This window comes from Schistocerca americana, chromosome 1 (assembly GCF_021461395.2).
Source record: "Schistocerca americana isolate TAMUIC-IGC-003095 chromosome 1, iqSchAmer2.1, whole genome shotgun sequence".
Classification (NCBI taxonomy): Eukaryota; Metazoa; Arthropoda; class Insecta; order Orthoptera; family Acrididae; genus Schistocerca; species Schistocerca americana.
The window spans coordinates 463,106,703-463,178,791 of record NC_060119.1 but is presented as its reverse complement, the minus strand read 5'-3'; the positions used below and the strand labels follow the sequence as shown (position 1 = coordinate 463,178,791).

Genomic DNA, 72,089 nt, shown 5'->3' with positions numbered 1-72,089 from the left:
CTCGGGTTAGGGAAGGATTGGGAAGGAAATCGGCCGTGCCCTTTCAAAGGAACCATCCCGGCATTTGCCTGAAGCGATTTAGGGAAATCACGGAAAACCTAAATCAGGATGGCTGGAGACGGGATTGAACCGTCGTCCTCCCGAATGCGAGTACAGTGTTAGACAATGTACTTATTTATTTTATCTCTTCTTCTTCTAAAGCGGTCGCACCTCAACATGGCAGCGTCGCACGCGTACTGGCGGCGGCGGCTAAACCCTCGTCAAAGCGACGTCCGCAAAGGCATGCGTCGCCTATAAGGGCACCGCTAGTCGCTGCGCAGGAAGTGCGCGCCGCAGCGGCCATGGCTCCTGTACCGGGGCCCATCCCATCTCACAGGCGTCTCCTCCTGCACTGTCATGTGAGGTACAGGGTGTACCAACCAGTTGTAATTCTAGTTATAATAGTATTATTGATGATCCTGTGGCTAGTGGCAGTTCTCTCCCCCGTCCTTTTAGTGAAAGACATCAGGTCCGTGACACCATACCGCATTTGCAGTACTCGGTGATTACCGACGCCTTTGAGGAGCGAATCTCGTTCACCAGGACTGAAAACCCGGCAGGGGGGTACCGCGATCCTGTGGGATTTCTAAGTGCATGCCTTCAGAGCTCCTCAAGGTAGTCAATGATCCATGGTATCCTGCCATTAAATGTGGTGCAGTGCTTTGCATTGAATTATCGCATCCCCCCACCCCCCACCCCCACCCCCCAAAGTTGAGTCTGGCGTTGGAGAGATGGGTATTCATTTTCTTTGGGGGGGAGGGGGGGGGGGAAGGGGGGGGAAATGGCGTGATAACGCGAAGCACATCAATCGCTGAGTGGTTTTGTAAATCCACCTTGAGTGCTATATTGAGCCGGTTTTCAGAGATGGAAGTTAAAGGCTCAGCTAAAGCACTAAGTAGAATTTTACACCTGAACAAAATGGTTCAAATGGTTCTGAGCTCTATGCGACTTAACTTCTGAGGTCATCAGTCGCCTAGAACTTAGAACTAATTAAACCTAACTAACCTCAGGACGTCACACATATCCATGCCCGAGGCAGGATTCGAACCTGCGACCGCAGCAGTCGCTCGGTTCCAGACTGTAGCACCTAGAACCGCACGGCCACTCCAGCCGGCTACACCTGGGCATCCATATACATGTGTACAATCCGGCAAATGGAGGGTCTAGCTATATCAAGCTCCCTAAAGATATAGCCAACAAGCATTCATGCATTAATGTCGAAAATAGAAAAGATCAAGCTTGTTTTGCATGGTCAATTCTGGCTTGCGAAAGAAAGTACGGTTACAGAGATCATCCTGAGCGTGCCAGTTCATACCATGTAGGTGATAATATTCATTTGTGTTGTAACTTTGATGGTATAGAGCTCCCCGTCAAGATCCAGGACATACCCAAATTTGAGGCCCAGAATACCGGCATTTCGGTTAATGTTCATGGCCTGGAGAAAGAGAAGAAAAGCAAGTCATATGAGCAAGACAAGCATATCGTCGTCGATGTGCCACCCAGAGGCGGGCTAAGGGTGTGCTCTATCTATCAAAGACTATTTGCAGTGCCTGCTCATGGATGTTCACGGTGCTGCACCGCAGCCATCGCATATGGTACGGCAAACCAGTATTCGATCAATAGCACACGAGGTGTACACTGTGCTACAGTCTAAAATCGGTCTGTTGCCTTATGACGATAAAACGGTTATTTGTGATGACGGGATTAATACTCGCCCGTACTCACACTACTCACTTGTAGCAAGAGAAGGGATGAAGGACTCTGATTGAGAGAGAGAGAGAGAGAGAGAGATCAGAGAGTATCTGCAGAGTAGTAGTATGACCCTTTTATCATAGTGTAAATAATGGATGAGTATGTTACGTGCTGTGTATCAGTCTGCGTGCTTTCGTGTTTGTCTGAGTGTGCGAATGAGTGTGGGAGCCTGTCTGTAGGAAATAAGTGTATGCCTGTACAAATTAATATGAAAAAAATCATAAAAACTAAAAAATTAAAAAACTGAAAAACAACTCAAGAATATAAAAGTGAATATAATGTGGAAACTGAATGATGTATGTGTAAACTGATATTTCGCAAACACTGTTAAAAAATCTGAATTCAATAATAAATTCACTTATTTTATTGTAAAGATATCGAACATTATTATTTCAACCCTCAATAATCATTCTTTTTACTAAAAAACATGATAACTGTATTTGTGTACATCCACATACCTACAAGGAATGCTGCTTTAAAAAAAAGAACTATGATTTATGAATGATATATGCAGGAGTGTGTCCGGCGGTGGTGATCATGCATCGCCCAAAGCTGTCACTTTCACGTCCGTCAGCGGCCATGCACACGTGGCTGTCACTTTCAGTGGCTTCCATGCGAGTGATGTGAAAGCTGGTCTATTAATGACGCAGGTAACTTTACTCAAAGGCTGAGGTATGTGCCTCAGACAGTTCCAGTGGAATGCACTTAACGTACAGTATCCCCAATAAACTTACTTGCTACGGATGTGGGTGTCACAGAAAGTAAGAAAACAAGCATTGTTATGAAAGAAAAAATTATTTATTTCTCATCCAATTTAAAAGTAATTTTACATTTTCACATGCAGACACAACGCTATTTTCTTATTCTTTTCTTCACACATTCACTGTCTAAGTTGATAGAGAGGTGGACATCCATAGTATTCCACGTTCCGAATAGCAGCATACTTGTAGATTCCATGCAGCCAGGTACTCTTCTCATCACCTTTAACGTAGATGATTGTCTCCTTGTGATCAAATACTCGGAGCACTTGCACCAAAACTTTATAAGAGATGCCAGGGTCATCCCAGTGAATTCCATGATATAAGTGTGTGAACCACATTGTACTTCTACGTGTTTTAATGCACTTCACATCCTTGAATGGTTTCGGCGATGCAACTCTTGATGCAAATGTTTCTATTATTCCAAATCTTTGTGTGAATGGTATTAATGCACAGTCTTTAATTATGAATCGCCTGCATTCACCGTAGTAAAATCCTTGAACGTCAGTTACGATCCTCACACCTTGGAGTAACATCGTGATCTGCCTTAGAGCTAGCAGAGAGTATATTAATTTATACAACTTGTTGCACTACACCAGTGAGCATGCAGTAGTTAACAACACGATCATGCTGAACTAGAGCATATGCTGCAGTGTGATCTGGGAAGTTTGTTGAAGATTCAGATTCAATCCGTACATCTACAGGCCCTGTTTTAATTATCTCATTCACGATTATTGGTGCTAGCTTCTTTAAACTCTGTGGACTGAGTAGGCATACTTCATTTTGAACGCATTCATAGTAAGATGCTCGGAATCTCGCATACATGTCAAATGCCAGACTGTATACACTGTATATGTAGATTCTCGTGTGGGTAGTATTCGGAATTCAAGTAGACTCTAGCGTTAGTTAACTTGCAGTGGTCAAAATCAGTTGAGTCCTTTGATACATTCCCGCGCCTTTGAGTTTGAAATGCGAGTATGATGAATCGAGGTGCTTCCAACTATACTGATGTTCTAATAGCCCAAGTAGGTGTGGATGCTGTAGGTAGGACTGGGTATTCAAAAAGCTCCCATCATCGGAAGGTTAGCAGTAGATAGGTGCCAGCATTCAGAACTTTTAAGAGCTTCAAGCGTTCCTCGTCAGCAAGAGTGATGTGAGGCATTTTTCATACTATACTATTAATCTTTATTTGAACATTCTCTGCAGCTGTTTGAAAGAATGAATTCGCATCACTTGCACTCCGCACCAAAATAAGGTCCAGTTTAGCGTTCATAATAATTAGCTGCATGTCCTCAAAATTACCCATAAGCATTTTTAGTGGCATGCACACGGCAAATTGCCTGTATCCCCCCCCCCCCCCCTCACCATCTGGCGCATCTATGAACCACCCCACATTTACCAAGCTGTTTGAATCAGAGGCTGAGGCTGAAACGTACATCTAAAGGGTTTACGTTATGCCGACATTGCCTATGTGGTCTATTTCGATACCGTTAAGTTCATAACGTATCTCTTGAAACAGGAATGCTAGAGCATTTCGCGTCAGCTTCGAGAGCATTACTGCAGCGCCATCAGCTTTCTTAAATGTACAGTCCAGATACAGAAAGTTCTTGCAAGCCAGTGTTATGGCGTCCTGATGCTGGATAACAATCCTAATTTCATCATTCTTGTTAAATGTCCTTGAAGCGTAGGGTTTGTGTGAGTTGTATTCATGACATATAATTCGATCTTCATACCCTACTGACTGAGTTACGTTGAGCGACATCATTTTGCGGTTTGAAACCTGCTGAAGTAAAGAATTAGCAATTTTGCGTGTTATCACCTTACACTTCTGCGATGCACTGACGGGTTGTGAGCTCGGAGAGCTAGCTTTATACCATACTCCCATCTCATCTTAGATACAAGCGTACAATGATCTCTTCTCCTCGAAAGTTCACAAGCTGATTATTCTGGTCCACAATACGCAGTTCTAGGTAGTGCAATGTCTGAACTGTCACCGGGAGATATATAGCGTATGTGGGGCTTGAACTATTTCATACCCAGTAACGACTATAGGGAAGAATCCGTGAATTGAGGGAATCAACTTATCGTTGAAGTACGAGTTTATGGCAATATCACATTCAACGTGAACTGTGCTCAATGGAAGTATATCTACAGCTTGATCCGATGCGTAAAATTTACTGGGGTCCTTCACCAAAACACGATCCTTTGCAAAACCCAGCAGTGGACCTATTGAATCTCTCGTCTAAGGTCGATCGTAGCACTCTCTGTCTGTACTTCAGATTTAAGTGTATTAATGTTTGCCCGTAGTTCAATACCTTTTCCTGACTGTTTTAAGACTTTGTTTAAATCATCAATATCGTAGACACCAGGTAGTAGTTGTAGAATCTCCTTCCAATCGTCAACTTCCAGATGCAGTTTATTGTTGCTCTTTGTGATATTTGGAATGCTGTTATATGTCTCCAGACCAATCAGCGCAATACTCCAGTCCCCTGCACTTAAATAAAAAAAATGGTTCAAATGGCTCTGAGCACTATGGGACTTAACTGCTGAGATCATCAGTTCCCTAGAACTTAGAACTACTTAAATCTAACTAACCGAAGGACATCACACACATCCATGCCCGAGGCAGGATTCGAACCTGCGACCGTAGCGGTCACGACTTAAATCAATTGGTGGAAAGTGATTCGCACGTAATACTGATCCTCGCTCTTTTAAAATCGGAGTGTACGACATTGCATCTAAACTTCAAATGATGGGCGTGCGTTCAATGACGGCTCTTTTATATGTGTGAACGTTCGCACACCTGCTCTAACGAGGAGAAGAGAAAGCGCGCATTCCAGACTTCTCACCGCTCGGTCTAAATATAGCGCGCATTCCAGAGGTTCACTGATGCGGGCGAAGGCTAATTTTCCATGGCTGTGATGAGGAACATAACGCAGAGATGCCCACACAGGTATGTGGTAAAGTCCTGATATCGCTGGAAATTGTAGAAGACACATCTTTTGCTGGTGAAGTGGTGTTGTAATTGTTCATGAGGCTGTAAATCCCCAAATGAATCGAAATATTGTACTGTATTTGTACTTTTCTTAACATACACCACCCAATGGGTCCCAGGACCCCCAGCAACATCTGAATTTACAATTCCGAACCCATTAGTCCACCACATGGTCTTCGGTAATGTATCCCGTATAAAGACGCAACGGAATCCAGGAATGTGAAGTTTTTCTTTAACAATTGCATGGGGGCTTAATTAAATATTATTGAAAATAATTTTTTTGTTTTTAGTAGCTGTATGTCCGAATACGCTGTGTCTCATAATCGGTTGGCCCTGACTAGTATTATTACGCTATCTGACTGCAAAGAACAACAACAAGAATGAAATGAAATTTTTCGTTAACACAATTAATTAATTAAGTCCCCAGCAACTATGAAACCTACGAAACCCAAGCACAATTATAACTGTTCTGTATGTGGAAGTATGACTCAACGCACATCTGGCACGGTTCTTCTTCAACAAGACAAGAATTTTTAAATACCAATTTTACTGACGTGATAAAAGAAAATTAGAAATACTATAATTACGCAAGAAAACCAGAATTACACTCTAATACAAGAACACATGCCAGATGCTTTGTTGACTGAACCTGTAATGATGCATTATTTCAGACACACAAATAATAAAGAACATAGTGGTTTTTACCTTCATATATATTGACGAAATGCACTCTGATCATTACAATATCTTCATTAGAATAACATCTGCTATCTCTCCCATCAACTGCATAAAACATGGAACAAACACTCCCTACTACCACATATCCACTCCGACTTCACGACAAGCAGTGCCCACCACAACTTCTCGGCAAGAACTGCCTGCCGCTACCTCTCAATAATCACTCTCTGCTACAACATCTCAACACACACTACACCGACTCCTCGACAGGCACTGACTACTACGAGTTCTTAACAGGCACTCACTTCCACGAGCTCTCGACAAGCACTGTGGAGGCGGCTTAATAATACTCTTTGGCGCAATCTCTGGCGCAGTGGCTCAGTGTAGCCACCTTTCATATGCCCCTCCTCCACAGGCCAGAATTTGATGGTATTTTTTGCCAGCATTGGTGGTTAAAATACCACCAAATTCGTCCCCAAAAATACAGACAAAAATAAAAGATAATATTAATACCTAAATATTACAAAATTAGTTAAAATTTTGGCTTTGCACTGACCTTTCAATAACCTAATATATAAAATACAGTAGTCAATACAAATTCTTTTCATACATGTGGCTTTACATAATAGTTTACACAATACATAAAAAATCAGTTTATACAAATGTTCACATAAATTACTTTTAATTGTTCAAAAAAAAACTAATAGTTGATAATTCCAGCCCAGCAATGGTCAACAGGTGCAAACACCAACAAGTGACATCATTTCAGCAGAAACAGTCCATCAGTTGCACCCAGCAATGTTGAGCAGGTGCAGACACCAACAAGTGACATCATTTCAGTAGAAGCAGTTCCATCTGTGGCACCCAGTAAAGTTGAAGAGGTACACACAGCAACAAGTCACATTAGTTCAGTAGAAGCAGTCCCATCTGTGGCACCCAGCAATGTTGAAGAGGTACACACAGCAACAAGTCACATTAGTTCAGTAGAAGCAATCCATCAGTGGCACCCGGCAATGTTGAGTAGGTGCAGACAGCAAGAAGTAACATCATTTCAGTAGAAACAGTTCTAACAGTGGCACCCAGCAATGTTGAGCAGGTGCAGACACCAACAAGTGACATCATTTCAGTAGAAGCAGTCCATCAGTTGCACCCAGCAATGTTGAGCAGGTGCAGACACCAACAAGTGACATCATTTCAGTAGAAGCAGTTCCATCTGTGGCACCCAGTAAAGTTGAAGAGGTACACACAGCAACAAGTCACATTAGTTCAGTAGAAGCAGTCCATCAGTTGCACCCAGCAATGTTGAGCAGGTGCAGACAGCAACAAGTGACATTATTTCAGTAGAAGCAGTTCCATCTGTGGCACCCAGCAATGTTGAGCAGGTGCAGACAGCAACAAGTGACATTATTTCAGTAGAAGCAGTTCCATCTGTGGCACCCAGCAATGTTGAAGAGGTACACACAGCAACAAGTCACATTAGTTCAGTAGAAGCAATCCATCAGTGGCACCCAGCAATGTTGAGTAGGTGCAGACAGCAAGAAGTAACATCATTTCAGTAGAAGCAGTCCATCAGTTGCACCCAGCAATGTTGAGCAGGTGCAGACACCAACAAGTAACATCATTTCAGTAGAAGCAGTCCATCAGTTGCACCCAGCAATGTTGAGCAGGTGCAGACACCAACAAGTGACATCATTTCAGTAGAAGCAGTCCATCAGTTGCACCCAGCAATGTTGAGCAGGTGCAGACACTGACAAGTGACATCATTTCAGTAGAAGCACTCCATCAGTTGCACCCAGCAATGTTGAGCAGGTGCAGACACCAACAAGTGACATCATTTCAGTAGAAACAGTTCTAACAGTGGCACCCAGCAATGTTGAGTAGGTGCAGACAGCAACAAGTGACATTATTTCCATACAAGTAGTCCATCAGTTACACCCAGCAATGTTGAGCAGGTCCAGAGAGCAGTCCATGATATTCACTATCACTGATCACACAGTTAATCATTCCTAAGTGTCACACATTATGTTGAAAAAGTGCAGGTAACAGTTCATAATATTTACCCTCACTAATCAGACAGTTCAGGCATGAACAATAGTTTGAATGCACATACAAATGCTTTTACACTAAACATACAAATCATAACAAACACACAAATGATGTCAGATAATTTTCATATTAACTATTACAAATACTCAAATATCAGTAAACCTATAATATTTATGGGTGTCAGTGCAAGCCACTACAAACAAATAAAATAATATTTACGAGATATGTGGGTAGGATTAGGAAAGGAAAACACACAAAACACACTCATTCATCTTTCATCCACATTAAGTACTACTGTGTAATTGAATGGCGTTAACTGTGTAAATGTAATTCTGTCAAAATTTGATGTTCATCATGTGTATCAAGTAGTAGTGGCAGCAATGTATAACAGTCAATAATAGTTAGTCAACGTCATAGTCATCATGTCAAGACCAATGTTTGCCAAGCCAGATCAAATATACTGTTGTTGAACAACTGTCAGTGAGCCAAGATATGCAAATACTTCCTCTCTTCAAAAAAAAAATATGTACTGCTTATTGATTTAACAAAGTGTGTGTATAGACTGTCTTCCTTCTACTTTAGTGTTCTAGTCTGCTATCTTCATCCTCCTTGTTCCATAAGACCAACAAAAATAATATGCATCTCACTTACTTTACCTCTTATATACCAAAACTCCAATAATCATCAACTTCACACAATCTCAATAATACCTCAATAATACCTCTTCAATGCGTCGATACATATAAACCTTATTGCCAATATATGCTCCTCACTTACTTTACCTCTTATCCACCAAAACTCCAATAACCATCAACTTCACACAATCTCAATAATACCTCAATAATACCTCTTCAATGCGTCGATACATATAAACCTTATTACCAATATCATTTCACTTCCATAACAACTCTTTCCTCTAGTCAGTCTCCTCGAACAAGTACAGATAAAATCCTAATGCAAACCTCATCATCCCATACAATCCGAAGACACATTGTCAACACACAACCTCTGTGTAATCCATCTGAGCCAAATCTTCTACTCATTATGAATTATTAACAAAGAAATGCATACATGACCTCTAACAGACTTAGTTCAAATAACTCTCAGTAATTAAGTACGATTACGGAGTGTGAATGATCATAATATTTCACATTGTGTACACCACTTCAAGAATTATGGCAGAAGCAAACATGTGGAGTATTTCTTGTATCAAGTGTCACTTCCTATTTCAATTGCTCACGAAAAATGCAGTGTAATAACTGTTAATGGTCTAAACCTAGTAATGGTATGTCATGTCGTTAGCTTCCTTCCTATTAGCATAAAGTTATACAGCTTCCATAAAACCTCCAGCTCATGTGACTTCTATGAAGTTTCTTGCACTAATGTCGTTCGTCGAATTATAGCAGTTCATTTTCTTATCTTAAAAAATATAAGATACTGAGCGTAAGCAAAACAAGCAATAGCGAGTAAATATACCAGTAGTGAACAGAATGTCAAAAAGTGGATGCAGCACAATCCTTACAACGAGGCTCTGCCAAGCGAACAATCTATAATTAATCCAATAGTGTGACCTAAACTCTATGTTCGTACACTATACATCAGCATTGCTATATACCAAATTAAAGAGTAGTTGTGACAACAAACAGAAATGTATAAATATGCAATCCATACGCATAGCAGCAAACAGGTCATTAGCATCATATCAGCATAAGCAAATAAATGTTCATATGTCATCTTAATAAGTAAACATGAAGGCGCAAGCAGATAAATCACAAAGTATAACTTACATACCTAAACACATCAGCACAAAAAATCAGGTTACAATTATAATTTAAATAAATAAGCACAGCAGGCACATAATTAAAAAAATATGACATCAGTGAAAAAGCATAGCAGCCAAGCGATGCATCATATATACAAGTTACAACCCAGTTCACTAATAATCATTGTCAAAATCAGTTAACGTACGCAAGCACGTCGCTTCACAAGTAAATTCATAGAACATGAAAGCAGCACAAAGTATGAATCACGTAATCGCGAGCAGCAAATTACGTCTAAAGTACGTACCTAAGTGGAAATATGTTACCTGAAAAATAAACTCAATTAATAGTTACCTTTTTAGTTTATTAGTTTCTTCTTCGAAATTACACTCTTCCTGAAAATTTCTCGATAGTAAGTCCCCTTAACGTCGGAGACACACAGAATTTACCTGAAGTTCTTAAATATTTTATAGAACCGTATCCTGAAAAATACTGAATGTTAATAACATAATTCATCAAGTCACTATAGCTTTATACTGAATTTAGTCGGAGAAATTAAACTGTGTATTTCTTTACGGCTGTCAGTGCATTCGCACTGAGCGCTCGATCAGCTGTAGGCGCGTGACGTAGGAAGCAATTGTTCGCGGTCAACTACTGCCTTGTGCGGCGCGCAGACTTGACTGTTGCTTTGAGTATGTGCCGCCGCCAAAACACAGCGCGGTATCCTTATACACTCCGCGTGTTTACATGGAGCTGTAAGTTTCTCTAAAGTATGTCATTCCACAAAATATTTTACGTTAGATATATGATGTATTCCTTTAGAGCGTCGAGATTTAAGAGTTTCTACTTCGACAGTGTTATCATGAATAATTTTACGAATTCTATATGGACCGTTATAAAGCAGAAAAAATTTGCGACACAAGCCTTTTCCTTTGTGCGACAAACGATGAGACTTAATTAACACTTTCTGACCAACTGACAAGATTTTTGAACGACCAGTACGCTTAGCTGATCTCTCTCTTCTAGCAGCCGCAGATGCAATATTTCGTAGAGCCAGGTTGACAACTTCAGAATGCCGCAGTTTCCGTGTAGGTGGAAAAGGAACGATTTCAGATATGCGATTTGTCGGTGCTTTGTTTTTTAATATCTGTATAGGCGGTAAAGAAGTTGAATCGTTAGGGAGTTCATTCAGAATGTTTTGAAAAATATGAAGATACTGATCCCACGTTCTGTGATTCTGATGACAATAAAGACGACACAATTTATTGATTTCCTTCATCCATCTCTCTGAAGCGTTAGATTGAGGGTGAAAAAGTGAAATGAAGATTGGTTTAATTTTACGACGCTGTAGAGTACGAAGCCAAATTTTAGAACGAAACTGTGATCCATTATCTGATATAACCTTATCAACATGACCAACTTCTTTAAGAAAATGTTTGATGAAAGCGTTAGATACTGAACGAGCTGTTGCTTTGCGTAAAGGTATAAAACACACATATTTTGACGTCAACTCCACTGCTACGAAAATGTACCCAAAACCATTAGTAGAACGAACCACTGGACCGAACAAATCGACTGCAGCCATCTCCTTTAATTTCGCTGGAATGATAGGAAACAACGGTGCTCTGTGAGAAACTGTTGGCGGCTTAGCCTTTTGACATAATTTGCATTTGGCCAGAACAGATCGAATACGTTTTTCCCTATTATTGAAGTAGCAATTTTCCCGTAATTTATGAAAGTATTTTCTGGGACCAAAGTGTGCATAACTGAAATGCGTATACCAAATCAGCTTATTAACCCACTCATCAGGAATGCAAACTAACCAAACAGAGTTGTCGACCGATTTTCGTTTAAAAAGAATTTTTCAGATAGTTCGCAAAAACGAGGTGTGGCCAAATCGTCCAATTTAACAAAGCGTCTAAGAAAATTACAGACACCAAGGAAACTACAAACGTCACGTTTTGTGGTAGGACAGCATAATTACGAATAGCGTCAAGTTTCTCTGGATCGGAAGAATACCTTCTGTAGAAATAATGTGACCGAGAAATTTCACCTGAGAACGACCAAAATCAGATTTTTCTAAGTTCACTGTAATGCCAACTCTTACAAAAATACGTAATAATGAATCCAAAATTTTGTTATGCTCACTCCAAGAATGTTTAGCAATAAGAATATCGTCAACATATGAAGTAATATTGTCACGAAGATAAACAGGTAAAATTTCATTTAAGCTACGAATGAATGCTGATGAAGATACAGTAAGTCCACATGGTAATTTTCGAAATCACATTTAGGTAAATTAGTCATATCCGGTTATTGTTTATCAACTGTCTAGATAGATTGATAGTCGAAGAGTTGTTTTGACAGATGCAAAGAATAGTAAAAGAGTAGGCAGCGGTACAGAAAACTAAAAGAGAAATAGCACCACTACAGCTCGGGGCCCTATGCTCGCTACGGCACATATTCACTTAGAGTAGTGAATCCCCTGAGGACATTAATAGCCGCACATAATTTCCAGTTTGTGACTTAATGGCAAATTTGGCGAAAGTGCGTACGTAAATTGATCTAACCATGCACATGGATGTATGTCATTCATAGAATTGCGGAAGATCTTAAATTTCCGAACAGTCAAAAAGTGTTTATAGTCAAAACTTTCGCCTCGTGGCGACAAAGACATACCGCGTCTGTCCCAGTCCCAATGACGATTATTGTTAAGTTCGCGCGCCTCGCGCTCTCTTGTTGCTTCTCGTAAATGAAATAAATTACTTTCTTCATACCCCTCTGCTATCTGTGATTCTAAACTTCTTCTACTGTCTTTTCCCACAATTTCGCCTTCAATTTGTTTGACTTGCTTTTTTAATGCCTCAAATTCCCTTTTCACGCGTTCATTAAATTTTCCCTGATTTTCAACATGCTTATTTATGTTCTGGTACTCTTCGGTTTCTGCAAATGGTAATGGAGCTGTATCATCCGAAGCTCTGTCCCCATGTAAACTAAGATTTGTCAATTTGTCTGAAATCTCCTCAACTCTTTCCGATAAGTCACCTATTCGTTCTTTCTGTTTATTTACGTCTTCCGTAAGTGTCGTGACTCGGGTTTCAGTATTGACACACTTAGTAGTTAACTGTTCATACTGTTGTGTTAGGTTATTTAATCTGTCATTCGGTACGGATTCCTCGATTCTCTCAAATATTTCTTCCTTATCTTTTGCACGTTGTAAATTTAACTCTGAAAATTTCTGTACTATCACGCGATCTCTTTCTTCCTGTTCTCTATCCTGTTCCCTTTGTCTAATCTCTACTGCAATTAATCTATTATTGTGAGCATTCAAAATCGGTTGTACTTTTTCTCTGATTTCTTTCTTTAATTCATCTTTCATGTTTTTGAAACATGTCCCTATTCGTGAGTCTAACCGTGTTTCCAAAGTTCCCATCTCTGTTTTAATTGTTCCAATTTCTGTTTTAAATTCAGATCCTACCGTGTTTCCATTGTTCCCATATCAGTTTTTAATTCAGATCGTAAAGTTCCCATCTGTGATCCCAAATGTAATATAGCATCCATCAACTGCTCCATGTTAGCCGGTTCGAAATTCTTTTCGCCCCTAACATTTCCCGCAAAACTAACTTCCTTCTGCATAGCCATAAGGCTATCTGTGTTCGATACTATTCCAGAATCTTCTGTCGTTAATCTCAGATTCTGTGAATTTTCTGATTGAGAAAAATTTTGAAATGGTTCCGGACTGTCTTCCCGACTTATTAAATTATTTTCAATTCCATTATTCATCATACTGTTGTCCTGTGTTGGCGAGTTCGCCATGTCAACAATTTCATCATTCTCACTATTCATCATTTCCGCCTTTTTCATAGATCGCGTAATCATTTACAAAACACAAAAATTTCGTCACTGTACGAAAATTACACACAATGACTCCTTATCTCCAACAATACCATTCACATGAAATGTTTCCCTCAAACACGATTAATCGAACAATTGAAATAATTGCACTAAATCGTCAAACGCGTATACAAGGCAATAAAAATTAAATTTTGAAAAATACCATTAGAAGAATGCTAATCACAAAATCTACACATGCAAAATAGACTACAATTACTAACTACAAATAACTACAACAATACTACTGTCTACTATTTTTTACAATCAGAAGAATTCCAAGGGACGATCCTAATCAGCGGTCGCCACGTGCATGGGGGCTTAATTAAATATGATTGAAACTATTTTTTGTTTTTCGTAGCTGTATGTCCGAATACGCTGTGTCTCGTAATCGGTTGGCCCTGACTAGTATTATTACGCTATCTGACTGCAAAGAACAACAACAAGAATGAAATGAAATTTTTCGTTAACACAATTAATTAATTAAGTCCCCAGCAACTATGAAACCTACGAAACCTAAGCACAAGTATAACTGTTCTGTATGCGGAAGTATGACTCAACGCACATCTGGCACGGTTCTTCTTCAACAAGACAAGAATTTTTAAATACCAATTTTACTGACGTGATAAAAGAAAATTAGAAATACTATAATTACGCAAGAAAACCAGAATTACACTCTAATACAAGAACACATGCCAGATGCTTTGTTGACTGAACCTGTAATGATGCATTATTTCAGACACACAAATAATAAAGAACATAGTGGTTTTTACCTTCATATATATTGACGAAATGCACTCTGATCATTACAATATCTTCATTAGAATAACATCTGCTATCTCTCCCATCAACTGCATAAAACATGGAACAAACACTCCCTACTACCACATATCCACTCCGACTTCACGACAAGCAGTGCCCACCACAACTTCTCGGCAAGAACTGCCTGCCGCTACCTCTCAATAATCACTCTCTGCTACAACATCTCAACACACACTAAACCGACTCCTCGACAGGCACTGACTACTAACAGGTACTCACTTCCACGAGCTCTCGACAAGCACTGTGGAGGCGGCTTAATAATACTCTTTGGCGCAATCTCTGGCGCAGTGGCTCAGTGTAGCCACCTTTCACAATCTTAACCAGATCTTTGTTCGTGAGCGCTCCATCAGGTAGGATAAATAACGGACTTTTTTTTATGAAGAGACGTAGGCCTTGCCTGTATGGTTTCAAGTAGAGACCCTTTCCGATAGGTGCTGCTTCCATAGCCCGATTATGTCCTCTGGCTCCCTCTAGTTGCGCCTGCGCATTCTGTGCGTTTTTGACCGTTTTGGCAACAGCTGCAGCCCCGCCTGTAAATGAACCTATCACCGAAAGAGCTGCAAGGGCTGGAACGAGGAACGTAATAATTCCACCTGATGTCTTCGCTAGTAGTAGGACCATAGGTCGTTGAATTGCAGTCTCTTCTTCTTCTTCCTCTTCTTCTTCTTCCAACCCTTCAACACGCGTTTGGCTGCACATATCGAAGTGAGAATACAGTTTTCCAAACAACCGGGTTTCTTCTTCTTCTTCCTCAAAGCCGTTCTTGCTGCATTCAAAATACGTTTGAAATTCATCACCCCCCAAGCCCAACTTAATTTTTCTACGCATGGTTTTATCAACTACGAATGCAGCAACGCGCCGACCTATTCCGAAATCTTTTCTTCGTCTTATTTGCTTGGCTTTATCGGCAAATATTCGGTCGGCGACGTGGCGTGCTGGGAGATCCTTATTTGCAGCACATGCAAGATCGTGCTCAATGCAGGCTTGTAGGTTAATACCTTTATCACCGCGTGCCAGGCGTTTCTGAAGCTTTGTTCCAGGCCCACAGAAGTTATATCCCGGAATGTGCAATTCAACAGGCAATTTGTCGAGAATACCACCTTCACCTCTTATTATTATGTGGCTCCTATCATGAATGGTATGCTACTGATGAGATGGAAGTCTACGCTCCCTGTTACGCACTAACTCGTCAGCGTCAATCCAACTGTTTTCTGATGATGGAAATCCTAACCATTTAACTAGCGCTCTATTCCCGCGACCTCTTATCACGCGTTCGATGAGAAATACATCTGGTTCAGAACTCTTCTGCAATTCCTCCATGTAAAAGCATCCTGCAATTTCTTCACCCTTGCCGTCCTTTAAGATATATGTCCTAGGGTTCGTTCTCTGCACTTTGGATACTGTGAATATCTCCGCTAACCAGTTTGGTAAGTACGATTTCTCGAACGCTGTCTTGTATTTTGAAATACGTACTAAGTCGCCCACATTGAACCTCTGTTTGCGTGAGTCCAGCATTTTAATGTGGAAATATACTGTGTCCATGAGTGAATTATCGCGAACGTCGATCGGTCTCATTTTTATTGTACTGTGTTTGGTTCGATTATACCGTGCAGTTATCTGTGGAAGGATATCTAACCACTTGTATGAACCGCGAAGATTAAACCGCATCCACATTTGAGATTTGACTGTTCTGTTCAAACGCTGCACGATGCTAGCTTTCGGGTAGGTAAACGTGGAGTAGTGGTGTATCCCGTACCGCTCCATCACAGTCTTGAAATGCTCATTGTAAAACTCACCACCATGATCGGTTTGAAGATTGTCCGGGCATCGATTCGTTCCTGTCTGCTGCAAATGCTCAAACACCACAACAACATCTATACCCGTTTTAGTTTTCACAGGGAATGCCCATGCGAATTTAGAGTATGTACCAATAACCATTAAAATGTATTTGAATCCATTATTCTCATGTGAATATTGCCTCATATCTACAAGATCACCTTGTCACATGTCATCCAGCCCTTTAATCATAACATGCCCGCGAGGTTATAACTTGCGTGCTGGCTTGTGCAGTTCTCGAACTACCGTCTCCATACTTATTCGATGATACCTCTCTCTCGAAGCTCAGAGATTATCGAAACAATCTCATTCGAATGAGCTGTACTGCCCGCAGCAGGCGAAGCCATCAACGGTCGAAGTCTGTCTATTAGTTCATCTGGCTCATCATAATATATATACTGCGGGAGTTGATAGCTCACTCATTTATGCTGAAAGTCTATACCCTTACCAATGCTTTTAGGTTGCTCATTCTGTAAAGGTTGTATAATGGTGGTGTATTTAGAGTTTTGCGGGTTTCTCAGTGTTACGTCAGGAGTTTTATACAGCTCACTCAACTGTAGTATTTCACCATACACTTTGCGATCATTGGTAGAGTATTTTAAGTTTTTTGAGGGCCTTGGTAAGATTAGATTCATTAAGCCAGGTGTTCTTTTAAACTCTGTATCCCCGATGCGTACTGTGCTATCGGACAAACCTATAGTTTGGAGTGTAGCATGTTCGGTCCCTCCCTGCTGACACCAAATGTTCTATCTATTCTACCCATCCAAAAATGGTTCAGGTGGTTCTGAGCACTATGGGACTTAACATCTCAGGTCATCAGTCCCCCAGAACTTAGAACTACTTAAACCTAACTAACCTAAGGACATCACACACATCCATGCCCGAGGCAGGATTCGAACCTGCGACCGTAGCGGTCGCGCGGTTCCAGACTGAAGCGCCTAGAACTGCTCGGCCACAGCGGCCGGCCCTACCCATCCCATACTTGTTGCTGAATTCTGCGATTGGATCATTATCACGCGAAGCCATCTTACTGATAGATTCGGTAACAGGTTTAAAAGTTTCTCTTAGTGTTTGCTCGCCATCCATATGTCCCAACCTCAGCAAACGTAATTTCTCTCGAACTGTTTTGCGCGCCTGAGTGACTTTATGCTTTGTCGATATCTCTGAGCATACTAATCAGAGTTCTGCATATCACGTGGTTTTATATATGCTTTGTTCTTCTCCTTCTTCTTCTCCTTCTTCTTCTTCTTCTTCTTCTTCTTCTTGTTTCCTACACCTCCTTCTTCAATAACATCAACCTCGGCTTCTATCTTCCCCTCAATTGCGCTAATTCTGTTCTCTGACCGGTTTTGGTTAAACGCAAAAAGTGTCTGAGTGTCCTTTAATTCCCTTACAACCTCACCAAATCTCCCCTCAAGATTCTCAAATTTGATATCAGTGTACATGCGAGCATTCTGTCTATGTACCCTAACCTCTCAGACTGAGCGTCCGCCATGCGTGCGAATTTGTCCATGGTGTAGTGTCTACTGACGCACTCAGCTATTTTGTACGTTTGTATATGGAGAAACTCCTGGAAGTTCCGGCTATACCTACCGTCATTCAATTTGCGAGTTTTATCAATAACGAGAAACCCGTATTGTGAGTGGTTCCAACAATCAGCACATATCTTTACAAATTCATTGTATGACATGTCGGTCCCTACGAGAGCCTGGTAAATGTGTTTTAAATTGAGATTGTCTTGTTCGAAGGCTATAATGAGGTTGGCGTTATCCCTCACCAACTGTTTTGGGGTCCTTGAATATGTCTGACTCAGATAAAATACGCCAACACCCATATGACATTCAAAGCAGAAATATCTACGGATTTGATCCTGCTTTTCAACAGCCATATCGTCAAATATGAAGACAGTGTTATGCTTTACCTCTTCAGGTGGGGGGATGTCGTCGCTTTCACTGAATGCTCTGTACATTACACCACCTACTCCATCTAATATTTTCTGCAGTAACTGGTACTTGGGTTGAAATGTTTTGGAGAAGACGAAAAGGTGCTCGAAGCGGACCCTGTCTATGTGCATTAAGAGAGCCATGAGGACATGAGTTGGAAGGACCTACAGTTATCGCTCGTATGCTGTCAGGAAGAAGTGCTCCATTCTTCTTCTTCTTATTGGTCTTCTGGTCTTGGTCATCATCACAGGACCAGTCACCTATAACAAAGTCCTTGCGGCGAGGGTGCTCCACCCAGCCTGCCATGATACCTACTGTGCAGGCTACTGGCGTGCAATAGGCTTTTATATGATAAACAATATGTGTGTGTAGCCACTACAGCGAAGTCCCTTACCAACTGAGCCACAACGGCTAGAATGAACTCCAAGTGGTACATTTCAAGGGAAGAGTGTCACATACATTAACATACATAAATGTGTACTAATGTGCATTAACGTATGTGACATTTTTGTCTTGAGATATAAAAACACAAACACAAATTTAAGATTGTAAGTATATTTATTTATACACCATTTACAATTATCATCAGCATCGAAAAAAATGCTTGATTCTTTTTTAAACGGTGCAGCGGCAGTACAGAATTTGGAAAATAGCTGGTTCTTGTATCCCTCAAATTCAGCACGTATATCCTGTAATGTTATCAGCACATTGCAGTAGTCTGGTATTCCATCAGTAAATTTGAGTTCAACATTTTCAACACCTATTCGAGGAGTAGCACAAGACTTCGGCATGGTAGTTAAACAGGTACTAAAACAATTATCTATATCGTGTATGTAAATGCTACATGTGTGAAGCCAGTTAATGATGTCACTGTATACAGCTTGAACATATGGGCACCACCTGTTTAGTTTCTCTATCGTACTAGTTACAGCCATGTCTAGATTGAATAAGTTATCAACAGCTGAGTGCTGAACGAAAATACTATGACCCTTGGCACTTTTAATTCTTAGTGTAGCATCGCCATACATTGATAGAGTCCTCACAGTTAGACTGCTGCAGTACATGTCCTGGTAGGAGTGGGATGGAGCGTATTAGGTAGTCATATGCTTCTTGATGTATGTTTTTATGTGACAGAGTTCATACCACTCATAGTCAGAAAACCTCACTTTAATCTTTTTCAGGACATTTTCGAGCACTAACACAGTTGACAGGCTACCGTCTTGTGACACTTCAAGTCATACATGAAGACGTTTTGAACCACTAACTGTTAACACATAGCATGGGGCGAATAGTAAAGGTTGCAGTGCACTGGAGGTAGGTATCTTCTCATCCACAACATCCACACCAGCGCAATTATGCTGCTGTTCTTGCACTGATGGTTGTACATCTCTTGTGCGATGGTCAATGGATGGCGCCTATGAAGGAGTCCAGTACTGTTAAGCCCCATCAAGAGCAGCCTCTGGCACTGACATTAACACCCCGCTATCCTGCTCCAGCATGCTGAGAAGCTGAACTGCAGGATCCTGCGTGGAAGAGTCCGAGGCTGTCGCATGTACCGACCCCGACAGGTTGGAGCCTGCTGATTCTGACGTCATGGGTGCAGCTACCAGACAAAGAAGAATATTCAAAATCACCATATGCTGTTTCTACAGACATAAAAATTATAATAATAATTTTGCAAAATAGATACTTACTTTTCAGCTGCTTCCACCTCCTATTCTGCTGCTGCTGCTGCTGTGGTGACTGACACTTCATCTTGACTGACTGACTGACCATAACAGAGACCGAGCAGCTGCTGAGTCCTCCTTATATACATCCACCTATGTCATCATGATAGCATGTTCATATTGGCTGAATCATGTGATCACGAGACCTATCAAAGTGTGCTCTATCGGCGAGCTCATAAGCTAGATCAGTTCATCAGTCTGCTGGATCGGAGGCAGTCATCTCTTTTGGGCTGGGAGCTTATATGGTGCTTTTAGAAAAGGCAGACAGTTCCAACAGTATCAGATGTTTCCATAAGATGGGTAATGCATCTTTAAAGCATCTCACTGCAAAGAATTTATTTGCTGGACCGTATTCATCTTCTTCATATGTTCGAGCATTAATGTGCACTTCCATTCCACATGTAGGAGGCTCTGCTGCATGCTTACAAACAACTTAGGTGCTAAGCTCTTCCCACTCAAACACCGACAACTCATCGATAGAATACATTTGGCACGACCACGAGAATGGGGGGGGGGGGGGGGGGGGGGGTGTTAGCAACTGATCCTCAATGGTATATATCGAGTATATGAATATGCTTACACTGTTTCCCACCATCTTGAATAACGGTACTCGAGTCATCCGCTGACATCACGACAGCGTCCTCTGGTGCCGGTACTGTGTACTATGTCAGTTGGGGTCTGGAGCCCTTGGTGAACACACTGTTTGCCACCATCTTGGATTACGGTACTTGTATCATCACCTGACATCAAGAGAGCGCACTGTGGTGGTGGCGCTGTGTTCTGAGTCACATGGAGTCCGGACCTCATGGTGAACACACCTGCATGAAATTGTTTAAATAGACTTATGTCCAAGTCCTTTTCCCAGGAATTCCTAGGGGGAGGTGGCCCAAATGACCTTTCTTTGCTACCATTTTCTTAGGTGTGGCGCGTTATCCTGCTGGAATTTGAACTTTACGCCATTTTTGTGGAGGGTTAGGTTAGTGGAGGCAGCCCAATTGACCTTCTTCCCGCCAAAATCAGCCATATTGATTGACGTCTCAGCCGCCATCTTGGATGACGTCGTGCACTGTTGCCAAGTCTACACGACGCCATCTTCGATGACGTCATCGCCATGATCTTGGATACGTCTGGCAACAATGGAATGGAATTATACCCACTTAACTATACAGACAGTATATGATATTGGACTGGTATCGTAAGGTTGACTTGAAATTGTGGGAAGCTGTACCATTATACGCCCATTGTCGTTTCTGCTGCTGTCTCAACTTTACTAGACGACAATATGTTGGGGGTGCAATTTACATTGTTGCAGTAGAATGCGAGTCATCTGCATGTACAAGGTTCCACGTAAACACAACCTACTCAATGACCACCTTTCTTTGGGTACTCTTAGAGAGCTGCTCTTCTCGTTATGTCCTCAGTTCCACTTGTTAGTCCTATTTGGTAAGGTCCCACAAATTTGAGCGTTATTCAAGGAAAGGTCACAAAAGTGTTACGTGAGTCCCTTTCTTCACTGATGGCAGCTCCTTAGCATTCGATCAATAAACCAAAGTCTGCCACTTGCTTCAGCTATGACTGAGCCAATGTGATCGCTTCGTAGATTAGGTTGAAAGATGACACTCTAGTTGTGTGTTGTTGATTCCAATGAAACTTTTACAGTTCCTAGTTACGGTGACGCACTGATACATTAAGTAACCTCAGGTACAGGATGCTACAAGCTGAAAAATAAAGGGGCATCATGAGAAGAACTGTAATTCTTATTATAGCGCGTACTTCATGCGTAATCGATTTCAATGTCCATCATTTCGATCACGTCATGCGCCAAAACATGCGGCACATATCAGTACGTTTAATATTTTTCATTTTAGGTCCACAACTTCTTCATATCACATTGTCATTAGAAGAAACGGATTGCTGACGAGCCCATTAGTTTGGTTAGACTCTGCGTTCAGTGTCACACTGTGAGGACGGCTCAAGTTTTCGCACGTAACCAGATTACACAGAGCGAATCACCTAAACGTTGCACCACAAACATAGCGGAAATGGAAAGTGCTACTGATGTGCGGTTTTCCTAGAATGGATTGGTAGCCAGGAGCCTGTATTGTTAGCCAGTCAACAGAGTGTAATAATACTTAGAATGTTTTTCATTTTTTTACAGAACACACTTTTTAAAAGGAACAATGCCTATTGGCATCAGTAAACAAAAAGTAGGATAAGTTAGAATGTCAGAGGTGTTTGGAAATTTGTGGTACGTTCCTATGGCATTAAACTGCTGGGGTCATCGGTCCCTAGGCTTACACACTACTTAATATAACTTAAACTAACTTACGCTAAGGACAACACACACATCCATGTCCGAGGGAGGACTTGAACCTTCGATGGGGGGAGCCGCGCGGACCGTGGCAACGTGCCCTGGACACCGCGGCTACCCCGCGCGGCGCAGTGGTGTTTCTTACAGGATTATAGTGCGAGTCGTTTACAAGATATCGTATGTTGAAAAGTTCCCGCACCGACACTTATTTGTGGGATTTAACCTGCGTAGTTGCTAGGTACGATGTGGTTATATTTGCTTACAGTGTGCTATTTTCTTACAGTGTCCTCTTGTGTTCCTTCAGTCTGCTGCGGCATGCTGGTGAGTGAGTGACAGTCCAAGCAGTAGGTCGTGAGTGGACTACGGGATTTACCAATGCAAAAAAATCAGACAAGCTCATGGTGTATGGGGAGCGTAGGAAGAATGCAGTTCGTTCTTGTACGGTGTATGTAGCAAGATATCCCAATAGACGTTAAACATTTGGCCAAATATTTATCAAACTCTTCAATCAGTGATGTGAAAGTAGTGGTATAGCACCTAGACAACGTAACAGAAGGAAACAAGACACGTTAGCTCCCACACAAGCCCACGAGGAAGCGGCATGAGTCAGGCAAATAACCTACATATTCTCCATCGACATAGGTTCCATCTGTATCATATCTCTCTCCATCAAGAGCTGCATGGAAACGATTATGAAAATCGTGTTAACTTCTGTACATGGGCGTAAAGACAGGATACTCCAGATGCATCACGTGTCTTCTTTAGTGATACTCCATTTGCCAATAATGGCTAGGTAAACTGCCGAAATATGCACTATTTGTCCGTTGACAACCCCTGTTGGTTTTATAGGGTGGAACGCCAGTGTCCATGGGGTGTAAACGTGTGATGTGAGGTAGTTAAACATCACCTCAAGGGGTTGGTTTTCACAGACTAAGGAACCTGCGGTAGCTACAGGATGGCTGTCCAGACTATAGTGCACGAACTACTACAGCATGTCTTCATGAATTGTTTCCAAATTGATGCACTGAACGCAGAAAATCTGTACCTTGGCCGGCCCGTTCCGGATTTGACGCCTGTACACTTTTTTTGTGTGCGTGCGGAATGCTGGAAGACACTGCCTATAAGGACTTACCAACTATACCCAATGATATACAACGACGTATCACTGCTGGCTGCTCTGATATCGGACATCTCGTCTGAAATGCTACAAGTGTGCAGCAGTCGTTGCACACTGGACTGTAAGCGCGTATTGTGTCTGCCGGTGGTAATTTTGAACACAACCTACGACGGTCAGATGTCTCGTACTCGTCAGAATCCACGCAAACAGAGTATGCACTTGTGTTGTTCTTTAATGTTTGCTATCACAGGTCTTGTAAAAGTGTCGCTGTGGGAGCGTTTCAAAACACGATACATCGTAAACGCCATGCACTAGAATCTTGCAAAAAATACCACTGGCATTCTAATTTACCCTATTTTAGTCTGTTAATGTCAGTAGACACTGTTCCTTTTAAAAAAAGTGTATGTTTGCACTTTCTAAGTACTATTACAAATTGTTCGTTGGGTAACAACACGACCCCCTGGCTACAAACCCACCCTGTGAAAACGACACGTCAATGGCACTTTCCATTCCTGCAACATTTGCGGTGGAATTTTTACATGATTCAACCCGTATATTGATATGAAAGACGTAATTATATAACATTGTCATAAACCCTCCGGACAACATTTTAGTCTCTCTTTAAAAGGGCATGCTAACAACTTTGAGAGTTGTTTATTGTGTATAAATGGTACGAGGTGGTCTTATGACCCTCTACGGCTGAAGCAGGTCATGGTGGTGAAAACTGTATCTGTATGCCAGTCGGTTGGTTCAAAATGGTTCAAATGGCTCTGAGCACTATGGGACTTAAGTGCTGGGGTCATCAGTCCCCTAGAACTTAGAACTACTTAAACCTAACTAAGGACCTCACACACATCCATGCCCGAGGCAGGATTCGAACCTGCGACCGTAGTGGTCGCGCGGTTCCGGACTGTAGCGCCTAGAACCGCTCGGCCACCCCGGCCGGCGTCGCTCTGTTTCCGAGCGAGCAACGCGAAGGGAATTGCATGTAATTAATGGATGTATGACGTGGGGTATTTCCCAAAAGACCATTACTCACAGCGGCACATAAAGTTGTATGTCTTCAATGCAGCAAACAACGTGAAACTTGCACAGCAACTGGTTTTGAGACGTGCAGTGTGGTCCGAGGAGCAGCGAATTTGTTTCTTTTCACATGACGCAAACCATCGAGTCCACCAACTGTCCAATGACTCTTTTAACCGCAGTATTCTTTGATGTTTTGGAAGTGTTTATTTACCATGATTTGGCCCCACCCGTTGAAGTTACCGTAAACAGAATCGGGCTGTTGATTTCTCACTCAATATACTGCGAACTATGATAAAAGGGCAACAGGCAGATTCCATATTTCTAGATTTCCTAAAAGCATTTGACACGGTGCCGCACTGCAGGATGTTACTGAAGGTTCGAGTATATGGAAGAGTTTCCCAGATATGTGAGTGACTCGAAGACTTCTTAAATGATAGAACCCAGCACATTGTCCTCGACGATGAGTGTTCATCAGTGATAAGCATATCATCAGGAGCGGCCCATAGAAGTGTGGCTGGACCGCTTTTTTTATGTATACATAAATGATCTGGCGGACAGTGTGGGCAGCGATCGTTGATTCTGTGCTGATGATGCTGTGGTGTACGCACAGGTGTCAAGTTAAGTGACTGTAAGAGAATGCAAGACGACTTAGGTAAAATTTCTAGTCATTCTGATGAATGACCGCTAGCTCCAAATGTAGAAAAATCGAAGTTAATGCAGATGATTAGGGTAAAACACATGAATTTCCGATACAGCATGAGTAGTGTCCTGCTTGACACAGTCGCGTCGTTTAAATATCTAGGCGCAGCTTTGCAAAGCGATATGACGTGGAATGTGCATATTACGACTGCGATAGGGAAGGCGAATGGCCAACTTCGGTTTATTGGGATTTGTAAGAAAGAGTGGTTAAGCAAATAGGACGCTAATGCGACCTATTCTTTATGCTTCTCGAACTTTTGGGATCCGCACCAGGTCGGATTAAAGGAAGACATCGAAGCAATTCAGAGGCGGGCTGCTAGATTTGTTACCGGTAGGTTCGAACATCACGTAAATATTACGGAAATGGTACAGGAACTCAAATAGGAATCCCGGGGTGAAGGCTACGTTCTTTTCGAGAAACACTGTTGAGAAAATTTAGAGAACTGGTATATGAACCTGACTGCAGAACAATTCTACTGCCAGCAACATACGTTTAGCGTAAGGACGACGAAGATAAGGTACGAGAAATTAGGGATCTTACGAAGGCATCTAGACAGTCGTTTCTCCTCTCTGTTTCCGAGTGGAAGAGGAAAGGAAATGACTAGTAGTGGTGCAGGATACTCTCCGCCAGAAACCGGACGGTGGGTTGCGCAGTATGTACCTAGATTTAGATATTGTAGGTGGCCGCTTCCTGCTGCTTCTCCATGTACCTTAATCCCAAATAAAGTATGTGCGACTATTTGGAACAGCGGTTGGTTGCTCTATAGAAACCAGAAACGGAAGACTTCGGCTGGATATGGCATAGCTGAAGAAACGTGTGACCTGTTTTCCTCGCGGAAATCACGCCATTGTCAAGGCTAATGGTGGTGTTATTCGATCTTCGCGTAATGTCTCCCGCGTTTGACTAATGTCATGCTCTGTGTACTTACGTCTGCACTTAAAGTGTGGGCGAAAGTTTGCGTTGTCAGGGAAAAGACGAAATTAAAGGTGTTGCTTCTAGAACCTCGTTAACGTCAGGAGGCGTCGAGAGATAAGGGTGGGTTACGCTGATGACATTCGCTCAGTATATCACGTTGGACAGGTTCTAAGAACTTTACGTCACCTTGAAAGTATTGCTCTGAGATAAGCCCCCTCCTTTGCATACTGGACAACTATGTAAGCAGGTGTCGGTCGTCGGGGATTCGTCGTGTTACCAGCTCGCCCAGAAAGTGCGTCGGCTACGCTGCATCATGTCGTACGTCCTGGTCACTCTGTCCTGTTTGTTGCTGGTGCTCTCTGCGCCGTACGCTTTCGCTGGAGACAGTGACGATGACAGTACAGACGTCGACGACTCATTAATAGCTACCGGTGATGGATGCACAACCGATGAAGTAGACGACGACGACTACAGTGAGACTACGGCTGCTACAGAACCCACTTCAGCCAGTATGTTATTTACAATAACACAGTAACTTTTTGACAATAACTATCTCTCACGTAAGAATCAGCAGTATGATTCTAAAAGAACGTGATACTGCCTTATATCAGGTGGGGCTGATCTTCTTCCTGTTCTTCTTCTTCTTCTTCTTCTTTTCCTTTACCCTTACCCACCTCTACACTCCATTCGGTTCGTTGATTCTTTTATTTTTGTTTTCCTGCCCGTCCTAGTAAATTTCAACATCCATCACTCCACTACTCACTGAAAAACTCTCAGGTTATGGGTAAGTTTAGGATCAAAACCTCACACTATACTGTCAAACACGGAACCCTACAATACATTTTCCGTTTCAGCCAAATCACATACTTAGTTTTCAAAGCACTCCATGACGCTAATTCTCTCTCTCTCTCTCTCTCTCTCTCTCTCTCTTTCTCTCTCTCTCTCCCTTTTGCTTTTATGCCGATCTATTCGTCGTCTCCTATTGCACAAAATACAAAAACGCCAATTGGTTTTTCTTTGTTACTCTTATTTCCCTATCGAAATGTTGATGCTACATCATTTTAGATTCTTTTATAATTCATTTGCAAGTCTACTTCCGAATTATTCTACAAGCATTAACTTCTTTTTTCACTGTTGGAGTTATGCGAACTTCCTTTTTCTTCATACTAAATGTTTATGTGCTTTGTACTACCGGTGTTGCAAATATCTGTGAGCCGACACGTGTATAATAATAGTTACGTTATTGTTACCTACATCACGTATTTTTTGGTAAGAAAATCGGAGGTAGTAATAACTTATTCTTAACCTACACTGAAACAAAGTGGTGACATCGTCCTCGGCTGATCCTCCGATATCAATATGCCATCGACATATTCTTAAAATGTGTTTCTTCAAAGTAACTTTCTGTGTTGAAACTCTTGCGTATGTATTTCCCAGAATAACGTTGTCATAGCTCACCGTAAGGTACCACGAGGAAGCAAGACCCTGCTAAAGATATGATTTTAGGTAAATGACTAGTTTGTAGTGAGAAATTTAATTTCTCATGCACCAGCTTAGCCACCACCGCTAGATTGCTCTACACTACTCGAAATCAGCTCTCAAATACTGCACTATAAACATGTCGTATACCTTTAAGTGACCACCCAAGATTAATCACGACAACGCACTGCAGTCTGCAAGAAGTATCGAAAATCGTTTTGGTTTATAGATACTTCTTGCGTTGTGTAGGCCATCTCCGCAGTTACGATGATGTACCAAAAACTTTCTACCTATAGGTGACAGTTTTTTATCCTCCATTACTATACTTAGATACGTTTCGGTTTCTTCTAGTAAGGCATTGACAGTGGTGCTGTGCTTTTTCAGCCATTCCGTAGCATTGTGTGTTCGCTTATAACCAATTCCATGGAGTGACAAAACCGGCTACGTACCTCTCACTGGTCAACTGAACATACAGGAAGGATTAGCAATGTAAGACGTTTCATATGTTCAAATGCGTGTGAAATCTTATGGGACTTAATTGCTAAGGTCATCAGTCCCTAAGCTTACACATTACTTAACCTAAATTATCCTAAGGACAAACACACACACACCCATGCCCGAGAGAGGACTCAAACCTCCGCCGGGACCACTCGCACAGTCCATTACGTCAGCGCCCTAGACCGCTCGGCTAATCCCGCGCGGCTGCAAGACGTTTGCTCCGTATTGGGCGTGTTTCACTTCCACACAATGCATTTGCTGCATTGGATTGTTTGAGAAACTTCTTACCCTGTTTATGAGTAATCCAGTATATCAGTACATTTCTTTTGTCGAATCACGTTTTCTTCGCCGTACAGACATGTCCACACAAATTCTTGAAGACTATATCCTTGCTGTGTTAGAGATTCTAAAACACTAGACGCTAAATATTTTATTCAACGAGATATTTCATCAGATTTTGCAGAGTAAGTGTGATCAAAGTTCATTGTGAAAGAAGACGTTGAAGTGTGAGCAGAGTTCATTGTTTTTCGAAAGATATGGGGAAGGAAGATACAACACACATCGCCTTCCTACGGAACTTATGAATAGAATGATGCTAGTTAATCTCCCGACAAGCATTCTGGCCATTTCGAGACAAAATTACTGCCAAGCTATGCTTTTACTATTATTTCCGGTATAGCTAACTTTCCGTCTCCAGCATGTGGAGGATGAGTTATCTGCTTGTGTTTTTCATAATTATCTTTATTTCTTCCTCAAATCAGTGGTGGTTATATTGGTAGGTCATTTTATCAAAAACAGTCATTACATTATCCCATTAATTGCCTTCTTTCTCTATTCTAACACTATTCTTGAAAGCTATGAGCTCGCCAGTATGGTGACATTTACACATCACGCTACTCGGTGATCCATTATGACAGTGTGCTTAATCTGACACTTAACCGATGGTAGGGGAAAAACAGTGTGCACTACCCGTCTACGAATTACGTATTTATTTAATCTATATAAAGCAACAGGCGAGTAGGAATTAAAATAAGAATTATTTAAAACTCACGCTACCAAATACGTAAAATCCACAACAAAGCTAATCTGTACGTCAAATAACAGTTTGTTAATCTGTCAACAGAGTGGATCAAAGTATTTTCATCCGTTATTTAAATTCCTCACATGGTAGGTGCATGGGACGAGGGAGAGCTAGCAACCGCCATGTTGAAGCATTATCGTCTTTGGGTGAACAGTTAACAATACCTTGATAGGGAGAGAAACGATGATCTAATGTTCATGAAATATTGTTGACGCGTTTGGTCTTGAAACCAGTTAGTATAATGGTGCCGTGCGTTCCTAACAATAATTGTTGAATGACGGACTTCAGAGCCAAATCGGACTAGGTAGGGGGTAATATGAGAAAGGACGTGGGATGAGTTCTGAGAAGGGTCAAGAAATGGTTCAAATGGCTCTGAGCACTATGGAACTTAACATCTACGGTCATCAGTCCCCTAGAACTTAGAACTACTTAAACCTAACTAACCTAAGGACATCACACAACTCCCAGTCATCACGAGGCAGAGAAAATCCCTGACCCCGCCGGGAATCGAACCCGGGAACCCGGGCGCGGGAAGCGGAAGGGTCAAGAGATGGGAGAGTTAGGTGGTTCGATATGTGTATGATTTGAGTTATCCAAGGAAAGGAAGAGAAAGGGTAAGCTACGTATGATAAAATGGCTAGGACTGCGGAGTGATTTCATGATTTGGGAGGAGAAACGGAGGAGGATGGACGAAAGAACACGGAGGGCGTGGAGATATAAAGAATATGAGACGAGGTGATTAGAGACCGGAGTTCTTAAGGTGGTTGACACAGTGGAGTGTTTGGCTTCAGTTTTAGGGGAGACAGAGGACTGGTTAGTTTACTCCAGCTGTTTGAGCTGGTATGAAATTCGGATCCAAGTTCGTAACAACTCGTTACACAGCTGCACTACGCATTGTCCAAGCAAGTAAGTTTACCGACGTGCTGAACTCTGCTGTTTCCGAGACTGGCTTACTCAATATCAGTATAGGTAATTTATTTGTCCAATGATTAATTTACAGTGGTATAGATTCTGTTAGCTTAATACCACGGAGACAAAAGTCAATTCCAGGGTGTAATGGGCGTAAGTGCACATATTTCTACCGGCGACTGAACAACGTTATGTAAATACTAAAGAAATTTAAGTCATTTGCAGACTAATAATTACAACTGTTACTTACGTTGATTAGTACTTTCAAGTACATGAGGCAAGCGCAAGGTATTAATGTTTATTTTCTCATAAGTGGCAGGTCAGGTGTTTAAGTATGGACACATGAAAGCAAAAAGAATAATCTATACTGACAGGCGTAGTCTACTCAGTGGTGCAGTTATGACCACGTAGAAAACATCAGGAAGTAAATTACGGGACGTGTTTGAGGGAAGACTGTTCGACAAAGAGAAAAAAAGAGTGCTACACTGATCTGTGCACATATTAAGGTACCTCATATAAAAATATCTGCACTTATACCGGTTACACCTGGTATAAAGTAAAGTATTATACAGACACTTGTTTAATGGCAGAACATGTGGTCGACCGTGACCTAGTTGTAGAAGTCATTCAGACATTTGCCTGAAATGATTTAAGAAAACCGCAGTAAATCTAAATCAGGATGGCCAGACAGAGCGTAAACCTCCATCCTCCACAATCTGAGGACCGTGTCTTAACAAATCTACATCTATAATCTAAAGCCACTTCACGATTCGTATCAGAGGGTACAACCATCAAATCCCACTCCCTTTTCTTAATCCATTCGCCAATGTCCTCAATGGAGAGACGTCTACAGACGTAAAAATAACCTCTGGCGTGCCACAGGGGTGTGTTATAGGACCATTGCTTTTCACAATATATATAAATGACCTAGTAGATAGTTTCGGAAGTTCCATGCGGATTTTCGCGGATGATGCTGTAGTAGACAGAGAAGTTGCAGCATTAGAAAATTGCAGCGAAATGCAGGAAGATCTGCAGCGGATAGGCACTTGGTGCAGGGAGTGGCAACTGACCCTTAACATAGACAAATGTAATGTATTGCGAATACATAGTAAGAAGGATCCTTTATTGTATGATTATATGATGGCGGAACAAACACTGGTAGCACTTACTTCTGTAAAATATCTGGGAGTATGGGTACGGAACAATTTGAAGTGGAATGATCATATAAAATTAGTTGCTGGTAAGGCGGGTGCCAGGTTGAGATTCATTGGGAGAGTCCTTAGAAAATGTAGTCCATCAACAAAAGAGGTGGCTTACAAAACTCTCGTTCGACCTATACTTGAGTACTCCTCATCAGTGTGGGATCCGTACCAGGTCGGGTTGACAGAGGAGATAGTAAAGATCCAAAGAAGAGCGTCGCGTTTCGTCACAAGGTTATTTGGTAATTGTGATAGCGTTACGGAGAAGTTTAGCAAACTCAAGTGGCAGACCCTGCAAGACAGGCGCTCTGCATCGCGGTGTAGCTTGCTGTCCAGGTTTCGAGAGGATGCGTTTCTGAATGAGGTATCGAATACATTGCTTCCCGCTACTTATACCTCCCGAGGAGACCACGAATGTAAAATCAGAGAGATTCGATCACGCACGGAGGCGTTCCGGCAGTCGTACTTCCCGCGAACCATACGCGACTGGGACAGGAAAGGGAGATAATGACAGTGGCACGTAAAGTGCCCTCCGCCACACACCGTTGGGTGGCTTGAGGAGTATAAATGTAGATGTAGATGAATCGCGCGTGGGAAAAATGACTGTCGGTGAACCTCGTTATCACATCTACATTCTCCAAATTTCTACTCGTTATCATTTCACAAGACGTATGTGGACTGAGGTAATATGTCACCCAACTCTTCTTACAAACGTAAGCTCTCCAAATTTCAGCAGTAAACCTCTCCCTGAAGCACGACACCTTTCTTGTAGGATCTATCACTGGAGTTTGTTGAGCATCACGCTCTCTCTTCGAGTAGACAGTCTCCCAACGAAAAGTAACGCTCTTCGTTGCTCTTATCTAGCTCCTCTATTGATCCTACCTGAATACACAACGTCAATTTGTCATACGTATCGTATGGGTCTCTTACGTAAGTGCGTAATACGAACAAGTTCGTTTAGTGACGTACAAATTATCATTCTTCAAAAATTTAATAATATAAAAGATAATTATGCACTGTTCATTTAGTTCTGCACACGTTTTGCTGCACACAACCACAAACACTTGCCGATGATTTTAGGACAACGACAACGCCACTACGCCCCCGTTTCATCTCCTTGCCTTCCTTTCTGCCTCCAAAAAACTGTGCAAGTCCTCGTGATTAGTGAGATGTATAACTCAGAAAAATTGTGAGGCTTGAGTATTATGCACTAGCAATCACTTTGTTTATTATTAACCCCTACTCCAAGTTATCTTTAATTGCGCCTTATGCAATATTTAAGCGGAACGTTTTGACTGACATAAATAAATTAAATAAATATATTTTAGTTATCTCTTTCACTTACTTGTCCCAATTATATAATTTTAATCGCTGATAAAAAATTCTGAAAGAGCTTTTTTTTGTTTTCCTTGGCAAAGTCCAAGCAAGCTCTTTCGCATGTTCAGATACAGGTTGTACCTGGACGAATGGTCAGTATTCAGGGATATGACACAAACGGTCTTTCGAAGCAAAAAGGTCCAGTACACAACAGCTCTAAAATTCATACCTTAAGAGCTGTGAGCATTTGTTCATTTCAATGCTGTGAGACGAATCTCATCTACTGCAAGCTCTATGCTTTCTGTATCTTGAGAGGTGGTAGTACGCATCCAGACAAGAAAAAAACTTCCAGTAAACATGGACTCTGAAGTGCGCACCTTAAGAACTACGAGTACTTGTTCATCTTCGCTAATGTGAAACGGCTCTCCTACTGAGCCCGAACTCATAGCTCCTGAAGAATGCATTTTGGAGTCCACGGTTACTACTTGCTTCAAATTATCGTCCTGGCACGCCCTCCATACAACTATTAATCACATTCTTACTATTTTTTCCCCAATACACACACCATAAGAGTACATGAATTCACATGATGCACATGTTTGGCCTCTTGGTATAGTGGTAAAGCGCATGCGTGGAAACCAAAATGTCGCGTGTCCGAATCCCTTTCTGATTACGGAACCATCATCATCAGTGATCTGCTATATTAGCAGGTCCTTTGCCTCTCCATTTTCTGCGATCCATTGCTTCCTTCTTAAGTCTGCTGTATGTTGTACCGTCCATCATGTCATCCAGTATCTGGAATCTTTTCCTTCCTCGCTTCCTTTTCCCTTCTACATAACCTAAAACCGTTTTTATCAGTCCGTCATTCTTTCTTAATATGTGCCCAATCCAATTTCTTTTTCTTCTCTTTATTACATCTAGTAACTGTCTTTCAGTACCTCTTCATTTTTTACTCTGTCCATCCAACTTATTCTTTCCATCGTCCGCCATGTCCAGATCTCAAAAGCCTCCAGTCTTTCTCTGTCTTTTTTCCTTATAGTCCATGTTTCAGGGCCATATAGAAGAACACTCCATACAAGACATTTTATGAGTCTCTTTCTCAGTTCTCTGTCCAGATCGCTGCAGAAAATTCTCCTCTTCTTATAAAACGCCTCTTTTGCCATTGCTATCCTTGTTTTAATTTCTGTGGTGCACTTCCAGTCGGTGTCTATCCTGCTTCCAAGATACTTAAAATTTTGCACCTGTTCTAGTATTTCTCCATTCAGCATAATTTTTATTTCCTTCTTTCCTCCTAGTGCCAATACTTTTGTTTTATTAGTGTTAATTTTCATTCCATATTTTTTCCGTTAGTTGCAATGGTGTCCACCAAATCCTGTAATTCTTTTTCCCCTGTGGCTAGAAGGGCCATGTCATCAGCAAACCCCAAACACCCTACTCTTCTTCCTCCAATTTCTACTCCTTTGTCACCTAATGAGCATTGGTCAATCATATTGCCTAAGTAGAGGTTGAAAAGAGTAGGAGATAGGCAGCATCCTTGTCTTACTCCTTTTCCTTTACGGAATATCTGTGTATAATCGAGCCTTCCTCTATCAATGATGTTAGTAACAATGAATGTCGACGAAGAGGCAGCTAACAAAAAGAGTTCCACCAAGCTATTGATCCAAACGGAATTTTTATTGTAATTGTTGTGCTTGGCGCAGAAAGATTACTTAGTTCTGAAAACGCGTTCGTATAGTGAGTCCAACTACTATCTTCTAGTAATAAATTTTACGCTCCATTTCTGCGGTTTGAAAATGTTAATTGTTTTGTGTTTAAAAATTATGTATGACTGTATTTCAGGCTCCCGGGCAGGAAAAGCGGTCCGTGCCGGTTCCAAACAAAAGGGGCACGCGAGGACTGCAGCCCACGGGAAGGCGGGCAAAGCCAGGACAGCCGCCAAGAAGGCTGGCCGAGCTGCCGCCAAGGGGCACAAGGCCTGAGCGTGGCGGCGCACTCTGCAGCCGAAACGTCAGCCAGCCTCCAGCCTGCAACTTCCGCACTGACGCCCGCCGCTTGGGTCTTAGAGATTAACCACATTAAAAACTTCCTGTCTCCCGAAATTATTCTTTGGTTTTGTTTTCAACAACGTTATAGAAGTGTTTATGTAATTCTTTGACATTGTCATTTTCCAAATTCGTGATGAAGTACAGTAGGCCTCATACGTTATAAGACGAAGCATCTACATTTAACATTTTCCTGTCATTAAACTTGCAAGTTGCTACTGACATAAATTTATTGTGTTAATATATATATATATATATATATATATATATATATATCACCCAACACAACCAAGAATCCAAATTTTATATTCGACCTTGGTGTTCCCTCACATAGCTCTCACCTTCTATTACAGTTCGAAACCGATTTGAAACAATTCCTCTAGAATATTTGTTCCCGTTACAACTTCACCTGAACATGGAAAACATTCCCCTGTAAAGATCACACATTCTGGCAGTCAGACTGCTCCTAATTTCCGTCAAAGTGAGTAAACATTCGAGCAAGAAGATTGAACGTAGTCAGGTTATGTACGTTTTTATTGAGAGTCGACAGAAATTTCGCAAGAACTTTACTTCAGGCGCGCCACGAACCAGTGAATATGCAGCTCATGATAAAAAGTTAGCGAGAGAGTAACATAGCAATCTGTACTTTTTTCTGTTGTCTGGGCAGACGATACCATTTCTTTCCTCAATATTTGAAGGATGACGTGTTCGCTATCATCTCATCATTGCCAGCAACACGTAGCAAAGACTACTAGACAAGTCGTCGGCACATTTCTACATGAAAACAGATATGTCAATACTATTAAACAAGCAGCAAAAACCATTAATCAACTACAAATTGAAAATATCGGATATCACTATAACATAATGATTTCGGTAGCTGCAATACAGTTATAACGAACAGAAGAGGTCTATCACATACAAAGTCACGGCTTAACAGCCTTACTACTAAGAACAGTCATAAGTTCGGTAAAGAAATAAGCTGAGAGTCCAGAGGAATTTGTAAGAACACAGGAATCGATGTGAATAATCCATAGTTAAAGTTGAAAATGTCTCTCTGATTGAAAGGTAAGATCGACCTGCACAGCCATTTAATTGCAATCAGTTACCTGAAATTCCGTCTCAGGGGGCGAGGTCTTGTCGAAACATCGTCGATTGGGCAGGAAGGTTTATACACGAGCGGTCTTTGGGCTATGAATGAAGGTAGCTTAGTTACCCGTTGATCCTACAGTATGACACAAGTGTTGGCTGAGGAGTCAGATGAACAAATCTCTCAGAGACTGACATGCCCATTCTTCCTTCGCACCCTAGGAGCATTTGTGTGGACAGAGTGCTTCTGAGGCTCATGTTGCCCGTCTCTAACAATTCCCCTCGTATATGTCCTCGCACAGAATTTAAAGCCGTCAGATAGATAGCATGTACCATCTGCTTTAAGTTCTTCCATCACTTTGACTGTAACCCTTTAATTAATACACTGAAGAGCCAAAGAAACTGGCATAGACATGCGTATTCAGATATATGAGAGATACGTAAACAGACAGTATACGGCGCTGCGGTCGGCAACGCCTATGTAAGACAACAAGTGTCTGGCGCAGTTGTTAGATCGGTGACTGCTGCTACAATGGCAGGTTAACAAGGTTTAAGTTAGTGTGAACGTGGGCTTACAGTCGGCGCACGAGCGACGGGACACAGCATCTCCGAGAGCGATGCTGCAAATTACAGCGCTGGGCCATCAACAAGTGTCAGCGTGCGAACCATTCAACGAAGCATCATCGATATTGACTCCCGGAACCGTAGGCCCACTCGTGTACCCTTGACGACTGCACGACACATAGCTCTACGCCTTACCCAGGCCCGTCAACACCGACATTGGACTGTTCATGACTGGAAACATGTTGCCTGATCGGACGAGTCCCGTTTCAAATTGTATTGAGCGGATGGACGTGTACGGGTATGGAGACAACCTCATGAATCCATTGACCCTGCATGTCACCAGGAGACTGTTCACGCTGGTGGAGGCTCTGTAGTGGTGTGGGGCTTGTGCAGTGGGATATGGGACCCCTGATACGTATAGATACGATTCTGACAGGTTACACGTACATAAGCATCCTGTCTGGTCACCTGGATCCATTCATGTCCATGGCGCATTTCGACGGACTTGGGCAATTCCAGCAGGACAGTGTAACACCCCACACGTCCAGAATTGCTACAGAGTGGCTGCAGGAACACTCTTCTGAGTTTAAACATTTCTGCTAGCTACTAAACTCCCCAGACATGAACATTATTGAGTATATCTAGGACATCTTGCAACTTGCTGTTCAGAAGAGATCTCCACCCCGTTGTACTATTACGGATTTACGGACAGCCCTGCAGGATTCATGGAGTCAGTTCTCTCCAGCACTACTTCAGACATTAGTCGAGTCTATGTAACGTCGTGTTGCGCACTTCTGCGTGCTATCGGGGGCCCTACACGATATTAGACAGGTGTACCAATTTCTCTACCTCTTCAGTGTATTTCTTATTGGTCTCTCTTGTTCAAGTGTGGTTTGTATCCACTGTGATGTTATTAAGTATTCAAACGTACACAGTTTCTTGCCGATCACCAATTTCTCCTGTTGGACAGAAAGGAGCGGAGGGGCTAGATATGAAAACCACCCTCCGAGGTACATCAGCTCTCAGTAATGCTGCAGACATAGAGCCGGTCCTTCTCCGCTACTTTACTAACTGGGAAAAAGTCGTTCAACATTTCTTAATTAATCTTGTGGGTTACACAGTAAAATCTAGAGAGGAATATTGCCTAGTGTTTGTTTTTCAAGGGTTGTTTGTTCGCAGCCCAAATTATTGACAGTGCAAATGATTTTTTCTGGACTAGTATTGGTTGTCAAATATCTCATCACTGTAATATGCCGGTATCTGAGTCTCATCCAGCCATCGAACACACGCTGCGGAAAGCGCTGTTACCAGGTAAGTAACCTTAGATGTCTCTCTGCCAGATCTAAATGAGAGAAACGAGATTCTCTGTAGTTCCTTCTGCTACGCGAGGTGTAATTCTCCATTCTTTCTTTATTGAGAATCCCCGAAATGTTCGTGTAGTTAATGTCACGTAATGTGACTACGGATACGTTCTGGAAATGAAATGCAACTGCCAAACCACCACACTTAAATATTCCACAGCTGATAGTCACTCTTCTGGAGGATTGTTCCACTTTCCAATCAGAACTGTTGAAATGTATTCCGAAAAATTACTATCACAATATATGAAGATATGTTGGTTGCAAAAGATGGTCAATCAGCGTTTTAGAGAACAGTGGTGTTCGCCTAGGAAAGAGTAGCATAAGGAGCTGCATGTTTATGTTTGACTTGTTAAGAGTACCAGACGAATCGCGTTCAGAAAACGCAACTTGGCCTAGAGGACTATGGGAATTATTGAAGAATTTGCGAAGATGATACAAATACGAAGAGCATTAACTGTTAAGTATATGAAGGCAATTTTGTTTTGTTTTCAGAAAGTTAGAAACTTCGCTCCACTGTCTGAATTAGATCAGACAAACGAGCTGAACAATTTTTACTGCGTGTGCAACGCGTTATACGTAGTTATTCTATTAGACAGACCATGTGTTTGAATTGGTATGGCTGCATTTCTCAGAACTTTAATAAAATTGCAATTTCAAACGCATGAATGAATATTAGACTGAGATTCCACGTACTAAACATTCTTCAATAGTCCTGAAAGCACATCTAGGAATTATGACACATTATGAGAAATATTAACTAGGTACGTATTCAGTGCGAATTCCCTAAATTAAGTTCAGTGTTAATTAGTTCGAATGCAGGTACAGAGCTTAGGGAAGTTACAACCTGATGAAGCCTTTATTTTATACGATACCTGAGCAGAATCATACCTTACGATCACACAACTGATGACGCTTGTCTGATTCAGTCATCGTATTCCAACACTGTGCACGTCGAGAATGCCTGCAGTTCAGTGATGGAACAACATATCAGGTTCCTACAGTCATACCACTGGACACATTTCAGAATAACATCTGACCACCAAGTACTATATATCACTGAATGCCGCGATATGTTGAGTCTTCTTGATTCCTCCGTGGATCAGTTCTTGCAGATTTGGGATCCATGTTTAGGCAATGACCTGTTCTTCCGCAGTCGAAGGTGATTTTTGAGAATGATGTTGGCGTCTATCCATTAAGCCTAACACATTTTTGTTTGGGCTTAATTCTGAGCAGCTGGTGAGCTATTGCAGTATTGAAGAACTTCCCTGGTATTACCACCATCAGGAGTGCTGTCATAATGGAGCTGAAACGTTTTATTTTCAACGTTCGCCGTCAGACAGACAACCTGTCAAAATATTGTTGAGGAGTGCCCAAAACAATCGTTATTAGTGCAATAACTTACCAGAGCAGACCACAACACCTGCAGCTGTCGTCATGCGCCTCCCGCTAATACGATTGGAACGTTTCTGTCTCCATTTCGGCATCGGACTTGATTGCGACAATCGTGGTAGTCGAGAACGAAGAAACTGCTAACACTCTAAGTTACTTTATGGCATTAGCACTAGCCCAGCGCGATATTTCCTGACATAAAGTTGGCCATCCATAACAAAGGCACAGGATATGTTTTCGGGTGATGTGTGGTGGTGTTAGAGATGGCAACGATACAACGCCATTCGGAAAAAGTCATGTTTTACAGAAATAATATTGGTATTCCTACACAGATACATCGATAATATTGACAGTTTCCTACGGTATGTCTCGGCTTCATAATTATAATTTCTATATATATTTTTACTGACTACAACATACACAAAGTCACAGTTTTCAACTCATTCCGTTAAATAAATTTCAACTTCATTAAGGCTGTAGTATAGTTACATGAGGTACAAAGAAGATTAGAGTCATCGTTGGATGCATCAAATGCTCAGGAACTGTCAGCGTTCGTTCGAGAGGAGAGCAAAAAAATGGAATTCTGAAGTTTTGGAATTGGTACGGGATGCATTAGAAGTGCAAATTCTACACGATGGAACTACTTTTTGTTTACCAATCGTTGTTAGCAGCTCTCTAGTTTCTGGACCAACGTCTGTACCCACGCTGACGCTCTGCTCCCCGGAAAGTGACGACCACTCCACTCCTATATTGTGTCCTACAAAATATAGTCCGGCCTCCAACTTGTCCGTTACTGTTCATAAGGAACTTCAGAGGGTATTCAAAGATAGAGAGCAGACACATTCACTTACTCTATCTATCTTCCTGTATCCAGCGTTTAAAAAAGTATTTTTCGTTAATCCTTCACCAACAGCTCTTAACCAGATTTTAAAAAGCTCGTTGTAGCGCTATCAGAGAAGTTATCTTCATCGGATTCAGAAAATAGTCCTTCAGGTACACGGTCATAACACAAGTCATTCATACTAAACAAAACAGAATTTTATTGCTTTCAGTCAACTTCGAAGTGGTATATTAAACAGGACTTTAAAAAGTTTTAATGTCTCTCATTTTCAAATATTGTGTCCAGCTTAGAAGAACAGTTTTCTCTCTGCTATCGGGATTAATATAGTTTTGGTGTAATTGACTTCCACTATATATTTCAATTATTCTGAAATCAACGAAAATGTTAAACCTGTATCTCGATGAAAACTTGCCTGAAATTCAGCAATGACGGACCTCGGATACAGCATATTTAAGTACAACCCAAACCCTGTTTCAGTTTTAAAATGAGCCTCAATTTTTCATACATCGAAAACAATATACGTCGTAAACATTGATATTTTATTTCCGATATATCTCCAACATAGATAGCGTTCAGACGATTTATCGAAATATCTATGTATAGAAACTTAAGATATTTGTCTTCTGCAGCTGGTACCATTCTTAAGATCTCGACGGCAGCGGTAATTGTTATCCCGCTCGTACTCACCCTCGAGGCCAGTTTTTGTTGTGAACACATGATGACATATCTGTTTTGAGACAGAGTGTGAATTAAGCTGTACTGGTTGCACTGAGCTTCGCTCGCTTTAGGTGAACTGTCGGCTATGAGACTTTTTTTTGTGTCATCATTCTTCTGGGTGGTTTAATGCGGTCCGCCACGAATTCCTCTCCTGTGCACACCTTTCATCTTAGAGAAGCACTCGCAACCTACGAACTCGATTATTTGTCGGGTGCATCCCAATCTCTATCTTCCCCTACAGTTTTTATCCTCTACAGCTCCCTCTAGCACCGTGAAAGTTTTTCCCTGATGTCTCAGATTTCCTATCATCCTGCCCCTTCTTCTTGTTACTGTTTTAAGCATGTTTCTTTCCTCGCGAGTTCTGCGGATAATCTCCTCATTCTCTACCTTGTCAGTCCACCTAATTTTCAACATTCTTCTGTAGCACCAAGCCTCAAATTCTTCTATTCTCTTCTATCTGAGTTTTCCCACCGTCCATATTCCACTGATATACAATGCTGTGCTTCTAACATAATATATTCTTAGAAATTTCTTCCTCAAATTAAGACATATCTTTGATACTAGTTGACTTCTCTTGGCCAGGTATGCCTTTTTTGCTAGTTCTAGTCTGCTTTTTATGTCCTCCGTACTCTGACCCTCTTGGGTTATCTTGCTAATTACTTAACGTCATCTACTTCGTGATCACAAATCCTGATGTTAAGATTCTTGCAGTTCCCATTTCTGCTACTTCTCGTCACTTCGTCTTCCCTCGATTTACTCTCACTCCACATTCTGTACTCATTAGACTGTTCATTCAGTTCAGCAGCTCCTGTAATCCTTCACTTCACGTGTGGATAGCAGTATCATCAGCGAATCTTGATAACTTTTCACCTTAGTTTTAACCCTACTCTTGAACTTTTCTTTTACTTCCTTTAGTGCTTCTTCAACGTGTGGTTTGAACAGCGGGGGCGAATGACTAAATCTCTGTCTTACAGTCTTTTTGATCCGAGCTCGTCGTTCTTGGTCTTCCACTCTTATTGTTCACTCTACGTTTTTGTACATACTATATATTACACGTTGTTTTTTCAGTATTTCAAACATCTCTCACCATTGTACAAGGTCGAACGCTTTTTTCAAGTGAACAAATCCTAGGAATGTGTTTGATTTTTCTTCAGTCTTGCTTCCATTATTAGAATTGCCTCTCTCGTGCCTTTCCCTTTCCTGACACCAAATTGGTCATCATCTAACAGGTCTTCCGTTTTGTTTTCCGTTCTTCTGCATGTTATTCTTGTCAACGTCTCGGATGCATGAGCTGTTAAGTTGACTATGCAATAATTCACACACTTTTCGGCTCTTTCTGTCTTCAGAATTGTGTGGATGTTTTTTCGAGACTCGTACAGTCTACACACCAATGTGAATCGTCACTTTGTTAGCCCTTCTCCCAATGATTTTAGAAATTCCGATGGAATGTTATATATCGCCTCAGCCTTATTTCGTATTAAGTCCTCCAGTGCTCTTTTAATTTCTGACTCTAATACTGAATCCCTATCTCTTCCCTGTCGACTCCTATTTCTTCTTCTATCACGTCATCCGACAAGTCCTCCCCCTCATAGAGGCCTTCAGTATACTCTTTATCCCTATGCACTCTCTCCCTTGCATTTAACAATGGAATTCCCATTGCACTCTTACTGTTACCGCTCTTCCTTTTTAGTTTCACCCATTCTTGTTTTGACTTTTGTATATACCCAGCCAGTCTTTCCCACAATCATTACTTTTTCGATTTCTTCACATTTTTCATGCAGTCATTTCCTCTTAGCTTCCCTGCACTTCCTATTTATTTCATTCCTAAGACTTATTTTTCTGTGCTCTGGAATTTCTCTGAACAATTTTGTACTTCCTTCTTTCGTTGATCATCTAAAACATTTCTTCTATTACACATGGTTTCTTACCAGTTACATTCCTGGTACCTACGTTTTATATCCAACTTGTGTTACTGCCCTATGTAGAGATGTCATTCCTCTTCAACTGAACTGCCTACCGAGCTATTCGTTATCGCAATATCTATAAGCCTCAGATAAATTCAAACGCATCTGTTATTGCTTAGTAATTACGTATCCCTCTTGTTTGGCATTGATTCTTCCTGACTCTTCATTACTACTAAACTGTGCTCTGAGTCTATATCTGCCCCTGGGTACGTTTTACAATCTAACATCTGGTTCTGGAATGACCTGAAACCTGTATCCATCACGACCTAAAGTAAAGCCAAACGACAATGTTGGTTCGGGAACAACCGAGGTGATGTTGAGCCACCTACACGAGAAGGTTTCCTCTTATTACGCACAATGGCACTTTTCCTTCATTTTTCGTTCAGTTGGGACTTCTGTCTAAAGTGTATTTCTCCACTGTGGATGCATGTAATGAGCGTGAGGACAAGTTTAGCGTCATTATTGTTTTCGCAATGGCTCAAATGGTTCAAATGGCTCTGAGCACTATGGGACTCAACTGCTGTGGTTATAAGTCCCCTAGAACTCAGAACTAATTAAACCTAACTAACCTAAAGACAGCACACAACACCCAGCCATCACGAGGCAGAGAAAATCCCTGACCCCGCCGGGAATCGAACCCGGGAACCCGGGCGTGGGAAGCGAGAACGCTACCGCACAACCACGAGATGCGGGCTTTTCGCAATGAGGATGACATTCGTGCAAAGTTCTCTTACCTGGCAAATACCAACTTTTTTCTTCTTTTTTCCTTGTGCTTTTTCCGTTTCGCTACGTGGGTCAGTATTATTATACAGGGTTATTTTTTTAAGACAGACCAAATTTAATTGATTTGTATTTCATGAAGCATAAATTGTACATGAACAGTCTGCGTACGAATGAAAGAAGGAAGTTTCGAAGTGTTATAAATGTTCAGTGTGTCCCTCCTCTGGACAGCAAACATATAAGCGGTAGCCAGACTCGTCCACACACGAAGTGGTATGACTTGTTTTATGGAGTTCACCGCAGCAGTGACACGGTTCCGCAGGTCTGACAGACTTATTGGTAGAGGTGGGACGTCAACCGCCTCATTAACATAGCCCCACAAGGAAAATTCGTAGATCATGAGAGCAGGTGATCTCAGTGGCCAGAGGTGTAGATCCAGGTATTGATCTCCCGCACCCGCGACCTAGCAATCGCTGATTAAAATTTCTCCGACCCACTTCTTGCAAATTCAGGAACGCATAAAACCTTATGGTAAGTCGTTGTCATCTTACTCACAACCAGTATTGCCAACTCATTTTGGACTATGACGAGAAAGAAAAGCTAATCACGTACTGTGTAGTATCATATCCCCTATATTAACAATTTTGTACACTGCATTCAAACAAAATAGTCGCATTGTTAGTGGGGACTCAAAGTCATACGTGGCAGTACATCATTTTATGCTTCTTTCTAAAGGCGCCAACAGGGGCAGCGAAATGGTGTCTTTCTTTTGGAAATCACGCTCTATTTCCAGTTATTCTCCACTGGATGTGTCTGAAAAGAAAAGACTCACTTTTAGTTTTAATTATTTCATTTTCTTTCTAACCATTCTGTTGTATGGCAACAACTTTTGCTTATTTTACGTTCTTTACTACAAACAAGTAACACATTTAAAAATGATTGTCTCATAATGCGCATTCCCGAATCTATGTTACTTTCGTGCTGAGGCAGCAGCTCATCGGAACAAGGAGCGCTAAGTAACAAATTTCTCCTGTCACGTAACCTCTCCAGACAGTGACTAAAATAATTTCCTTCTGCACCTCTCTTCGTCCCTTATAGGTCAGCTTTCCGTAGGCAATGTTGACAGACGCATACAATGTTTAAAATTTTTGCAGTTTGACAACTTTTTTCAATTTCTTATTTTGCAATATTTCTTTCTTGGAAAAAAAGTCCCTAAGTTTTACAGAGCGATCAGAAATCCGTCCCAACGTTCCTACATTTTGGATAAAAGAGCCAGAAGTCTCTACGTGTAGGGACACTTCCCTACGGTTGGCAATAATGCTCACAACTGCCTGTGGCGCGACTACCCTAGCGGCCGTTTACGCAACTGTCACCGCCCTACAGTTCATTTACGCAATTAGTGGTTAACAAAACAAAGCTTTGGACCCTTCTTTTTTCTTCGGTATGTAGACTACTCATGCCCCATTTACATATGTCGTGAAATACAAATTAAGTAAATTAGGCCCATATTTTTAAATAACCCTGTATACCGGTTTTGGCAGTGTTAGTGGCAATAGGTGGGCAGATGTGCTTCCTGCTGCCACCACTCCTCTCGGGAAGGTATCGGATTGCGCCACTTGTCGACACCCTGAGTAGATCTCACGTTCGAATGTGATAATGTTCCCTAACCGTTTTCGGAATGCGTATCTGAAATGGTGCTTGGGTACCAGCCTGGTACTCACCTAGAGGATTGTGGACAACCGCCTAAAAACCACAAAATAAACCTGAAAAATATAAAGGATGAAATTTTCTCCCACCGTAAGGATTCGAACCAGGTATCTCAAACGCACAACTTTGCATTTTTGACCTCGGCTACGGAAGCAGAATGTGATTACGGACTATCATGGTATCATTTCAGTTATCTATATCCAACGCAGATGATCAGTTCCTTCATAATGCTTTCGTTTCTATTTCCTTTATAGTCCCTCTTTTACGGAGACTAGAATCTGAATCAGCTTTGGTGCCTCTTCCAGCACGTGAAGAAAGCCGGCAAGTCAGCTAAAAAGAAAGGATGCAACCGATAGTAGTGTTTGCACGCAAAAACGTCTGACTTTCACATCTCGAGCGGAAGGAAAAAATCGTTCTGTTTCGCGCACAGTCTACGGTTGGAACAAGAAGTCATGTTAGATTGTATTTTACGGTGAGATCTCACGAACTTCCATAGAACTGTAATTCCAGATGTAGACAAAGAGAAACCGCTGGTAATTGTGCGCCCGCTCAAGTTTAAATGAATGCAGAAAGTTGGTAAGTGTCTCTAAACTCCTGGAAGACAACTTTGAGAGCCTCCGCGAATGTGTCTTATTAACATCCATGACTACAAAATCTCGAATACAGAACCTCAGAAGGCAAGGATTTATTCTCGCAGATGAACAGAACAAATAAAAAATTACTGCACTTGAGGCGGGTTAAAAATGCAAATATATACATTTAATATTCTCTTCAACATGCACACATTTTGTAATTCTACTAAACTCGCCATTCTTTTCATAAATCCGAAGTCGATTGCGACCAGGCGATCTATTCAAAAGCTAATAGTTCAGATGAAAACTCCTTTGTAAACTATAACCTAAAATTGTACGTAGTAGTAGTTGGTTCTAATATAAAACAATTTCAGCCATAACATAAAATCGCTCGAAATTATCCGTCCGTCTCTGTATCGATCTTTTTACAAGCATTTACTTTATCAGACTTCCTTATGTGGTTCAAGTTTTCATATTTGGTTTCTCTTTTAGAAATTATCATCAGCTTTAGTAACGAGCATTGGAAGTAAGTACCACCTCTTGTTTACCGCGACTTATTTTACGAGAGACAGTTTCTGTCAGCCAAACACGCAAAGACTGAATTGATAAAACTGTTCATCTTAAATTCGACATTCCTTTTTAGGGAAGCCGTTTGAAGCAACAGCTGTACACTATCTGACAAAAAAAGTGAAGCACCAAGAAGACGTGGTCGAATGTCAATGTAAGTTCGTAAACGTACATACCATGTATGTAAGTGATTAGAGCTGTAACTCTCCGTGCCAGGTAGGACGGCCACCAGAATACATTAGCGCTGTTCGTGTTTAATGTTGTTACCAGTGCTGGTAGGGTATACAACGGATGTGAACAGCGTCAGATGTCGAATGATTACCGTGAAGGTAAGGCAGAGGCCTCGTGCTGATGCGACTCAGAGTTAACAGCATCTGACAGACAAAGGGGCCTCATTGTGGGTCTCCATTTGGCCGGCTGGTCGAAACATGCAGTGTCCAGATTTGTCGGGTATTCGGATGAGACTGGCCCGCACGGGAACCGCGGCCATGGGGGATCGCCATGATGCGCACCAGGCACACCGTAACCCCTCCACACCTGCACCCGACATCCGAGAACCAGCAATGGACTCCCTGGAACTTTCTGTCATCCCGCATCATTGGTCAGAGACCAGCAGCTGCCGGATATTTTGTCGAATGCGTAGGTTGCCCTTAACACCGTAGCACAACTGCATTTGGAGTGGTGCTCTTACCGGGATGCATGGTCAGTGTGTCACAGTGTAGCGATGAATCACGGTTCTCCACTACTCCGGATGACCATACTCATTTGTCTCTAAGATAGTCGGTACACATTTTATTTATCCATTTGACACTTAGTTTCATACCATCTACGAGTTTTGGTTTCTAAAACTTTGCTCTGAACCATTAACAACAACTTTAAGTGCTAATTACTCCTTATTTGCATTCGATATGTGAATCCCGACTTCGTTCACATCCACCGTTTAAATTTTGATAAATAATCAACATTGGCGGTCGAGGACATCAAGCATAAAAAGTCACTCTCATTCCACCAACGGTGTTGTCAAAGAGGGAGGAAGAACAGACAGAGGTTCAGAGCGCTCTATTATCCTTGGGATGGGAAACTGTCATAAAGGCGGCATAATCAGCAATGATCAACGGCATAGGACAAGGAATGAGAGAGGACAAAGACTAATTCAGTTCTGTAATAAATCTCAGCTAGTAAAAGCCAATACTCTGTTCAAGACTCACAAGAGGAGGAGGTATACTAGAAAACGGCAGGGTAATGCGGGAAGATTTCAGTCAGATTACATCATGGCCAGACAGAGATTCCGAAATCAGATACTGGATTGTAAGGTGTACCCTTGAGCTGATATAGACGCAGATCACAATGTGATGAAGAGTAGGCTAAAATTTAAGTGATTAGCCAGGAAGAATCAATGCGCAAACAAGTGAGATACTCAAGTACTAAGGAACGAGAGGTACGTTTGAAGATCTCTAAGGCTGTAGGTACAGCAACAAGGAATAGCTCAGTGGGCAGTGCAGTTGAAGAGAAATGGACATCTCTAAAAAGGGTACTCTCAGAAGTTGGAAAGAAAAACATAGGGACATAGAAGGTAACTGCAAAAAAACCATGGGTAACAGAAGAAATACTTCAGCTGATCGATCAAAGAAGGAAGTACAAAAATGTTTACGGAAATTCAGGAATACAGAAACACAAGTCGCTGAGGAATGAAATAAACTGGAAGTGCAGGGAAGCTAAGACGAAATGGGTGCATGAAAAATGTGAAGAAATCGGAAAAGATATTATTGTCGTAAGGTCTGACTCAGCATATACAAACGTCAAAACAACCTTCGGTGAAATTAAAAGCAAGGATGGAACATTGAGAGTGCAATGGGAATTCCACTTTTAAGCGTAGAGGAGAGAGCGGAAAAGTGGAAAGAGTACATTGAAGGCTCTATGACGGGGAAGATTTCTCTGACGTGATAGAAGAAGAAACATGAGTTGATTTAGAAGACATAGGAGATACAGTATTAGAATCAGCTGTGGATGATTTTAGGTCAAGTAAGGTAGAAGGGACGGATAACATTCCCTCAGAATTTCTAAAATCATTGGGGTAAATGGCACAAAACGGCTATTCACATTGGTGTGTAGAATGTATGAGTGTGTAGAATGTATGACTTTCGGAAAAATATGATCCGCACAATTCCGAAGACTGCAAGAGCTGATAAAGTTAACAGCTCATGCATCCAAGTTGCTGCCAAGAATAATATACATAAGAATGGAAAACAAAATTGAAGATGTGTTTAGACATAGCTTTAGGAAAAATGAAGGCACCAGAGAGGCAATTCTAACGTTGCGGTTGATAATGGAAGCATGAGTAAAGAAAAATCAAGATACGGTCATAGGATTTATCAACAAGGAAAAAGCGTTCGACAATATAAAATGATGAAAGATGTTCGAAATTATGAGAAAAATAAGGGTAAGCTGTAGGGAAAGATGGGTAATATACAGTATGTATAAGAGCCAAGAAGGAGTAATAATAGTAGACGACCAAGAACGAAGTGCACGAATGAAGAAAGGTGTAAGACAGGGATGTATTCTTTCCTCCTATTGTTCAATCTCTACGTCGAAGAAGCAATGATGGACATACGAGTAAAAGAAGGCTTCAGAGGTTGAATTAAAATTCAAGGTGAAATGATATAAATGATACGATTCGCTGATGACATTGCTATCCTGAGTGAAAGTGAAGAAGAATTACATGATCTGATGAATGGAATGAACTGTCTAATGAGTACAGAATACGGATTGAGTGTGAATAAAAGAACGACGAAAGTAACGAGAGGTAGCAAAAATGAGAACTGCGAGAAACTTGAGATCAGGATTGATGATCACGAAGTAATTGAAGTTAAGGAATTCTGCAACCTAGGCAGCAAAATAACCTATGACGGACGGAGCAAGGAGGACATCAAAACTAGACTAGCACTGGGGAAAAGGGCATTACTGACCAAGAGAATTCTACTAGCATCAAACTTAGGCCTTAATCTGAGGAAGAAATTTTTGAGGAAACACTAAGAAGGAAAAGGGACAGGATGATAGGACATCTGTTAAGACATCAGGTACTGACTTCCGTAGTGCTGGAGGATGCAATAGAGGGGAAAACCGTAAAGGAAGACAGAGACTGGAATACATCCAGCTAATAATTGAGGAGGACGTAGGTTGCAAGTGCTACTCTGACATGAAGAGGTTGGCACAGAAGAGGAATTCGTGGTGGGCCGCAACAAACCAGTCAGAAGACTGATGACTCAAAAAAAAGAGAGAGAGAAACTTGATGCACAGGTCATAAAGTCACCATCAGGTAGATTATGTTGTGTTTCAACCTGGCATTTAATATGTAGATGTGATGTGCGATTGTAATCAGTCAAGGCACGAAACAGGTATCGCTTTGCCCTAGTGCTGGCTTACTAGTGTTGCGTATGATACTAATTATAGTTATTTTATACGCATATGTAGAAACTGTTTTACCACATAACGCTCTAATATCCAAATGGTTAGTATAATCAAGAAATGATACACAATTACACAGAAAGACGTCGGGAGGATTTTTAAAAAAGATCAAGCTGTATCACTAAACATTTGCCTCACAGCAGTACCCAAAACAGTGGAGCTGATAGATTCTGGGACCTGAGAAAAGCACTGCAGTAAATTAATAAAACCGGTGGATCATTTCCACAATAACAAAGACGTTCAAAGTAAATGCGGTTACCACTATCAGTCACATTTGTTTGGCTGTGAATGTGGATGGTTCAAGAGATCTGCCAATAGTCGATCGCAACTGTGACAGTAATTCAGACCTGGTCTACACGATTCAGAACTGGTGACTTCATCGGCTAATTCTTATGGTTTGTATTAACACCTACTAGAAATTTACTCACCATTACAGTTCGCACAAAAGCGTCCAAGAGGAAACCGAAACCAACTGCAGCTCTTGGTTGCATTGCACAACCGAATGTAAACAGTATTCCTCCTCAGATAAGCGAAAAATGGCATCTCCGTATGGCCACGCAACATGATAGCTACACGACAACAGAATCTCACCAGCGCCAAATTGATCGCTTCACGACGTTCCTATGATTCTGCCAGCTACCAGCATCGCACTAGAAGAGTGTGCAACCAGAATGATCCTGGATACTGAAACGTGATTGATCTGTGTAGAGCAAATTCCTTCGTTCCTTCAAGCTCCAGTCTCGATGTTAGTGGCTGCACAGAAGAATGGTCTCGCTCTGCATTACTGTCGGCGGAACACACAATGCCGGAAGTCTGGCATACACACCAAACGTTCTGAGCCTCCGGTACGCTCTGTGTATGGAACTGCTGCTCCTCAAGCAGGTGTAAGCTCCGTAGACAACAGCCGGCATAAGATATCTTCGAGCCGAGAGACCAGATATAGTTCTGGTTTAAGCACATCGGACGACAAATTACTCACCTCTATGCTATTTACTCTAATACCGTATAGCACCGCCACTATCTTTCATAATGGCCTCACTTCTGCGAGAAAGAGAATCCACAAGTTTTTTTTTTCACATATCCCATATACAGTTGGAGACGTTCTTTAATGATTATATCCCGTACAGGTACGAAATTGCGATTTTACTCTTAACAGTCACAGACAGTTTCAATGGAACTGATAAGGAGACCAAACAACGAATGTTATAGCTTTTTATATCAGTCCAACCGAGCGTGGGATGCAACTGCCAAAAGTTCTCGAGAAAATCGACTTCAAAGTTTTCCAAGCGTCTTTAATGTTCTAATTCTAGCATCAGTTTTCCTTTGAGTCGCTTGGTTCTGCGGTAAAATGCTCGCCCACTATGTTAGTGGTCTGGGCGCAATTCCAGGCAGAAGACTATTTTCAAAGAAAGGTGACTGTTATATAAGCATTTCCATGACGGCTGGAATACACAAAGATGGGAAAAAGTTTCTAGCGCTCGCAAGTAGTAATCACTGGATCGCTGGTTCGAGTCTGGTTATGATCTTTATTTTTCTCATCTTTTTCCGTTAACTTCGAATATGTATGCTATTTAAATAATCAAATATAAGCTACTGAACACATATATCTCATAACATGTAACACATATAATTTTATAAAAAATAATACATGACCTCTTGTTTGAAATTATATACCGCAGACTAAAAACCAGTTCTTATTGCAAATAGAAATTCTTAACTAGCGATCTTATACAAAATATTGATAGTGTAGGTTCTTTGAATTAAAAACATTATAAATTACATTTTGCATCTTTATATATCTTACACTTCGCTGAAATGCTCGTAGAACATGTACATTTGTCTGAATATGTGCATCGACCAGGAATCGTTGCCAAGCCGCCAATATGGGAGGCGAATATTCTACCGCAAAGTCACGCGACACATCGAAAAAGTGAGCTTAATTTAGGGCATTAAACGCGACTTCAAAATCGATTTTTAGGGTTTTTTTGACACTTGCATTTAATTGTATTGTGGATTGATATATGTGTTCTCAGCCTCGCATACCATAATCATTAAAAAATACAAAAATAAGATTGGCGTGTGGTCTTCTTGTGAGACAGGGTGACTTAGCAAGGTGAGGCGCGACAGGGAATCTGAATGTTTGTCGATCCCGGGACGTATGCCCCGACTACAGCGAACATGGTAGAAGTCAGCTTGCAAAAGCGGAATATCCAAACTCTGTATGAAGGTATAAAAAGAACAGGCAACAAGTGATCAGGGAAAATATTGAAATAAACTTCTACACTGATCTCCACGTAACCTGAATGGTGCGCTCAGAGCTGCACTGTGACGTCATGGAGCCAGGGCCACTATTCCAGGCCAGCCAGCGTGACAATGTGTCGTCTTGGATTTCCCGCCAATTTGTACTTAGGACAATGCCCTGCTCCTGCGGGAAGCACACTAGTGCAATTGGGCTATTTTTTTTAATTTACCGCCAGTTCTGAATTTCCAGCCATTTTATAATTTCCCACCAATTCTTGTATTTGCCTGACAGTTTTTGAATTTCCCGTCGTTTTATACATAGGGTAATGGTATGACACATAGCCCCAAAACATCACAGGAAGCATCTGTAGCCTGAATTACACCTTCCATATACTGCGGAGCCCACGAAGCACTCGATGCTTTGCATAATTTGAAAAGAGTCAAAAGCGAACCTCCTTGAATCACACTACACACCCAATCAAGTAGCATCCAGTTTCTGTGCTGTTGCGCCCAGTGAAGAAGTGCAGCCTTCTGTACCGCTAAGAGCAATGGCCTTTTGCTAAATTTTGTTGCGGTCTTCAATCAGAAGACTCCTTTGATGCAGTTCCCCGTGATGCTCTATCCTGTTGCAAGCCTCTTCATCTCTGAGTAACTAATGTCCAAGTAACTAATGCAAACTACATCCCTCTGAATCTGCTTACGGCATTTATCCTTTGATCGCCCTCTATGATTTTTACCCCTGTTTCCGTCAGGAACTAAATTGGTGAGCCCTTGATATATTAGCATGTGTCCTGCCAACAGATCGTTTCTTCTAGTAAGGTTGTATCACAACAGCCCTGTCTCACTCCCTTCTCAATCACTGCTTCCTTTTCGCACCCCTCGACACTTATAACTGCCATCTGGTTTTGTGTAAAAGTTGTAAACAGCCTTTCGCTCCCTGTATTTGACTCCTGCCACCTTCAGAATTTGAAAGAGAGGATTCCAGTCAACATTGTAGAAAACCTTCTCTAAGTCTACAAATGCTAGAAAAGCAGATTTGCCTTTCCTTAATCTGTCTTCTAAGATAAGTCGTAGCGTCGGTATTGCCTTACGTGTTCCAGCATTTCTCCGTAGTCTAAACTGATCTTCCCCGAGGTCGGCTTCCACCAGTTTTTCCATTCTTCTGTAAGGGATACGTGTTAGTATTTTGCAACCGTGATTTATTAAACTGATAGTTCTGTAATTTTGACTAGGCTTGACACTCATCTCCGATCCCTGTCAAGTAGTATCTCTTTACGTCCACTTTTCTTACGCCGTGTTCAACGACTGCAAGTGTACACCATTCCTTGTAGACACGCTGGACATTCCGCGCTGGTACAGCAACACAGCGGGCAATTTCATTCACGATGTGGTGATGGGCACGTCCAAACAAGATAACTCATTCCGCCCATTCCTTCATGTCTCCATGTTGACTCATCTTACTGCGCACACCACATCACTGTCGTTACTGACGTCAGTGGGGGAAGGTCACATGACCGCTTGGTGCCAGTTTTCCGCCATCTACAGTATTCCTTGCGCACGGTGTGCTTTTTTAGGAGTAGTGTCCACTATTTTGTCCGCTGAGTTCACTGGCCTACAACAGGTACCTAACGCGTCGCGGAACCGCCAGCAGTGGCTCGAAATTGCACTTTGCGACGCATTCAAAGCTACTGATACTGCAAACTGTGCTTCACTTGCTTCAAGGCTTCCAAATATTAAACCCTACAGAACATGGGCCAAGTGTCGTCTTTGTGTCCTTGCAATGTAAATCTCACTTACAGACAGAACACTAATCGCAAGGAAAGTTCAGACGAGTCTTACATGTTGAGACCACATTGCAATACTTTTGGCTATCGGATCACTTTATTATTCACAGGCCCCACTACTCACAACCTATACACATAGCACTTTTGTCTTTTGTGGACTTATCTTGAAGGTCATTCACAGAGACTGCTCGCATGTACTCTTTCCATTCTTCCCTTATTCCCAATTATGCTTAGCTTTCGGACAGTAATGTAAAAGTGCAGTTTTCGCTCTATACTTCCATAGCGTATCTTGCAACACACATTATAACAGAGGAAAAACTTTGAGTCCTTAGAAACCAAAGATTTTAGCTTTTCCATCGAAGATTTTTCAATTTTCGGAAGTTATGCAAAGACACAGAAGCATATGACGCCACTGACAGAAAGAGACATATCTCATCTGGACAAGACCAATTCAGGGTGTAACATATGACGTAATCCGCCACACTATGAAGATATGATGAACTGAAATCCGTAATGGACGTAAGTTACCAGTGGCTGGAACAAGACAATACACTGGGTTAGAGTAAAATGTTTGTTCCGTAGATCCACAGTCAGTGTTTCCATGGGGATCTGGAACACGATAGAATAACAAGAATGCATTACGTTAATTTACAAAAAACTGATATTATGACATTTCTATCACACATCCCAAGTAAGGTGGTCCGCAAGAATGTTAAAAGAATTTTAAAAGTTATATACACACATAAAAAAAACTTTTGCAACACCCCGGTTCCCAGAACTCCTGAAGACAGGCGTTGACTGTGGATATTGTATCACAGACACAGTCCCTTTGACTGTTCAGAGATGTCATTAAACCGGCCCAAAGACGTATACAACCATACAAGAGCAGCACCTATTACACGGAAGGGATCCGACAGCCGATCAGTTCCAGTCATTCCACCAGGAAGCAGGAACACGGGTCGAGTTGTCTGTAGTTCAACCATGCCTAGACGGTCAATACCGCTGTCGATCGCGCCCGCGTTTTACTTTGTGCCAGGAATGGCTGTCAACAAGGCAAAAGTCCAGGCGTCTCGGAATGAACCAAAGCGAAGTTGTTCGGACATGGAGGAGATACAGAAACAGGAACTGTCGATGACGTGCCTAGCTCAGGCCGCCTAAGGGGTACAACATCAGTAGATGACCACTACCTACGGATTATGGCTCGGAGGAACCCTGACAACGCCACCATGTTGAATAATGCTTTTCGTGCAGCCACAGGACGTCGTATTACGACTCAAACTGTTCCAAATAGGCTGCATGATGCGCAACCTCACTCCCGACGTCCAAGGCGAGGTCCATCTTTGCAAACCACGACACCCTGCAGCGCGGTACAGATGGGCCCAACAACATGCCGAATGGACAGCCCAGGATTGGCATCACGTTCTCTTCTCCGACAAGTGTCGCATATGCCTTCAAACAGAAAATCGTCTGAGACGTGTTTGGAGGCAACCCGGTCAGCCTGAACACCTTAGAAACACTGACCATCATGTGCAGCGAGGCGGAGGTTCCCTACTGTTTTGGGGTGGCATTATGTGGGGCCGAAGTAAGCCGCTGGTTGTCATGGAAGGCGCCGTAACGGCTGTACGAGGCGTGAATTCCATCCTCCGACCGCTAGTGCAACCATATCGGCAGCATATTGGAGAGGCATTCGTCTTCATGGACGACAATTCGGGCCCCCATCGTAGACATCTTGTGAATGACTTCCTTGATAACGATATCGCTCGACTAGAGTGGCCTGCATGTTCTCCAGACATGAACCCTACCGAACAAACCTGGTATACACTGAAATGGGCAGTTTATGGACGACGTGGCCCACCAGCCATTCTGAGGGATCTACGCCGCATTGCCGTTGAGGAGTGGGGCAATCTGAACCAACAGTGCCCTGATGAACTTGTGGATAGTATGCCACGACGAATTCAGACATGCATCAATGCAAGAGGAAGTGCTACTGGGTATTGGATGTACCGGTGTGTACAGCAATCTGGACCACCACCTCTGGAGGTCTCGCTGTATGGAGGTACAACATGCAATGTATGGTTTTCATGACCAATAAAAAGGGCGGAAATAATGTTTATGTTGATCTCTATTCCAATTTTCTGTACAGGTTGTGAAACTCTCGGAACCGGAGTGATGCAAAACTTTTTTGATGTGTATAGTTTTTCATTTTATACATTAATTAATGTAACAATGAAGTGTATAATAAAGAGCGTAAGTTAATGCCATGGATAATGCAGCCAAGCATTGTCAAAAACGGAAATTGTTTACAAGGAGTACACACCCTGTTCCTGTTATTCCGTTAAATCTACATCCATTTCGGGTATTACATAGCATGCGTATTATTTGAGGTGATTAATAGTAAGTACAACAGTCGGTTCTGCTAAGAAACTCGTAAATGGAGTACACGGAGCAGCTACCAGTTAACCCATAGATGGCTCAAATGACCCTGAGCACCATGGGACTTAACTTCTGAGGTCATGAATACCCTAGAACTTAGAACTACTTAAACCGAACTAACCTAAGAACATCGCACACACCCATGCCCGAGGCAGGATTCGAACCTACGACCGTAGCGGTCGCTCGGTTCCAGACTGTAGCGCCTAGAACCGCTCGGCCACTCCAGCCGGCCTAATCCATAGATCCCTCTTGAAGTGTACAATACTTTATTTTTATCAAAGCATTTTATTAAAAGCAAGTGTCTTGAATAATAGACCCCTTGCTGCACCAAAGTGAATAGCTTTAAGTCTTTATGAATACAGTCCTTATACCTGGTGTCGATTCCGTGAACTGAGCTGCTGGTTTGAAAGACATAATAATTACTCCCTCACATTCTTTTGAATTTACTCTAAGTGCAATTAGTAGTACAAAATTATTTTAGCTTGGTAAGCTACCTAGGACCCAAAATTATACCTTTGGTTACTAGTAATAGCAGTCTCGAGAAATAATCTCTGAAGAATAAAACAATAAAACTGTAGATCTATCTAGGCAATGCAGAATTAACTCTATGTAAAAGAAATAACTTGAGAAACATCAAAATATCTTTACTTTTCATAATATACGGGGGCAAGTGTACTTCATGTGTGACACCGCTGTTTAACTTCCGGTATAAGAAACCATTTGCGCCGTGGATTGCCTGTGAGGAACGTACCAGAGAAACTGTTACATTACGCAAAGCTGAGAACTACCCTGCGCTTAGGTACTCTAGTTAATAGGTGGCAGAGAGGTAAGACAGTTTTTTACAGATAAACACTGACATGTGCCACAATCAGCTTTGGCCCTGACCGGGTTGAGTAGTCAGACAAGGCCTTCTGATAACACTGCAGAACTGTACCGAGATAATTATTTTCCACCGCTAGTCGTTGCCAACGCTCGGCAATTAGGATAACGAAATCGAGTTTTTCTGGCGTGTAGAAAGTCATTTAACAAGGTAATTTAAAGCACATACCGGCTTCAAAATTATTTAAATTCTTTTTAAATTGTCTCTGAATGGTTCTTGAACGAAACGAAACTGCAATTAAAACATCATCATTTGAGTCGTATGCGCAGAATTACGTCACTCAGTCCAATTGGTTTGCGCAAACTTTTTTCAATTTAGATGTTGTTTGTTTCTTCTCAGACATTATATTAATGCACGTTATCTGCTTTAATAAATATTAAAACCACATTGAATAAACCTTTAAGACTCAAACTCGCGATGAACGTTGTAAAAATTAATAATCTTGTCAAATAAATCAGTAATGCTTCGTCCTTAATATAATTTTTCATAAACAAATTCTCGGAACACGTATTTAAACTTTGTAGTATACACTAGTTTATTATCTTCCCACATATAGACGTGAACCTGAGCCTTGACAAGATAGGACTCAACATTTACAACATGATTAAACTTTCTACGACGTCATTGTTGTAGAAACATTACAAATTCTTATTTTTTCAGTTTTTAGAAGCACGACGCAACAACTCCGTTTCAGGATCTTCTGTTGCTCTTTGGCTGTCGACCCGCGACGTATAGCGGCCAGTAATTTTCTCTCTGGTCCCGGCAGTGAAGATGCTGTCTCCGTTCGTTGCGCCGCCCTCTCCGTACATGATACATAAAAATAAATACAAAACTTTAGATAATTCACAACCATTACAAATATTACAAAATACTTAAACAAAACACTAAATTAAACTTATATTCACCTGCAAACTGGGCTGACACTGGTGGATGGGTGACGCTTCAATTTCGCGTCCCACTACATACCCCACCCACAAGCTCAGTTTGTCCGGTTTTAACCGAAAATAAAACTTCTTCTTTATACAATATTTAACTGTTAATATTATACATTTTTCTCACATTTTCCGTAATCTAAAGTCCTTGCTCTTAGATAGATTCAATCCTTTTATGACAATATTGTTGTGACTATTTGTCATTTACTTTTAATTGTACTGTTATGGTAATTCACAACCGAATATATGGAGATTACTCCTTTTCATTTAATCGTTGCTAGAAAATAATAATTTAGTAAGTTCTTTAACGTTGTTACATTAGGACAGAGCGTTCAAATTGTGATAGGTTAGTTTCAGTTTTATTCATTTACTCGAGTTATTCTTTCCAAAATATATATTACTATTCTCACAATAACTAATAGTACTATTTACTTTACTTCGTTCTTTTCCCTAATGGTTTATTTATGCCTGAGGTCAGGAAGAAATCAAGCAAAACTTTCTTTAGAATCTCGACACGGCTTTCTTTACCTTCGGACACTTCGTTGGGTAATGGCAATTTATTTAGGAGAAACAAGCGAGAGAGCCCCGTTTGGTGTGTTCTACATTAACACTATTACAAATCTCTATTAAAGGCACTCTGCTATGTTCTCGTGAGCCATATAGCTCTGGACACCCATGGTCACCAAAAATTATTAACCATCCCCTTTGGTTCCTACTATCCGAGTAAATATAAAATATACAAAATTCCTTCTGACCTAATAACAAAATTTCTTCCATATAAATCCACTTTTAGTTATCTTTCCCTTTTTGAAGTACCGGCAGATTATTGTAGAACACTTGTTTAAACTTCCTGTTATTTCTTTAAAATAACGCGTAACTATCACAAAAACTTCACGTGAATAAACTATGAACGTTCGTCCGTATGTAACATATACTACAGTAAATATTAACTTATTTAGGAATGAAGGGTTTCATTTGATCAACACTATATAATCCTTTAATTACACCTGATGAAGGTTCCATAAGAAGCAACGCTTTGGGATGTACAATCTTACGTACAACATACGGAGCTTCAAAGACAAAGAAGAATTTTCTACATTTCTTATTGATCTTCGAACTTTTGGGATGAGATCGTCCTAATACAAGATCTCCTACCTGAAATGAGGGTTCTATAGCATGTTGATTATAACTTTTAATTCTCCGTTCAGCATTTTTTACAATCTGTTCGCAAATTTTTTCGTCTGGAATGCATTGTTGGATCTCATTTACTGGAGGCCAAGGTAGAGCAGCTAGTAAAGGCTCACCTATAATTCGTTTGCCTAAAATTTCTATAGGTGATAATCCTGTCGTTAGATGAGGCAATTCATTTAATATCTTTTCGAATTCAGGCATTAGTTTGGCCCACCGAGTATGTTTATATGCACAATAAGTTCTGCATAATCGTCCTAATTCTTTCATGACTCTTTCTACTAAATTACTTTGAGGGTGATATTTCGAAATTAAGATATGTTTGATTCCATATTGTTTTATCATATCTTGAAACTTTTGACTAATAAAGGCACTACCGTTGTCAGACATAAGTCGTTTAGGAATGCCCCAGTTAACAAAGTAATTTCGGGTAAGACAGCGTATAACGCTTGCTGTATTCGCTCGTTTCAAAGTATATAGCTTCACATGTTTGGACCAACATTCCATTACCACAAACACATAAGTAAATCCTCCTGAACTACGAGGCAGAGGGCCGAAAAATCTAATGACAGTAGATCCCACAGACCTTGAGGAATTACAGCATATAATTTATAACGCTTGGATTTGTTATTAACTTTAACCTTTTGACAGGTTTCACAAGTCCTAATAATACTTCTCACAATACGGGACATATTTTTGAAATAATAATACTTCAGTAGATGTTTGATACATTTATGAATCCCAAAATGCCCGTAACCTTCATGAATATAAGGAATTAATTCGTACACAACAGTTTTCGGAATGCAGATTTTCCATCTCTGGTGTTCCCTCTGTGCTTTCCAATACAAGAAGTCGTTGAAATATAACCACACACCCCGGTTGTTAACTGTTTCGTCCCCATTATTAAGGTTTTGTATAAGTTCCCTATATTGATCGTCATTTCTTTGATTGCATCTAATAGCAGTTACTATCCGTTTAACCTTACGTTCGTTCTCCTGAGTTAAAAGGAAATAGACATGGTAATTTGTTCCTGGTTCTTCTGCAATGTTAATATTCTCCATTCCTACTGGAAGTCTCGACAAAGCATCTGAAACTACATTTTGAGATCCTTTTATATACCTAATTTCGTACTGAAATTCTTGCAAGCATGATACCCAACGTAATAATCTACGGTGAAGTAACCGACAATTGTTCAAAAAGGTTAAAGCCTGATGATCAGTATATACAATTGTTTTTCTTCCAATTAATAATCCTCTAAATCTTTGAAAACCCCATACCACTGCGAGAGCTTCCTTCTCGGTTACAAAATAATTTCTTTCATGTTTGTTTAAAGTTCCACTAGAGAATCCAATAGACTGATATAATCCCTTTTCATTGGTCAGATCATCTTGGAATATTACGCAAGACACGCCATAATCAGAGGCATCCGTACACATACAAAAGTCCTGATTGAAATCTGCATGGTATAACATTTTGGCTTCCGTTAACGCTCCTTTTATCTTATTAAAAACTTCCTCTTCCTCTTTTCCCCAGAGCCATACTGATTTCTCTTTTAATAAATCCAGTAATTTAGGATTAACAATATCCTGCCCTGGAAGAAATCTTCTCAGAAATCCTACCATTCCTAAGAATGATTTCAGTTGTTTCCGATTTCTAGGAGTCGGGCATCGAGCAATAGCTTCAATACGTGCTGGATCTGGCCTAATACCTTTACTGTCCACTATATGCCCCAAAAATCTCACTTCCTCCTTTCCCAAGTAAGACTTAGATAATTTTAAAGTAATTCCTCTGTCAATTAAACGGTCAAACAATTCCCGTAATATCGTTACGTGTTCTCCCCACGTTTTAGTGGCTACCAAAATATCATCTACATATAAAATAATCTTTTGTAATAATTGCTGACCCACAGCAGAATCTAATGCCCTAATGAAAGTTGACACTGATATATTAAGTCCAAAAGGTAAAACTTGGAACTGATATGATCTGCCTTCAAAAAGATAAGCCGTATATTGCCGTGAATCCGGGTGTAATATTACTTGATGACAGCCCGCAGTTAAATCCATTGTACTCATATAACGAGAACCAGCAATCTTAAGAAGTACGTCCTCCATAGGAATAGGTCTGTCTCTTTCCATCTCTATAATTTTGTTTAATTCACGAGCACCCAGAACCAGTCGTACCCCACCAGTAGCTTTCTTAACTACCCACAAAGGACTGTTAAAAGCACTACATGATCGTTCGATAATCTTTTGTTCTAGCATCTTACTTATTTCTCTACTAGCCGGTTCTTTGAATTGTACTGGAATAGGATAAGGTTTCTTAAAGAATGGTTTTTGATCTTTAATCTTAAGTTTACAAACGTCATCTTTGATTCTCCCCGGTTCATCTGAGAAGACGGCTCTAAATTCTAACAATAAAGATTCCAACTCTTCCTTTTCTTGTTCGGATAGACAATTCGTAGAATAACATTTTTCTTTCACTTCGGTTTCGATACTATTACTAGCCTCACATTGGTATACTTCATATTCAAGATCACTAGAATCTATTAATAGGTTCATGGTCTGTGTGTACTTAATCTGTAAGGATTCGTAGCAATTTTCAGGTACTTGATTACTAGAAAACCTCACTTTAAAAGCACATGCCTCCTTATGGATGGTTAAGGAAGAGTCTTTAAAGCCTAATATAGCTTCATATTTGCACAGCCAATCTATACCTAAAATTATGGCCACATTTAAGTTGGCTACGACAAGTACAGAGTGAGAAATTAATTGTTTAGAAATTTCAAAAGTTAAATAAACTTCCTCAGTAATATTTTGACTTCTTTTACCAGTAACTCCTATAATTTTCACCCCAGTTACAGGTAAGGTTGGGAAATTCCAATATTTTCTTTTAAGTTGAAATAATTCTTTAGATAAAATACTTCCTTCGCTACCGCAATCGATTATAATATTTACTTCGGCATCTTTAAAATAACCTTTAATAACGGGTTTATAAGTTATATTCTCCCTTATCTGATTGTCTTCCTGAAGTAAATCTTGTTGCCAATCACCTTCCTTTTGGCAGCTTAATGATAAATTGCAATTGGGTCTTGTATAATTCTGACTAACAGTTCCCTTTAGTCGACCCGTACTAAAGGACTTTACTAGTTTTCCGAACTTTCTACGATAACGTCACCTACAACTTGACCTTCATTAATTACTTGAGGATGATTTATCTCATTATCGTTATTGTGTAATTTCCGCATTTTAGAGTTATTACCACGATTTTGTTGGTTGTCTTTGTCTTTAGATTGACGTTTTATATAACAAAACCGGCTATGATTGTTGTTGTTAAATTTTCGTGGTTCTGAACTATTATTATTTCGAGGACTGTCATTTCTACCAAATCTAAATTTCTCGTCTTCCCGTTCTCTATTAAGTATATCTAACTGTTCTAAATATCCTAATAATTCGCAAGGTTGTGACCATTCCCTTTCTATCATTCTTTCTTTTACGTAATACGGTAACCTACTAATTAGGACTCGTATTAGATGACTTTCAATAATTGGTTCTTCAATTAATTTATCACGGTTTAAATGTCATTCGAAATAATTCCTATAACCTCCCCACCGTTTAGAATATGGAGGAGGGTCTAACAACTCTAAAGTTAAATGTTGTTGTTTTCCTCTTGACCAATAATTTTGTTTAAACTGCTTACCAAAAATCATCCCAGTCCCTAAATTCAGTTCTATGCAGTACTGCCCATTCCGCAGTTTCTGCTTCTAAATGTCCTATTACAAATTGAATCCGTTTTTCATTACTCCATTTAGGAGATAATGAAGTTTCAAAAACTTTTATAAAGATTATAGGGTGAAGTTCGCCTCCTGGTTTGAATACAGGAAATCGACTTGCTACATTTGAATTTGTCGTTATATCATCCCAACATTGTGCGAGAGACATAGTTGGATTTTGTTTAGAGTGCAGAGACGGAGTTGCGTCGGATTTGCTCGCCGTCAGTTCTTTATTTGTGTTGTTGTCGTCCGAGCTAGCAAACACTATGCGACTGTTGTCTCTGATTACGTTATTACTTCTACTACTTGAAATGTTTTCATTATTATCTAATTCCGATAACCGTTTAGTAATTTCCTGTATTCGCATTTCTGTATTGGATACACGGTTAGCTAATATCGATTCTTCACTGTGTTCACGATGTGAACGCTCTGTACCTTCGTCAATGTTATTATCTTTGGAAGTCTCAAGGTTACTGCATATTTCGGTAATTAAAAATATTTCAGTATGATCTTTTTCTACTCGATGAGTTAATGTCTCTAATTCTACATTACCTATTAAAGAAATCTTTACAGGTTTGGTAGAAACCTCTTTAATAGATTCTAATAATTCTCTACGAACAGTTTCTGTTTGGATAGAAAATTCATCTCGTAACTTATCGTTAATTTTCTCTATCACATTTACAATTAAGACATTGACATTATCTAGTCTCTTGGTTAAGTCAGTAATATCATTTCGCATGCGAGCTTTTTCCTCACGCGATTCCTGGATATGTTCTTCTAACCTTTTACAATTATCAGCAATCGTATTACTAAGTCCTACTAGTTTTTCCTGCATTTCAACTTTAGAAGCCTCTATTTTATCACTTAATTCTCGATTGGTTTCATTAAGATGTTCCTGTAACCAGTCTGTAGATTTTGTTAGCTCCTCTTTTAATCTAGCAGTATTCCTCGTTAGACTGTTTTAATTCTTCTTTTAATGTAGCAGTAGATTCTTCGGTAGACTGTTTTAACTCCTGTTTTAGTTCCTCTTTTAATCTAGCAGTAGATTCTTCGTTAGACTGTTAACTCCTGCTTTAATCTAGCAGTAGATTCTTCGTTAGACTGTTTTAATTCCTCTTTTAATCTAGCAGTAGATTCTTCGTTAGATTGTTTTAATTTAGCGATCGCCATAAAAAGGGATCTCATGCTCCTATCGGACATAGATTGCTCTTCGTCTGACATTTCACTTCCCGACATTATTGCAAGATATTAACTAGTTACACACGCAGGCTTGTAATCAACAATCCTGTAAAAGCACACTCCCTATGTACAACACTCCACTTGCAACTTGAAACATACTCACCGGACACTAATATTTTAGTTTGTAGTTCTCGGTGATCAGTGTGCTGCTATGGGCTGCAGAAGTAACAGCCGTCGATGCAGCCGCTGAGATGCTACACCGGAGACGTCACTGGCTGCAACCACGCCCGGCCCCACCGTAGACAGGCGAAGCCCTCAGCAACACCTCTAATACCAGCCGGAGGAACGCCCCCCAGCTGACGTTCTGGGCCTGTTAATTTAGGGAGAAAAAGGTTGTCGGGGTTTGCAGCGTTCAGCTGCTGCCCAACAGATGCGCCTTCTCGCAGAATAACTGCGTGACCGTACTGCTTGGCTGCGCTCCGTCAGTTGCCCACACCCGCGAAGTCGCCGCTGGCTGGTGAAGGCTCCACGAAAACTCGAGTTGACTTCCGAAGGACTCTTGATGTTTTGTTTCGTACCTGTGTGTCTTAGTTGCACACAAGTCCTGTTTATGAGGTCGCCATGGTGTAGTGTAACGACGTAAGTTTGTATAAATGATTTTCTTTTTAAATATGACCATGTGCAGACTTCGTCACCTACGTCCGTTACAACACACTTCAAAATTATTTAAATTGTCTCTGAATGGTTCTTGAACGAAACGAAACTGTAATTAAAACATCATCATTTGAGTCGTATGCGCAGAATTACGTCACTCAGTCCAAATGGTTTGCGCAAACTTTTTTCAATTTAGATGTCGTTTGTTTCTTCTCAGACATTATATTAATGCACGTTATCTGCTTTAATAAATATTAAAACCACATTGAATAAACCTTTAAGACTCAAACTCGCGATGAACGTTGTAAAAATTAATAATCTTGTCAAATAAATCAGTAATGCTTCGTCCTTAATATAATTTTTCATAAACAAATTCTCGGAACACGTATTTAAACTTTGTAGTATACACTAGTTTATTATCTTCCCACATATAGACGTGAACATGAGCCTTGACAAGATAGGACTCAACATTTACAACATGATTAAACTTTCTATGACGTCATTGTTGTAGAAACATTACAAATTCTTATTTTTTCAGTTTTTAGAAGCATGACGCAACAACTCCGTTTCAGGATCTTCTGTTGCTCTTTGGCTGTCGACCCGCAACGTATAGTGGCCAGCAATTCTCTCTCTGGTCCCGGCAGTGAAGATGCTGTCTCCGTTCGTTGCGCCGCCCTCTCCGTACATGAAACATAAAAATAAATACAAAACTTTAGATAATTCACAACCATTACAAATATTACAAAATACATAAACAAAACACTAAATTAAACTTATATTCACCTGCAAACTGGGCTGACATTGGTGGATGGGTGACGCTTCAATTTCGCGTCCCACTACGGAGAGTGCTCTGAAATGAAACTTCCTGGCAGATTAAAACTGTGTGCCGGACCGAAGCTCCAACTCGGGAGCTTTGTCTTTCGCGGGCAAGTGCTCTATCAACTGAGCTACCCAAGAACGACTTCGGCCCGCGCTCACAGCTTCAATTCTGGCAGTACCCTGGATACTACTTTCCAAACTTCACCGAAGCTCTTCTGAGGACTCGAGCACTTGACCGCGAAAGGCAAAGGCCCCGAGTTTGATTCTCGGTCCAGCACAATATTTTAATCTTGCAGAAGGTTTCTTACTAGCTTAATCTGAGAGGAGAGAATTCTAGATATTGTTCTGAGTACTAACAACCACATGGCACTGTGAAGTGGGCAACTGAGACATGGAACAATTGTGGTAATGTATCGTTGTGCTCTTTAGAAATTTTTCTTCAACGCCCTAAATTTCGAAAGCCTCGGTAAATAAACTTTCCAAGTTAGAATATTGGCTCAACAAATAGTACGAAAAGACCTCTCGTTTTCATTTTACTGAAATAGTTAAAAGAATTTTTCGTCGATAAACAGCCGTAAGTGCTTCCACAACTTTACGCTAATTAGAAGGCACTGAGTTTGTTTGCGAGATCGGTGTCAGATAGTGAAGTGCTTTCCAACCGAAGAGGAAGGAGGAATGACTGTTTTGTTAAGCGAACAACATGGTCATTTGAAATATTCTATGACTGGGGAAAAGTTTTCCACACTCCGTGCAGTCCGTTGTTGTATTTATCATAACTTCAAACAAATCCATAAATAATTATTTGTGTTCGCTGTTGTCACAACTTTTTTTAGTCGATGCATGAGAACGTGGATAAGGGTGTTGCATCAAGTGACGGGTAGGCATGGCACACGCCAACTTTGAGGGGGGTCAAAGAAGACGCTTCGGAGATAACCGGCAAAAGTTTGTTGGTAAGATGGTTTACGGGTGAGAGTGCTATGCGCGATCACAGCTTTGTACCAGAAGTCCAGGACTGTATGGGGACCACTCTGAAAGAGGTATTCTAAAGCCTGTCCTCGAAACCAGATGAGTGTATGGTGCTTAGCAAGAGGGTAGTGGAATGCCTGGGGCAAGAACAAGAAATTTGGAGTTACCGTCGTTGGCGGCTCACGGAGGTAAAAGCCCACGATTCTTCGGATGAGGAGCCATACGTTTCGTTTTAGGAGGCTCGTAAGACGGTGCTCGTCGGTGCCTGCGAGCTGATAGTCAGGACAGAGTGGGGAGGTGGCCAATCCTATGCGATAAAGTCGACTATTAGTCGGAAATTTGCCATGGACTAAAACATACCAGAGTGCAGACACAGACGACGGTAAAAAGGGTGCATGCACACGCCCCCAAACCGTTTACCAATTAATGTCAGGGTGCTATAGCACCATGGGGTCGCAAGGGTTGGGCAGCGTAAACAAACGATAGTAGTCTTTTGTATGCGGAGGACGGGTGACTGGAAGATCGGAGCGAACGTAGGTGAGTTCTATGAAACAATTGGCGACATGGTACAGTAATGAAGAAATAGGTGCCACATTGATCGGTGAATCGAGAGAAACTGGTCGGAGGATATCGAAGAGACTGCATGTTAAGGACGGGACCGGCCCCCGCCAGTGCCACAACATAGTATGGACAAAGAGTGCAGAAGATCGTGCCCGAACGTTGACAAGTCCGAGGCCACCTTTTGCAAGAGGCAGTGTTAGAGTGTTGTAGCGGACTTTGAAAAGTGCCCCTGCTGACACGAAATATCCAAAGGCCAAGGAGTAACGGCATTTGGAGGATATGGGTGACGTGTACCAGTTTAGGGGCGACATACATGTTGACATAGGACACACATTGGAGTTGGTTCAAGTTACGGTGCACTTGAGCGCGAACATGGTGCCGAATCGACTGCAAAAGCCGCCGGTAAGCGAGGGCCACTGTGTGGCGTGTGGAGCTCGTAAATTCGATACCCAAGTAACGAAAGACGGTACTGACTGGGAGTGGGGTCGGCACCATAACCGGGAGGCCGCGACCAGTGTGCAACATAGTCGATTTGCGGGCGTTACGAATGCTACCTGAAATGCGTCTATACTGGTGGATCCATTGGATGGTGTCATTGAAGAGCAGGTGAGAAAGAAGAGGTCGTCCGCATTAGCCCTGCAGTGAAAGGTGCAGTCACGTAAAGTCAGACCCTGCAGTCTAGAGGTAAGACCAGTGATGAGGGGCTCAAGTGCAATGGCATATAGTAAAGTGGACATAGGGCATCCTTGACGCACAGAGCGGCGTAGAGGAATTGGTCCTACAAGCCTCCCATTGACTTGTACCATCGAGACTGCGGGAAGTAGTAACCGGCGAATGGCATCGACAAAAAGTAATGGGAACCCCATACGTGTCGCCACCATGAGGAGGAATGGGTGTCGAACGCGATAAAAGGCACTCGTGAAATCGATGGATACCAGTACTACACGAAGGCGACAAACTGCCGCGGCTTCACCGGCACAGATCCCTTCAACACTGATAGTATTCAAGAGATAGGGATTACCACTTGCTTTCTTATTACTGATCTGAACATAATGATTTATTACCCTAAATTTGTTGCGAGAAGTGAGGCTTAAGAATAAAGGTGCAGCTGGATGGACTCTCCGTTCGACTACGTGACTGCTATGGACGATGTGCCATTCAGATGACCCATATGACTTTTTAGGCAACGCAGGGCCTTAGTTCAGCGAATAACACAGTTATGTAATCGTAGCATTAAAAAATAAGTTAGTGATGGTGTGACTGAAATACGAAGGGGATTTCATATATGATCCCGCCTACCTCCAAATTCCATATTACCAAGAAACTGTCTGATCATAATAAAATCATTAGAACAGCAAAAAACATAACCTGCGCGTCTGTGCGTATAGTCCACAGTGCGTTATGTTCGGAAAATACGTTTCTGCAATTTGGATGTCTCATAGATCTGCAAGGCAAATGACGGAGAACTGTTCTGGAAAACCAGAAAAGAAGAGACACGATGCGTTTTGAATGCGGCGTCATAGAACGATGCTGAAAATTTGTCGGTTTGTAAGATGAAAAAAAAAAAAAAAAAACAACAAGTGCGAGGAGGATTGTTCCGTCCAAACCGTGTTATCTGTACAGACAGTTCATCTACATTCCTATTGGTTTCGATGAGTGTGTTTGCAAGTATCAAAATATGTGACGTGAATGGCCGTATCTTCTGATTGCATTGACTTGCAAGCTTATGCTTCTCACACCGCCAAGTGATTGTGTACCATAGTATTTGACGTCACTTTCTACCTGATAGCTCTACCAGTCCCGGAGAAAAAGACGGACAGACAGGCGGACAACAAAGTTATCCTATAAGGATTCCATTTTCACCGAATGGAGTATGGAACCGCAAAAAAAGGATGTTCCCGGCAGAATCGACGAAGAAAGTAAATGAACCGTGGCGGGAATGGTGCCAGGGCTATCTTTGATTAGGCACTATCGATTCCCTGTGGCAGAAGTTTGCCTTTGGAGCCTGGGCCGGCTCAGGATACAGCGGGCAGTAAGGAGTGGAAAGGAACAACAACATTGGGCACGGCACGCGGAAGTGCGCGTATTATCGAGACGTTGGAGAGACGATAGCGAGCACGGTATGCCTGAGTAAGGGCGGCAGTGAGCGCTTGATCGTACTGGGGTCAGTAACAGCGGGCCGTCTCTGTGGCTTCTTGGCAACCTCGTGAAGCTATGTATGTGCTCTGTTACTATCGGACTGAGCAACGTCTGGTGTCTTCGCCACACCGATACTGCAGCTGGCATCAAGTTAAGTAATTCACGTCCTACCAACAATTAGTGGAATATAATGGTGATTGCTCTTGAGGCAGCAAAGCATTGCAAGGACTGTGAAGTGATATTTCGTGCCTCTTATTGAGTGTGTGCTACGCTCCTTAATAGTATCGTTCTTACTTCAGCTGGCAAGTGTCTAAAATATTGATACGTGTGCGCAGCCTTACCGAACGATCTATATTCCGTGTCTAAAGATTGCCGTGTGGTACCTTACAGGCCCACATAAGGTGGCCCATGTGATGCTTGGGTTTTAATGAGCCAGTTCCGTTTGTATCATTCGTGTACGTGGTTCTGCTTAAAGGAATGAAATCAGTTTTATTATTGTCAATTTTATCGGAGTAGTTTTCTGTATAAGTATGAGTATTAAGGTGAAGGAAGGGTTGTTTGGTTCCCTGTTGTCGCTTCTGATTTATGTTTCAGAGATCGGAAGCAGTGGGCCACCGAAGTGCATAGCCTCCCCTTTTAAATTACTAGCTGGCGTACCGGCGGTGGACTTCACCTAAGCTCGAGTGTGCTGCTTGATTCCAATTTCGGTGTTCTGAAATGGGTTGAAGTACAAACGGAGTCCACATCTTAATTCTAAGAAAAGTGCTCAGTCGCTTCCACCGTTGGTGGCCAAGTCGCGGCCTCACAATGTCGGTTCTCAGTTACTGTACAAGCTCCAGTTTTCTAAAACTTGTGGTGGCTCTGCAAGGTTGCCCGGGATTCCTAGAAGAATGTGTCTTAATTGAAACCGTTTTCTAAAACTGCCGTGCAATTTAGCCTTAGTGGCGTATGTCAATTTTGACGGGGAAATAACTGGGTTATTATTGATCAAACTGTCTATAACCTTGTAAAGTTGTTTGGTAATATCTCGCCCGGGAGGGGCGGTTTTCAATCTACGCGAAAATAATAATCGATTTCCTGGTTATTTGATGTAAAGTTTATTTTAAATGATTTACTTGGCCCGAGTGGCGGTTTTTTAAATGTTTTTAAAGATATTAATTCATTTGTGGTTTTATATAACAAGCAGTTTGTAAAGTTTGCCTGAATGGCGTTTCTTAAAGAAATTATTATCTGATTTATGATTGTAATTCTCTTAATGATTTATCTATTATGCAAATAAATATGTTGAAATGAAATGGTCACTGTATGGGCCAAGTCTTTCCACTCCCTTTGTATTAACGATTAAGGAAACTGCAGTTAAAAAAAAAGTACCAGTAAAGCGTGGAAACACTAACCACAAGAACGGAAAGATTGATAGGACATGCGTCGTCCCACAAATAATTCAGGACGATGTGCGAAAGTGCTGTTCTGAGATTAATAGGTTGCTTAAGACAAGAAACTGTGGCGGGTTGCAACAGACCAATCTGAAGACTAACGAAAAAAAGACTCAGACGCACCATACTTTGCAATACAAACTTATTGTTGCGAAAACCTTTTATAAGTTCCTCTGATACTTTTGCACACTGCACTGACGAACTTCTTTTCTATCTTTTAATCAAGACAACTGTTCTCCACAGCTTCTTGAAACTTCTGCTTGTGTAGCGACGACTTTTTTCTTTTTTTTCAGGCATCTATTGTGTCGTCATATGTGACTGATGCCGTGACGTATTGAGAAATTTTTTCCAGCACCAGTCGGCACAGTTTGAAATAGAGCGTGATCTAGACGCTACCTGGTTTTAGCTGAACTCTTTCCAACACTCTTCATTGTTCCGGAGCCATCTTAGATGTTAGACGAATCCAAGACGAATTATTTCGTTACGGAGCTATGCTGGGTTTCCATATTGCCTCACTCACGAAGTAATTTCTTTTCCTTTTTGGGGTAACACTGAAACTAAAGTACAAACTTCGGTCACACTATAAATCAGTCTAATCTAAAAGCTATAAATTCAACTAAATACCTAGGTATTACAATTACGAACAACTTAAATTGGAAGGAACACACAGAAAATATTGTGGGGAAGGCTAACCAAAGACTGCGCTTTACTGGCAGGACACTTAGAAAATGTAACAGACCTACTAAAGAGACTGCCTACACTACGCTTGTCCGTCCTCTTTTAGAATACTGGTGCGAGGTGTGAGATCCTTAGCAGATCGGACTGACGGAGTACATCGAAAAAGTTCAAAGAAAGGTAGCACGTTTTTTACAATCGCGAAATATGATACAGGATTTGGGCTGGAAATCGTTAAAAGAAAGGCGTTTTTCGTTGCGACGGAATCTTCTCACGAAATTCCAGTCACCAACTTTCTCCTCCGAATGCAAAAATATATTTTTTTGACAGCGACCTACATAGGGAGGAACGATCACCACGATAAAATAAGGGAAATCAGAGCTCGTACGGAAAGATATAGGTCTTCGTTCTTTCCGCGCGCTATGCGAGTTTGGAATAATAGAGAATTGTGAAGGTGGTTCGATGAACCCTCTGCCAGGCACTTAAATGTGATTTGCAGAGTATCCATGTAGATGTAGATGTAGATGAACATCAGTCTCTTAGACAACGAGAATGAGGAACTAAAAAAGTATACAGCATTTCTTTGAGATATGCTAACGGCAGTTATGGAAAACCGCCTGGATCAACTTTGAACGTATA

At 41.3% G+C, this 72,089-nt stretch overlaps 1 protein-coding gene across 1 annotated transcript; it reads left to right on the top strand.

Annotated features, from left to right (window-relative positions):
• Nucleotides 1-26,567: 26,567 nt before the first annotated feature.
• Nucleotides 26,568-35,069, top strand: LOC124623794. The gene is made up of 2 exons (XM_047149064.1): nucleotides 26,568-26,825; nucleotides 34,639-35,069. Exons 1-2 carry the CDS (start codon nucleotides 26,630-26,632, stop codon nucleotides 34,776-34,778), a joined length of 336 nt encoding a protein of 111 aa, XP_047005020.1. The 5' UTR covers nucleotides 26,568-26,629; the 3' UTR covers nucleotides 34,779-35,069.
• The last annotated feature ends 37,020 nt before the right edge of the window (nucleotides 35,070-72,089 follow it).

Excerpts from the sequence above, each read along its gene's own strand:
- LOC124623794 (XM_047149064.1), top strand. The coding sequence starts at position 26,630 with ATGTCGTACGTCCTGGTCACTCTGTCCTGTTTGTTGCTGGTGCTCTCT. Across the intron at positions 26,826-34,638 it reads TACAGAACCCACTTCAGCCA|GCTCCCGGGCAGGAAAAGCG; the intron begins GTATGTTATTTA and ends ACTGTATTTCAG.